Source organism: Xenopus laevis, chromosome 2L (genome assembly GCF_017654675.1).
Source record: "Xenopus laevis strain J_2021 chromosome 2L, Xenopus_laevis_v10.1, whole genome shotgun sequence".
Taxonomy (NCBI): domain Eukaryota; kingdom Metazoa; phylum Chordata; class Amphibia; order Anura; family Pipidae; genus Xenopus; species Xenopus laevis.
The window spans coordinates 94,781,353-94,853,441 of NC_054373.1; the positions used below are offsets into that span (position 1 = coordinate 94,781,353).

Consider the following 72,089-nt stretch of genomic DNA (forward strand, 5'->3'; position numbering starts at 1 on the left):
TACTGTCACATCCCTTATTGGTGTGGGGAAGGCAGCTTTGTTCTTTTAGTGGTGACAGGGCAGCTGCGTGGGTCTCAAAAGAACAGCTATATAAATTGTAATTTTGGTGGGGTGGGTAAGATTTCAATGGAAACTGACTATGCAGTAAAGCAAAAAGCAAGCTCCTGTTTTGAAGGTTTTTGTGACTTTCCCCTTTAATTGTGAGGCCTAAGGGCATGTAAACTTTTGGGGGTATAAGTAATAGCCCTTGTAATTAGACCGGTGAAATTGTTTGTTCAGTGCCATATCCATATGATCACTTTTGAATCTTTCTTTAATATTTAGGCTCGAAATACCCCCATAATATTTTACCTTTATGCTTGACCAGAATAATTCTGGCACAGGAGAACTCAAAGGTGGCTGCAATGGTAGGGGCCCAAGGGTTCTGCCAATGCACAAGATGCAATAAATCTTTATCTTCTCGCTGATAGATTTGCAGGCAGGTCGGAACTAGGGATAAGCAGGCAGAAGAGCTATGTTCCTATCCCCATCCCATGCTGTGCCCTAGACATGTGTCTCTGTGTAATGACTCACCCTGGTGGTCTAGCGGGAGGGGGTCGACAGGGCGGGGACGCCTGCCACCAGGCTCTTCTCCCTCCATGCCTGCCGATTCTTAGGGCGTGCGCGGAGCGCCTCTGCTTCTTTTGTAGGCACATTTGCATGGACGTCAGCGTGCAATAGCGCAAGATTGTATAAAAGAAGCAGTTTGTCTGCAGATCTTTGCCCGTTATAGGTTTGCCTCTAGCAAGTTCCTGGTGCTTCTGATTTGTATCCTGTCTGTTATCTGAATACCTGTTGTGACCCTTGCCTGTTCGACTATCCTGACTTCTGGAATCCTGACCCTGCCTGGTAATCGACTCTCCTGTATCCATAACCCTTCTGATTGATCTCCTGGTTTGCCCCTTGCCTGCCTGACTCCACTCGTATTCTGCCTGTCCCGACCCGGGCCTGTTTGACTTTGCTTTCTGTCTACGCCTTGTACTGTGACCTTCTGCCCAAAAGACTTCTGCTTTACCGTCATGCCCCTTTGCTTGTTCAGAACCCTTCACTTGGCACCTCTCTAATTAAGACCTGGCGGCATCCGATTAGCCGAGGGCTCCTCCCGAGGTGAAAGGCGGCTGTTAAAGGTTAAGCAAGAGCCGAGAACAGGGTGCTTAGCATTGGTAATGAATTTAGGGTGCCACCCGTGACACTCTGCTTTCTACCCCTATTTCCAGCCCTAGCTTTGAGCACATTTGTGGGTGTCAATACAAAGCATTGCTCACTGATACCTTTCCTGTTGGTTAATTCCCAATGCTAATAGCGTGTGAAGAATAATGTTTCTGACACCTTCACTTCTGTGCTTGATCAAATGAAATTAAATTGTTACATTTTTAAATTAACAGTTAATGGTAGCTGTTAAATCAGGCCTAGGTTTCTGCACATTCTTCGTTAGCCTCCTCTTTTGTCTCTTACTGTTTCCTCCCATATTATTAGACCTATAATCTGCAAATCTCAAATATCTTGTGTTTCCTCACCATGTTATGAAGCATATTTGTCCTACTGGAAACCTTTAGGCCCAAACCAGGCATACATTGGAGTTTTATGACCCCTAACCTGTTTAAGACTCCCATACACTTTTTTTTTTGTAATAGATAATTTTATTATAAACCAACCAAACCAAACATACTGGATACTCGTCCCACTTTGTGGAAATAGTTATAAAGCGCTGTTGTAGTGCTAAGCATTTATATAACTGTGATTTTCAGTCTATAATGTTACTTTTAATTTAATATTTGATAAATAAATCATTTTTTTCTAAATCCCTGTTGTAAGTGCAAGTCTTCCTCTCCTGTCCTGTTTCTGCCTTGTTCAGTGACAACCACAGGACTTGACAACCATATTTCGATGTTTTTTTAGTATGACATTGTTGTTATTGTCATAATACAGGACAGAAGTGGCAGAGAGCTTGGTAGGAGCACAGCAGGCCTTTGGGACACTCTCTGGCTTCATCAGATGAACCTGGAAAGAAAAACACAAGTTTCTTCTTACTGGGCATAAGACGGCATATTTTATTTTTACGAGTTTAAACATAAACACACCAAGGCAAAGTTTACAAAAATGAAAGTCTTAGAGTACGATTCAGTAGAAAGATTATTTTCACTGCATGTGAAGATACTTATTTGAATATTTTCTTTGGCAAAAGGAGTTCCAGTTTACATTGGATTCATTATTATTACTTATTTGGAGGATGGTCTTGACGAAAGCAGGCTTCCTAATATATATATATCTGTGAGCTGGTAATAGGAATAAATACCTGACCGGCTTTATAATAATACTGTATATGCAACTGTGTATGTATAGATAAATAATATCTGGCCAGGGATTCATCATTAACCGGGTAGTAGCTGGCATACCAGGACACAAATCTAGGCTCTTGTAGCAAATTCTTGGCTCATTTCAAGGCCTTGAATAAAAAATTATAATAGGGAGTGCTGTCCGACTGTAATTATCTCTAAGATCAGAAAATCCCAGCTAATCTTTAGGTCAATGTTACGCATAGCTGAGCTGGAACACCAGGGGAAGGGGGGGGGGGTCAATGCAATGGAAAGGTGGACCCATCCATCATGAGTATCTTTAGGGGTGAATGATTATTTATAGTTGTGAATACATCACTAGAGTTTTAGGAGGGTCACTGTAATTGGCATGTTTAGGGCTAACATTGACCAACAAAGAGGACAAAATTCTGACGATCTCTGCTACACAATCTGTGATACATTCTTTATATATCAATTTATACTTTATATCTATCATCTATCTGTCTATCATCTACACTATCTATGATAGATCAATTGATGATAGATAGATTGATGATAAATAAATGATAGATAGATGATAGATTAGATAGACAGACAGACAGATAGATAGATAGATAGTTGATAGATTAGCTAGATAGATGATAGATAGATAGATAGATAGATAGATAGATAATAGATAATAGATAGATCAATTGATGATAGATAGATAGATTGATGATAAATACATGATATATAGATGATAGATAGACAGACAGACAGATAGATGATAGCTGATAGATCAATTAATGATAGATTGGTGAAAATAAATGATAGATAGATAGATGATAGATAGATAGATAGATAGATAGATAGATAGATAGATAGATAGATGAAAAAAACTGTGGAAATGTTACAAATTAGAGGAGAATTTATTTTGGTTAGTAGGTCCTTCGCTAAGGTTTCCTTGTTGTTTCCCCCGCACAGTTTAGACTGGTTTCTCTACTACAGTAAATAATAGTGAATACACTGACCATGCACATACTTGCCAAGTGTCCTCACTTTGTCAGAACAGAACCTGCACGCAGACCCCAAAAGAGCAGGGTTTATACTAGAGTGCAGGTTTTTAAACCTATCTGGCCCATATTTTTCCCCCTATTGGCATTTGAGGATGCTTTATTTATTTTTGTCCTAGCATTTGCAAGGATAGCTCCCATTCTCAAAAATCAATGCAAAAAATATAGATTCAACATGTCCATTCTGTTCTAGTGACATTCACAGAAAAGAATGAGCACTACTTATAAATATGGATTCTGCTTTTCAATTCTTACCAATGACTGCAGTATGGCATGATTGGTGGCATTCATGCAGGAGTCAAGGGGAAATGAACATTCTCCTTCACAGTAAAACGCTGAGTAACCTTGCGGAGCTATCACCCAATCCTACAGATTAGAAAAAAAAACATTAACTTTTCTCTATATAACATTCCATTTCATAGACTGAATAATAGATGGATATAAATAATAGTCCAGTAGTTGGATGATAGCTATTAATACATCCATACTAGACCGAAGGAGATACATATACAGCTAACTATAGACAGACATCTTTTAGTTGAAATTATATTTACCAGCCATCCCAGGTCCCGAAAGCTGACATACAATTCATGCCTTTTACACACTTGCCGGTTGTCAGTAACATGTACATGATCTGAAATAAAAGATATTTACAGTGACCACAAAGAGGTGGCTCTATGAATATTTTGCTGTGAAAGCAAAGGCAAAATATTACTAGGCACAGAAAAGAAAAGAAATCTACCAACCAAACACACCTTTAAAAGGAAAAATGCATCATTTTATTTTGTTTTACACACTCATTTGTTACCCACTAAAATGATTATCTCTACAGGGCAGGGACCTCCTTCTTCCTGTTATTTAATAATTTGGAACTTATGTTTTATATGCCATGATACAAGCTTAACACAACTGTATATAGCTAGTTGCACACAAGAAGGGTTGTCAACTAAGGGGCCCCACCCCAGTCATACAACTAGCCAGCAGTTTACACCTAATCCTCCCCCCCCTGCACCTACAGAATTTTGTGGCTGCAATTGGGATTGGGGTAGGAGTGCCTGGCTCTGAGCAGGGATCAGGACAGGGTCAGACAGCAGAGCCCTCCAGGTTTTATCTATCTATCTATCTATCTATCTATCTATCTATCTATCTATATATAGGGGGTTTTAGTGGAAACTTTAAAAGACATTTCTGGCATGTTGTGGGTGTTTAAAGAGGGAAAGGACCATTTCTGTCTTATTAGTTCTGGGACATCCAAAAGAATAAGGGACCTAAAATTGAGCAGAAACATGCTCATTTTTAGGAAACAACGAAAACCAGTTTACATGCCCACCTCAACTCCTTATTTTTTCTTTTTCTCTTTCCCCTCTCTTTTCCCTACCTTCCTTTACCAAACTTGTTTCTATAATTACCCATTTCCTTGTTGTTAACTTCCCTCGCACCCTGTACCCTAGTTCCTGCCCCCACCTCCTCCTAAAACCCACTGACCAATACTCTGTGTTTCTGACATTACCTATTTTTAAAATGTTTGACTTATCTTTCCCTCAACCTCAACCTTTTTTTTTTTTTGTATTACTGACTCATGTCCCCGACAGCTAATCCCCAGACTATCCATACAGGGCAATCATTTTATATATCAAGGTCAATTATCAGTGTGATATCCATTCGATCCTCCCTATTTGTCATTAGAAATGTATCCACAACAATCATTACCTTTTATGTGGACAGAAGAACCCTGTTATCATTGATAGGTAATATATGTAAATCAAAGGATCCCATATTTTGAGTTAGGAGGAATGGGTGGCCATAAGGAAGCCTGTTTATTTTTAATTCATCATAATCAAATGAAGTCAATTACATACTTTTAATACCCAGAGTGCCCGCTCTCGTGAATTCCTGTAACATTCTCCATGAGACTCTTGATGAAAGACTTAAAATATCTGTCCACAGTTATGAAAACACATAGAGCTAAAGAACATAATCGGTTTTTCAGCCTATTGAAACCACAAAGCTATTGATTTATAGATTGTTTGAGTCAAAGTACTTTGTTTTTATGCCACACCTTTTTTGCTTTTTTTTAGAACCTCTACTTTATTCTGTTAATGCATCACAAATTTCCCAAATAAGCCATTATTAAACTTCTGACAGGAAGGAAATAAATACAACTGCAGCCATGCAAGATGCCAGGCATGTCAAAAATGTTATATGTTATTGATAGTACTTGCCAAGAATGCCAGGAAGTTTATTGGGGTGCGGTAAGTCATGTTTCTTCTGTTGCCTTTTCCTGAGTTGTTTAACTGCCCGTACTGATCTGATTTGATTGCGACTAACCCGGAAAAATGTGACCATGAATGGCTGTTTCGAACGTGGTGCTCGTCTTCCTAAGATACCCGCTATACCCGGATCAATACTTTGCCCTGTTGAATCAATAAAGAATAAAATCAATCATTGTATTAATATAGCTGGATGTATAATTGGTCTGGTTTGTTTGGAATGCTTTTTTATATATAACATCTAAAGGAATGAACTGTACTATATGTGTATCTACCCTACAGTATACACATTTATCGTATAGCCTGTTTTTTCATATTTTATTAACTCCATGTTTGTATCAGTCCTTATGAGTTTTGGGTTTGGGGAACCCAAGGTAAGAAGTTCCCAAATGTGCCCATGCAGTCTGTTGTTTTCATTAATGTTTGAATTCAAAAATGTCCATTAATCGAAATGGCAGCCTGTAGTTTGGGCGCTTCTCTATCTATTGACACATACAGTCAAATAATTATATAATTATTACTCTGGCTTGGGAGATAACACAAGTCTCCTTGTTAAGAGTATGATAAAGATTTCCAAATTAATTGGTGAGAACACTATGGGGCATATTTATTAAAGAGTGAAGTTAGAGTCCCCTAGAGTGAAATTCCACCACTCTCCATTAGTTTCTATGGGATTTTTAAAAGAGTATTTATCAATGGCCGAAAGTGAAAGTTCATCATTTGATAAATATGCCTTTAAAATGCTACAGAAATAAATGGAGAGTGGCGGAATTTAACTCTAGTGGACTGTGGTGATAAATATAACCCAATGACTTATGTGCACGTGCAGAAAGAGTTTGCAATATTGTCACACTGGCCATTCGCACACCCAGTTTCCAAAGTAGCACAAGACCCTGGAACATGGTTTGAGAGTTAATTCATAAAAAACATTTAGACATCCAGGCAGTTTTAGATAAGATGAATTAGTTACAGGCTTGTTTTATTAACATCAAAAAATTAAAGTGTTTTTTAAAGTAAAAAAATATATAGTGTTGCCCTGCACTGATAAAACTGCTGTATTTGCATCAGAAACACTACTATTGTTTATATAAATAAGCTGCTGTGTATCAATGGGGACAGCCATTCAAAGGAGAAAAGGCTCAGGTTACACAGCAGATAAGCTCTGTAGAACATAATGGTGTTATCCGTTATCCACTATTTAACCTGTGCCATATAGCCTCTTTTCAATTTCCTCCATTGCTACTCAGCAGCTTGTTTATATGAACTATAGTAGTGTTTCTGAAGCAAACACATCAGTTTTACCAGTGCATGGTTACTGTTCATTTAAGGCCACTAGAGAAGGACCATGTTGTGGAAATTGCCCTTAAAGGGATGGTTCACCAATAGTATGTTATAGAATGGCTAATTCTAAGCAACTTTTCAATTGGCCTTCGTTTTTCTTTTTTATAGTTTTTGAATGATTTGCCTCCTTCTGACTCTTTCCACCTTTCAAAGGGGGGTCACTGACCCATCTAAAAAACAAATGCTCTGTAAGGCTACAAATCTATTGTTGTTGTTGTCACTTTGTATTATTCATCTTTCTATTCAGTCCCTCTCCTGTTCATATTCCAGTCTCTTATTCAAATCAATGCATGGTTGCTAGGGTAATTTTGACGTTAGCAACCAGATTGCTGAAATTGCAAACTGGAGAGCTGATGAATAAAAAGCTAAATAACTCAAAAATCACAAATAATAAAAAATGAAAACCAACTGCAAATTGTCTCAGAATATCACTCTCTACATCATACCAGTTCATTTAAAGGTGAACAACCCCTATAAGTCTCAAAATATGAAGAAAACTCAAAACACAGGTTTTTTTTAGGCAAATCCGAATTTAATCAATAGCTGAATTGTCCACACATTTGAAAAGGACTGAGAATCGTGCCTTTTTGCCAATTTCCCCCAATGCGTTTGTTCGCCATACCTTGATCAGTCTCCACATAGAGACGGATTCCTAAGTTATTTTTGGATTTCAGTAACCAGTGATTACTGGCAGCTGTGACATCAAACACCAACCACCCTTCATCCCCAGCCAGTGTGCTTTGATGGTCCAATAGGGTTAACTCAGGCTCCCTAAAAAAAAAAAGAATTGTCTGAAGTTACAATAAGGTATTCAGCAGCATTATACCAAGGGCAGTAAAGGAATATATGTACCTATAGCCTCTTTCCTTCTTTATTTCATAGAGACTGATGTGAAGTGTGCGATTCAAATTACGTAAAAAGCTGCGCATCTTGAAAAGCCGGAACTCGGCTACCGTTACAGACTCTCCTGTGGGTATTTGGGTCATGTCAAACTTGAATTCTTTCCAGTAGGGCTTCTGTTGGAAGATATCTCTGTCGTGTTCAACTGGAAAAGAAATGGCAGGGTTAAATTGCACTGCAAATCTCCCGCTCACAGTCTGTTGCTTGTGGCTACAAACCCCATCTAGGTCATTTTCAGATCATCTTAATCCCTCAAATTATCCAAGAACTGGTATGGGACCTGTTATCCAGAATGCTTGGGACCTGGGTTTTTACGGATAAAGGATCTTTCAGATCTTATAACCTCAAAGGTGGCTATAGATGCACAAATAATATTGTGTAAAATTAATTTTTGTACAATATTCAGTGCGTGAATGGTGTGTGTATAGACGACCCATATCAGCAGAAGACTTGGACCGATAACGGCTCGTCGATTGGCCGGCAAATTTTGATTGGGTGCCTTTTGAATATCAGCCATTGTTAGTGCTGAATTGTCAGATACAGGTAGAATTCTATTGTCACTACAGCTCTACACGTGTGTATTGAAACAAACGATCTTTCCTGGAAATAGAATTGATTAAATAAGGATTAATTATATCTTAGATGTAATCAAATACAAGGTTCTGTTTTATTATTACAGAGACAAAGGAATTCATTTTTAAAAATGTGAATTATTTGATTAAAATGGAGTTTATGGGAGATGTCCTTCCTGTAATTCGGGCTTTCTGTATATTAGGTTTCCAGATAACGGATTCTATACCTGTATAGTTTTTTAAATTTTGTTATTCACTCAATAGGACAATAGGTAATATTATCCCGGGCCCACCAAGGCAGCTGTCTCAGGGCCCCCCTGAGCCCTGACCCTGACGCAAATTCCCGGCCGCAGCCACCGTCAGTATGTCCACCCACTCCCCCCGCGCACGCATTTGCATAACTGGTTTAGAAGCGACCGGGGCTGGAAACACAACAAGGGCAGGGATGGGTCTGGGCCAAGTCCGACCCTGTTAGAACAGCTTTTCTACCTGCTTTTCTGAACACTACTTTGATAAATTGACCCTCTAGTCCAGGGGCCCCCAACCTTTTTTACTTGTGAGCCACATTTAAATGGAAAACAGAGTTGGGGAGCAACACAAGCATGAAAAAGTACGTGATATTTTCATTACATCCATGGGGATGTCAAATAAGGGCTGTTATTGGCTATTTGGTAGCCCCTAGGGGTTGGAGTGCAACATGTTGCTCACGAGCTACTAGTTGGGGACCACTGCTCTTGTCCTTGAACAACAACAGGCTACAAAAATAACTGACTGTTGTAATTGTACTTTCAAAATTAAATCTGGACTGGACATTGTGTATCTTGTAATCTCCAGAAAACAGGGCATTCTTCGGATGTGGAAACCACATGTGGCTGTGGCCTGGCTTTGTCATCTAAACAACTGCACAGTAAAAGGGTAAATGTGATTATATTTTGCATTTCTGAGTTGTTTTTTTTCTTTTTACTCATGTGGTAGAACACTATTTATTTTCACAGTTCCTTCAAAATGTGTTTTTGAAAATGTCATCATGAATTATTTATTTTTATTGTTTTCTTCCTGGGCTCATAAATATTGTATTTCTCCTTAAGGTGCAAGAGCTGTGTCCTAATACACTCTTATGAAATAACAATAGGTCCTATACACAAAATATGCTAATTTGTGGAATCGTAACTGGAATACCCAATATTCCAAAGCGCAGAAACCATTTCCTCCCCAGAGAATAAAGTAATGAGTTTACATTTGGAAATACTTTTATGTGGTTTGCATAAAGAGAAATCTTTGCCAAATGTTGACATGTATTGAAAATGACTGTAAATACACATAGGATGTTCACTTTAGCTAGAAGATAGAACTTATTATAAAGTAACAAACACTGTAAGACAGTTGAATATTAACTCCACCAGTATTTCATATGTTCTTTGTGACAAACATTAGGGAAAGCCCCTTTTCTTCAAAAATACAAATACAGTATGGGGATTTACAAAGGGATTGCTATGGATAATCACAGCCAGGCCAAGTAGTACTGGTGCTCAAGGCAACAGCACAGCATCTCTGCCCAGCTTGGTTCAAATGTCAATCACCCCATCCACTGCTTGGTTCATATGGCCACTGTTCCCATTGTCCCCATTGACATTCTCCACTTGCACCCCCCAGTTTGCACCTGACACTCTTCTACTACTCATCTGTGCCACTTTTCTTCTTCCTACCCCTAGTTTCTTCATACAGCTTAGTAAAATATTACTGACACTTTGCATATAACAGTGTAGTTTTTGTCCTGGAAGTTAACTGTCTGGATCCTTTCTCTCTGCATGCAATTTGCTTCGGTAAACAAGGATTTGAATGGGTGATGGGTGTTGAGCAACCCCAAGCACCCCATAGAGCATAATGGCATTCTACTTAGGGATGCATCGAATCCAGGATTCGGTTCGGGATTCAGACAGGATTCGGCCTTTTTCAGCAGGATTCAGATTCGGCCGAATCCTTCTGCCAGGCCGAACCCAATCCGAACACTAATTTGCATATGCAAATTAGGGGCAGGGAGGGAAATCACGTGACTTTTTGTCAGAAAATAAGGAGGTAAAAAATGTTTTCCCCTTCCCACCCCTAATTTGCTTATGCGCATTAAGGCTCAAATTCAGTTCAGTATTCGGCCAAATCTTTCACGAAGGATTCAGAGGTTCGGCTGAATCCAAAATAATGGATTCAGTGCATCCCTACAAAGAACTATGAAGAATTGGCACAGATACAGCTTTAATTAATTTGTCAATTCAATAAGGGTCCTGCCAGTAATTTTTCTTGAGAATCGCAAAAATGTTTTACAGATTTGCTAGGTTACCTCCCTTTCAAAAATGTAATTTTTTTTTTTCTCATCAAAAACACTTATTTTTGCCAAGCAAAAGAAGCCAAATCTCTTTTGTTTTCTATGGGCTGTCAACTTGCAAGGCAGTGCATAATTCTATCTCCTTATTCATAAATTCAAACATTTAATGGTGCTACAAAAGCATTATTTAAAAGCAGTAATGAAAAATGGACACAAATTTTGCCCCCTAAACTGCAAACCACAAAACAATTATAACGTTTTTCTGGGAATAAAGTCTGAACCTCCTGGTTGCTGGATGCTCTCCTTAACCACTGGGCCAGGAGAATAGCCAGCATATTCTATTTTCTCATGTTTTCACCTTGGTTTCCAATACATGCCAGGAGCCATATTGGTCAGCCAATCAGAGCCAACTGTGCCCAATATAAACCCATCTCCCACGTCACTCCCCTGCCTCTGTGCTTGAGCACTGTGTCCAGTGCCAACTTTTGCCTTAGTCCTGCTCCACTTTTGTCCTTGTGTTTTCTGGTCCTGTTCCTATACTGAGCCTGTCCTATTTGTCCTTTCTTTACCTCTGCTCTGTCCTTCTCCTGCCTGTCCTTGATTTTTCGATAATCCATAAAAATTAGAGGTTGAAGTCTATTTCAATTGCAGAATGCTGCGAAGCAGAGTTTAATAAACTCAACATTGAGGTCTTCCATATAATAAAAAAGTAAATGAACAGTTTTCCAGAAGTTTCCAAAAATCTTTATTGATCTTTAAGGAAGTTATCCATTCATAGTTTAATGCTTAGGGGTTTATTTATACTGGCATTTTCCATTTAGTCATCAGTGCCGGTAGGATGTGTTCTACAATTCTGAACCTGCTTTTGAACACTCAGTTTGATCTCCATACATGCTCTAAATAAAGATAAGAATTTACATTTCTCACTTCTTTGTGTCTCCTGACACACTTCTTTAGAACAAAACAATTTAAGAAGCGTTGATAAGTGGAAAATGTGACCCAAAAACAGACAGATTTAAGTATAGCTAGGTCTAAAAAAAAAAAAAAGAGATTCATGAAAAATAAACAGGCTGAGGAAACTGCAGCTACACAAATAATTACACTACACATAATTCAGAATATATTACAGGCTCATTTACTTATGCACTAGCTAAAGAAGAGAGCGTTGTTCAATATTATTATTCTAAAGGCTAAATCTGGTTTTCAGATTGCGTAATATTCCATGTGGCTGATGAAAGGAGTAACCTGAGGAACACAGTACTAATCACCTTGTTAGATCCCTATTAACTAGCCAGTAGTTTGATATTACTAGAAAATGGGTCTGGTGATTTTACCCTCACTTCCCTGGGGCTATAAACATGGTCCAGCCCTTCATCTGTTCAATAAACAAAACCTGACATAGGTATGTGTTTAGTAGAATTGCTCAGGGGTCTGTTCATTGTTTTTCAATTAGTTCATAAGCTTCCTACAGGTAGGCATTGTAAGTACTGTCTTTTTGATTTTTGCTTATGATACTAAATTGTACAGAACTATAGGTTCCATGCAGAATGCTGCCACTGCAGAGTGATTTGTCTAACATGGAAAACTGGGCAGCAAGCTGGCAAATGAGGTTCAATATTGATAAATGCAGATTTTTGAGGTTTTTACAAAAGTTGAAACTGCAGGCAGTGTCAAAACATTTTAGGTAATGCATTAAATTGAGGGCTAAAAACATATTAAGAGACACATAAAACAAAGCTGTTGTTTTCCTTTTCTGAAACCCTTCCTCATGGCATGGCATTACTCTGAACTAGGCACAAATGAGCATTGTCAAAATGAATGTTACTTTAATCATACATTCTGGCAAAAGGAATATATCATCCCTGCCACAACTTATTTGCATTCATTTATTAATCACCTAAAGCATGAGCCTTGTCAGCCATTTAACCCTAAAGAGACAATAAAAATAGAATAAGGATCCAACAACCCCCTTGGACATCCTTATTCTATTTTTATTGGTTGGTTAACATTATACTTATATAACCCTTCTAGATGTTTCTATAATTACTCTACTCTAATGCAGCAGTGAGCAACAAAGTGTAATTAGTGGGGATATAATTTCATTAGAAAGACACAATCGCTGATTATTTACAAGAGTTTGTATTTACAACAACGGAATCAGAATTGTAAGTCTGTGCTACAAGTGATGCCACAGCCTAAGATGTTTTGCCAAACAACGCTCGTTGAATAAATGAATAAAAGACATATTCATAAGTACACAGTGGCCATACACATAAATCTGAAACCGTTTATTGTAATATCACCACAAGAAAAAAACATCTCCTTGCACATATGCAATCATTTAAAAATTACAAGTCTTGTTATTGGAAGAGCCAAGCCATCTTCAAAACAGAATAATACTGAAATAGTCTCTAATTTTTTTACCCGGGGCAAATAAGGAACCATATTCTTGTCATGCGAGCACTACTTATAATACTTTAGCAAGTAGGGAATCTAGTTCTTTAAAAGTCATGTATATTTGGTGGTTATGTATATATGATGTAGGACACATCATAGCCTTACATGGTTTGTGCTCCAGGCATTTAACTATAGGTCTATAACTATAAGCTTACAATTAAGTACCCAGTGCAACAAACACGTACATCTGTTATGTGTCCTACATTTGCTTGAAATAAAGTTTTCTATTCTTTAACTATACCTCTTCATGGGATCTGAGAGCTTACAGTCTGAATATGAGGTGTAGACAATGCAGGGGCCAAATAATCTCAGTAGTGATACCTTTAAAGCTTACACAAGGCAAGCAGTCGCAGCAGGCAGACTATCATGTGGGGGGCCACACAAGGGGGCAAATTTTGCTAGGGTGACGTCATTTCATTACTTTGCTGATTTACTAACAGTCGCTGGTGTAAATTCACTTGCGAAGTGGACCTACTCTAGCGCTACTTCACCCCCTTACGCCAGACGAAGTTGCACTATGGCGAAGGGACGTAACTACGCTAATTCACTAACTTGTGCATTTTACTGAACGTTACCTCTTGCGCCAGACTTGCCTTCACCACCTCAGACCAGGCAAAGTGTTATAGAGTAGATAGGGATTGCTTCAAAAAAAGTTGAAATTTAAAATTTTTCCAAGTCCCAAAAAACGCTGGTGTCTTTAACTTTTTTAAGGGTGATAATCTGAAAAAGATCGTAATTTTTTTGGGGGGAACCCTCCTACATATCCTAACATATGGCACCTAAACTATACAGTGGGCACATGTATAGGGCAATATAACAACTCTATTTTATTTTTACTTTATTTTACTTTTATTTTATGAAGCTTTCCCAGGCTTGTGTAGTGTAATGTATTTGCTGCTACATATACGTCCATTGTATGCAAATTAGGCATCGCTAGCGTAACTTCGCTTTGCTTGACGAATTAACGCTAGCCAACTTCGCTACCACTCGCCTCCCTGAGTGCAACTTTAGTGAATTAGCGGTACCCTGGCGAAACTTCGCCTGGCAAAGTGCAGCGAAGCCAACGCTGGCACAACTTCGAAGGTAAGTAAATTTGCCCCAAGGTGGGGTCTGTGATCAACCCGTGGGCCCACCAATTGGACAGCACTGTTCTATGCTATGACGCATTCATTTTTAGAGTTTAACTCTTTAACTCTTAACTCCATTTTGCTGGAGCCTCAAACCTACTAGAACAAATTGTCTCAATTTTCAGAGAGTCCCAAATGCCAATCATCCTCTTGACCTCTTTCAGTCAGCTTTCTTCAAAGGTCACTCCACTGAAAATACCTCAAAGTGGACCTGTAACCCAGACATAAAAAACCGTATAGTAAAAATCATTTTCAAATCAAACATGAAATTCAAATTCTTTTTTTATTAAAGATCCAGACCTGTTGTAAACTCATTAAAAAATCCCTGCTGTCAATCATACAATATATTGCCTGCTCCTCCTCTCTACCCCAATCCCCCAACCTCCATTTAATATCCAGCTTCTCAAGCTGTCACTTTAGTCACCCCCACCCTTCTCAGCTCTCATTAGATTTCTATGCAAGATAAGCTCTTTCTCAGAAACAAAAAATTACTTTCTATTCTGATAAAACATTTATGCAGGCCCATATCTTCTCCAGGATAGAATACTGCAACCTATTATTAGCTGGCCTCTCAAATCTCATCTCCACACACTTAAGGCCATCCTTACTGCCATTCTTCTCATCATCTCACCTGCTTCTTTTCTTACCTTCACTACTAAAGCCTCTCCCTCTCTCCGGGCTCCCAGTAAAGTCATGAGTAAAGTACAAAATCATATCCAGTCTTTCAAAACCCTGCATTCCTCTGCTCCACTCTAGATATCTGGCCTTATGTCTCCACTCCAGCACAGTCGTTATGCTTGGCTCAGGATAATATGTTGTCCTGTCTGCACACAACAAGATGAATCATGTATTAAACCATCCTCCCTGACTGCCCCAAGGCCCCGCACTAATACCATCTCAGACCTTCTTAAAGGGGTTGTTCACCTTCAAACAACTAGTTGTTTTCAGATAGATCACCAGAAATAACAACTTTTTCCAATTACTTTCTATTTTCTATGTTTTACCGTTTTTCTAATATTGAAGTCTAAAGATTCTTTTTTCACCTTAAAATGATGGGTAGGGGGGGTCGCCGACCCTGTAAACTGTTTTAAATGGATACATTTAGTTGATACATTTCTTATCTTTGTCTCTACTGATCAGAATCCCTGGGTTTCGTTAAATGCAGCTGTTGGAATTGATACAATATTTGCTAATACTCCACAGATGCTGCTGGGAAATGTATCAACTAAATATTGCAAAATTGTAACAGTTTAGAGTCTGCACCTGAATTACTGAGCTTTCAGACTCAAATATCAGCGACAGGAACATTACATTTTAAAATGTAATGTTTAGGAAAAACAGTAAAAAATAAATAATGGAAAGTAATTAAAAATTCTTTATTTCTGGGGAACAATCTGAAAACGACAGAACTGAATAAAGTGTTTGGAAGGTGAACAACCCCTTTAAAGGAACAGGAACACCAAAAAATCAAAGTGTTTTAAAGTAATGAAAATATAATGCAGTGTTGTCCAGCACTGGTAAAACTGGTGTGTTTGCTTTTAGAAACACTACTATTGTTTATATAAACAAGCTGCTGTGTAGCCATGGGGGCAGCCATTCAAGCTGCAAAAAGGAGAAAAGGCACAGGATACACAGCAGATAACAGATAATCTCTGTAGTAGACAATGGGATTCTTTCGAACTTATCTGTTATCTGTTATCCTGTGCTTGGATGGTTGCCCCCATGGCTACACAGCAGCTTGTTTATATAGCAAACACACCAGTTTTACCAGTGCATCGCAACATTATATTATATTATCATTCATTTAAAACACTTTAATTTTTTGGTGTTGCTGTCCCTTTAAGAATCTAGAGAAGAAGCATTTGAATAGTCATTGTCAACAACAACACACTCCTGACTCATGACCTTGTCTATCTTCTCCTCATAGATTGTAAGCTCTTCATATCAGAAACCTCATTTGAACTAAGCAATAAACACTTTTCGCCAGCGTTGCCACCTGCAGGGATATCGCCAATTCACCAACAGGTGCCAATGCGAATGGGACCGTCACTATCGTACATTCGCACTCTATCGCAAGGCAACTTTTCGCTCTGGTGAACGATCGTTACTCCGCAAATTCACTAAAGTGTGGATTTCACTGAACGTTACCTCTTTCGTGTAGTGTAGTGTAGACCAGGCAAAGTGCTAAAAAGAAGCTCGATCTTCCTCAATCTTCTGTCACTTACATCGTATCCTGTGCGCCGAAAATGCATTATAGTTCTAAAAACGCTGGCGACTTCTCCTTTTTTTAAGCGGGATTGGCTGCTAAAATTTCTTACTTAGACTTTTTTTTGGGTAAAAACATTAATTTTATAGTGGCCTCATGTGTAGGGCATTATATTAACTCTCTTGTCTTTATTTGTAATAAAAAGTGGTAACTTCAAGCATTTGCACAAACATTTATAATAAAGACGTCCATACAACTTTAAATTTCCCGCCCTATGCAAATTTACCTAAGTGCAAGATCACTAACGAATTTTTGTTAGGCATAAATGAACTCTAGCGCATCTTCGCTGTGAAGTGCTTGCACAGAAACTTCGCATTTTAGCGAATTAGATTATTCGTAGTGCATTTGCACCTGGCAAAGTGGTTCGAAGGGTGTGAAGCTGACGCTGGCGAAAATTCGCCCCTTAGTGAATCTGCCCCCTAGAATTTACATATGTCTTCTCACTGTTTACTTTATCATTGAACCCCTGTTTGTGTAGCATTGCGTACATTTGTAGTGTTACATACATAAAGCACAATACAAAACATTCAGGCCTTCCCAGAACTGCAAGCCTCGCAGCCTTGCTGAAATCTACTGTAAGGTCTTAGGAGCCAGGGCTCTAAAGGTACAGAATATTTTTTATCACTTAACCCAATTACATGGGTTTCAAATGTGTGCAAGTTACTAAATACTCTTTCACACAGAAGCAATGTGCACTATGCATAGTTTTCCTTGAACATATCATTACAGTGATGTGAAATGTCATTAATTGTAGGCCATAAAGACAGTGAAAGATCTTGAAGTTCCAAACCAGTACTGAGTGACAATCACCTGTACATTTGGCTGTACAGAATTTGGTCATTGACAGTAAATTAACTGCTTGCTTGCCATAAACCTTTCCATAGCCCCTCAACCTTTCCAGATTACTGGGACCAAAATGGAGTTAAAGGTAGCTAGCCTCACCCCATCAGCTTTTTTCTTGCTTAAGGATTGTGATTGATAATAATTTACATAGGAGCCTTTTAGTTACTGTAATAAGAGTGTTACCCTCTATATAGACACATGATATGGTGGAAAGAAACGTTGACATTTATAGATTAATTCAAGCCCAAATGAATGCACCAAGTTTAAACATTTGATTGCCAATTCCCTAGCCACATTCCTAACCATGGAGCTGTCAGTGGAGCAGATGTTAGATGTGACAGCTACATTTTAGAAAAGCACACACAATGATAATTTCATTCCATTGTTGTACAGTCTGTCTTATTATAAAAGCAAATAGTCATATTTAACTGGCACTTTAACTGTATGTTTTACATTATTTCTACTATTTGCTTTATTGTCAACTTCTGTGGTCAAAAATTGCAGTGACACATTCCAGTACAAGTGATAAACAGCATAATCCGCTCATTGTGTTTAAGGTATACAGTATGTCGAATGCTTGTAATGGCAGTTGGCATTGAACGGTGATGAATAAGTCATGACACGGCAGCTGTAAACTTATGTCAGTAAAATAAACCATATAATGGGGGTAAAATGTATTGGAACACAGTGCAGTTGCCTCTTAGAATAAACTGTATGTCTAATCATTCCTTTATGTGTGATAATGCCTCTTTATATGATTTATTTAATGCCTCTTTCATAATGATCTGGAAGCAATTTTTTTTGTCATGTCAAATGCATTGGTGTTAATGTTACTTGTGAGACATTTCAATTTTTTCTACTAAATATGCTTTTTTAAGGAGTAGTTCTGTGCCGATATGAACTTTATACAGTATATGTTTGTGTGTGCATATCAGTTTTTATTTACATATTTTCATTTAAATAATGTTAATTTCTTAATTGTACTTGCTAATAAAACCATTATCTGTCTTTCCTTAGCTATTCTCTGCAATGCTGGGCCTGACCACCTATAGCATTGAAAAAAATGTAGCAGCAGTCATTATAGGAAATAAACGTCTTGACTAGGAGAGTGGATTATTGCTACATTGTTGTACAGGTGGAACACATAGCAGGAGAGGGGGACTCCAGCAGAATTCATCACTTTGAATTGCAAAGGTTCCCCTCCACAATCTGTACCATAACACTGGTGAAAGTGATTGCTTGATATGCGCTCAGAAGTGTGATCTATGTTGAGTGCAATAAGTTTTAAAACCTTTTTAAAAATAAAGGCAAATGACACTATGGGCGCTGTCCCTGCTTTTTAATGTCTTTACAGAAAAAGAAATACCCTGGAGTTGACACTGACATGCTGTTTTGAAATCAGGAACCTTGTAAATTGCCAATCCCACCAGAGAGTGGAGAAGCCACAGGCTGAGTTTTATTGTTTGAAGAAAACACTGTTGCACCTTGCTTTAATTGACTCTATCTTTTGAAGAACACACTATAAGCACCTTGTTATATTTAATTATAATTTTATTTTGGAGACAGCACGTTGTAGAAATCATTATTGCACTTTAGAACACTTAAGAAAAAATTGTACCTAGACTTTCTATGGTTCAAGACACACACAGATTTGTGTTGCAACACCCTGGTGACTGCACCATATATTAACAATATTGCGCTAGGTTCTGTTTTTTGTTTTTTTTCCATTGCCTGTGACACTGATCTCTAACTTTATCTTGATTTCTTTACTATGCGTAACTGCAATAGTATAATTTGGTACCTGTGTTAATCTAACAACCCTTATACATGGAAACTGCAAAAGAAAGACTTCTATTCATGAATTTATCGCATCATTAGTGAGGGTGCAAATTAGGGCAGAGGTAAAAGGGAACCTCACTGAGAATTTCCTCTGCGTCATTGTCATGCTCAAAGGCGTTAAAACCTTATTACAGAAATTGACATTTTAGTAATTCACTAATCCACTTACTGTGTTAACATAAATTATGGGGAACTTGTTGGAGTCATGCAGTCAACTGACACAATCAATAAGTGGGGGGGGATTTATGTGACATGACACTGGAAGCACTGCCTTCTGAAAGGGCACAAACTTATAAAGTCATATGAAAAAGTTTGGGAACCTCTCTCAGCCTGCATAATAATTTATTCCACTGTAAAACAAAAAAGATAACAGTGGTATGTCTTTCATTTCCCAGGAACATCTGAATACTGGGGTTTTTTCTGAACAAGGATTTTCACTGAACTAGTATTCAGTTTTATGAAATGAAATGAAATGTGAAAAACTGCCTGTGCAAAAATGTGGGTACCCTTGTAATTTTGCTAATTTGAATGCATGTAACTGCTCAATACTGATTACTGGCAACACAAAATTGGTTGGATGAGCTTTATAGGCAGGTGTGTCCAATCATGAGAAAAGGTATTTAAAGGGATACTGTCATGGGAAAAAAAGATTTTTTCAAAATGAATCAGTTAATAGTGCTGCTTCAGCAGAATTCTGCACTGAAATCCATTTCTCAAAAGAGCAAACAGCTTTTTTTATATTCAATTTTGAAATCTGACATGGGGCTAGACATTTTGTCAATTTCCCAGCTGCCCCTGGTCATGTGACTTGTGCCTGCACTTTAGGAGAGAAATGCTTTTTGGCAGGCTGCTGTTTTTCATTCTCAATGTATCTGAATGTGTCTCAGTGGGACATCGGTTTTTTCTATTGAGTGTTGTTCTTAGATCTACCAGGCAGCTGTTATCTTGTGTTAGAGACCTGTTATCTGGTTACCTTCCCATTGTGCTCTTGTTAGGCTGCTGGGGGGAAAAAGGGAGGGGTGATATCACTCCAACTTGCAGTACAGCAGTAAAGAGTGATTGAAGTTTATCAGAGCACAAGTCACAAGTCACATGACCAGGGGCAGCTGGGAAATTGACAAAATGTCTAGCCCCATGTCAGATTTCAAAATTGAATATAAAAAAATCTGTTTGCTCTTTTGAGAAATGGATTTCAGTGCAGAATTCTGCTGGAGCAGCACTATTAACTGATTCATTTTGAAAAAAATGTTTTTTCCCATGACAGTATCCCTTTAAGGTGGCCAATGGAAAGTTGTGCTTCTGTTTGACTCTCCTCTGAAGAGTGACAACATGGGATCCTCAAAGCAACTCCCAAAAGATCAGAAAACAAAGATTGTTCAGTATCATGGTTTAGGGGAAGGCTACATAAAGCTATCTCAGAGGTTTAAACTGTCAGTTTCAACTGTAAGGAATGGAATCAGGAAATGGAAGGCCACAGGCACAGTTGCTGTAGAACCCAGGTCTGGAAGGGCCAAGAAAAATACAGTAGCAGCATATGTGGAGGATTGTGAGAATGGTTACAGACAACCCAAAAAATCACCTCCAAAGACCTGCAAGAACATCTTGCTGCAAGACATCTTGTTGTATCTGTACATCGTTCTACAATTCAGCGCAAATAACATCTCTATAGCAGGGCGATGAGAAAGAAGCCCTTTCTGCACTCACGCCACAAACAGAGTCGGTTGTTTCTGCACCAATGCCACAAATAGAGTCGCTTGTTGTATGCAAATGCTCATTTAGACAAGCCACAGTCCTTTTGGAACAAAGTGCTTTGGACTGATAAGGTTCCATCATGCTGTGGGCTGTGTGGCTAGTTTGGGGACTGGGGCCCTTGTTAAAGTCGAGGGTCGGATGAATTCAACCCAATATCAACAAATTCTTCAGGATAATGTTCAAGCATCAGTCACAAAGTTGAAGTTATGCAGGGGTTGGCTATTCCAACAAGAGAATGACCTTAAACACACTTTGAAATCTACAAAGGCATTTATGCAGAGGGAGAAGTACAATATTCTGGAATGGCCGTGACAGTCCCCCGACTTGAATAACATCGAAAATCTATGGGATGATTTGAAGGAGGCTGTCCATGCTCAGCAGCCATCACATTTAACTGAACTGGAGAGATTTTGTATGGAGGAATGGTCAAAAATCCTGCCATCCAGTCTAGAGGATGTTACATTTGCAGAAGGAGGCTCAACTAAGTATTGATGATATATCTCTGTTGGGGTGCCCAATTTATGCACTTGTCTAATTTTGTTATGATGCATATTGCATATTTTTTTATGTCACTGCTGAAATACTACTGTTTCCATAAGGCATGTGATATATTCGAAGGAATTTGCTACTTTGAAAGCTCAGCCAATGATAAAAAAAATTCCAAAGAATTAAGAGGGGTTCCCAAACATTTTCATATGACTGTATATCAGGGTGCTCTAACTGAAAACAGTGTTGCAAAAAAATAATGCAACGAGGATTAATATTTGGAATGCAGGTATTATGGAAGGACAGTGTGGGGCATATAACTGCTAGGTTACCCATAAGTAGAGCAGAAGGTTGGTAGGGAAATGCACCACCATCTGTGAGTGACATATACATAGTAAGTTAGGTTGAAAAAAGACACACGTCCATCAAGTTCAACCTTTTTATTATTTTTTTAAATCTGCCTAACTGCCAGTTGATCCAGAGGAAGACAAAAAAAAAACCCATCTGAAGCCTCACCAATTTGCCTCAGAGGGGGCAAAAAATCTTTCCTGACTCCAAAATGGCAATCGGACTAGTCCCTGGATCAACTTGTACTATGAGCTATCTCCCATAACCCTTTATTCCCTCACTTGCTAAAAAGCCATCCAACCCCTTCTTAAAGCTATCTAATGTATCAGCCAGTACAACTGATTTAAGGAGAGAATTCCACATCTTCACAGCTCTCACTGTAAAAAAACCCTTCCGAATATTTAGGCGGAACCTCTTTTCTTCTAATCGGAATGGGTGACCTTGTGTCAGCTGGAAAGACCTACTGGTAAATAAAGCATTAAAGAGATTAGTAGAAAATGTAACATTAACAACCACCCTCTGTACCCAATCCTGTAGCCAGTTTCTTATCCATGTGCAAATGACTTCATTAAGCCCAGCAGACCTTAGTTTAGAAAGCAGTCGTTTGTGGGGCACAGTATCAAATGCTTTGGCAAAATCCAAATAGATCACATCTACTGCCCTCCCCCCCCCACTGTCCAGCATCTTACTTACCTCATCATAAAAAGCAATCAAATTTGTCTGACATGACCTTTCCTTCATAAAGCCATGCTGAATGCTGTCCATAATGCCATTCACTAGGACAAAATTTTGAATGTGATCCCTTAACAAGCCTTCAAATAATTTGCCCACCACAGATGTCAAGCATACTGGCCTATAATTGCCAGGCTGAGATCGTAATCCCTTTTTAAATATTGGAATAACATCAGCTTTTCTCCAATCCTTAGGCACCATACCAGATGAAAGTGAATCTGAGAAAATCAGAAATAGGGGCAGGTCTAAAACTGAACTAAACTCTCTTAGAACCCAGCGGTGTATGCCATCAGGCCCTGGAGCCTTGTTTACATTAATTTTTATTAAAGCTTTATGAATCATATCCTGAGTCAGCCACTGACTAGATTGAGCTGAGCCATTAGTGCAGCTATAAAGTGAGCCTGTGAACTCAGACTCCTCTATTGTATACACTGAAGAAAAGAACTGATTTAATACATTTGCCTTTTCTGTATCTGTTACAACCATACTGGCACCATTATTTAATGGAGCAACACTCTCAACCTGCATCTTTTTACTATTAATATATTTAAAAAAACGTTTTAGGGTTAGTTTTCACCTCCATCACAATTAACTCTTCATTTCCTTTCTTTGCCTTCCGGATTGCTGATTTACAACATTTATTACAGTGTTTATATTCATTAAATGCAGATTTGTAGTTTTTAAATGCCTTTCTCTTCTTTCCTATTAACTTCTTTACTTCTGTATTAAGCCACATAGGATGATTCTTAGAGCTTCTACATTTACTCCTTAAGGGAATAAATTGAGAACAGTAATGATTATTGCTTATTGCTCCAATCAATACTCTGTAGGGCAGCCCTCAAGGCACTAAAATTAGCTTTTCCAAAATTCATAGTTTTTGTTGCCCCAGTATATATTTGTTTTTTGCACCAGACATTAAATGATATAACATTATGGTCACTATTACCCAGGGGTTCAAGTCACTCGTATTCCATTCTGTTTTCAATTTATGAGACTTGTGTCCAGAATAGAGATATCACTGGTAAATAAAAGCCACAGTGACCATTCACAAACAGACCATTGATCACAATCAACGTCACACCTTGCTGTTAGTTTGTTGTCTATTAGGGCACACATACAATCGTCATGGTCACATTTAATAATGGCTTAAATAATGTTCTCTGATGAAAACAGTAAAAAAAAAAAGATGGCGTTTGCATTGTTTTGAAATGTACTAAACAACCACAGCTTCTTAAGCCTAATGTTAATTAGAGGGTAGGAATGTTTTATTTCTGTTGTCCATTCTAATTTGTTATCTACTATTAGCTTTGAATGCATTTAAGTACCCCTCAATGCTGGGGTGTAACTATAGAGGAAAAAGTCTCTGTTAATGCAGGGGGGAATAGAGTTCCCAATGTGAGGCTTGCTGATGATTAACTTCAAAACATGTTTATGAAAAATATATTTTTCAGGGGCTCCTTCTAGTTTCACCACTGCCTAGATGCAAAGTGCCTGCTTGCATTTTCACTGAAACGCTGGCCACTTCATAGTGTAAGCTGACTGTGTACGCTTCCTTCTCTATAAATGACGCATCAACTATAATTACCAGTTTAAGCTGCCTTTGTGCGGAGAATTTAGACACTAAATTAAAAGGAGCTCTGGAGTGATGAACCACATCACAAATAAAGAGTCCAAAAATACATGGAAAAAATGCATCGTACATTGTGCCAGAAAACACAGACCATAAATATCACTGATTTATTTAGATTAACAAGTGGTGTTTGTGCTGATCCAAAGACAAGCTGCAAGTGCACCAAGCAAAGAATTGTTTTGTTTTTTTTATTAGTGGATTTCTTGTTGCTGAAATTTAAAGTAATGTTTATTTTTTTTCCAGCAGCACATAAAGGTAATTTCCAAAGTGGGAGAAAGAAATTGTTATAACGTTATATTACCATCTTAACAGGACAAATCTTTAAACTTGATTAGTCCTACACTAATACAATTTATAGCAAACTGCACATGCATTTCACACCAAGAGGAGGAGTCATCTATTTTTACCCTTTAATAAATATGCCCTGTAGGCTGTTGGCCATAGGAAGAGACACTAAACATATGACTGCAAGGTACCAAGTATACCTCCCATCTGTCCCGTTTTTCGCGGAAAGTCCCAATTTTGACAGCTCAGCCCGCAGTCTCGGTTTCTTACTGAAATATCCTGAGTTTCTCTTTGACCTCCTGAACTGAACAGCCAGCAAAAAATACAATGTTTCTGAAACTTAACTAAATAAGAGGCAGAAAGCCCAGAATACTCAGCGCCTGCAATTAAATACAACTGTAACAATTTAAGATAAGCAAATAAACAATTGTAACTATTTGAGATAAGCAGGTCTCTTGGGAGAACTGAGATTTGCAGCACAATTCACCTTTATTAGCAAAATGTCATAAAGAAACCCCCAGAAATGTGTTAAGACTTTCCATAACCTGCCAAATTTTGTAAAATGTACATGGTATCTATGGGGTGTGGCCACAAAATGGGCATGATCAAACAATTTCACCTTGCGATACGCGGCAGAACTTTTTGTCCCTCTTTCCGGTTTTCAAATGTTGGGAGCAAAAACTAGCAGTATTTATACTCATTCATCACTTGCTTTCTTGCAGTTAAAATTTTAATAAATATTTATCTTTTGCAACAATATATATATATATATATATATATATATATATATATATATATATATATATATATATATATATATATATAGTTATATATCTTCAGTATCCGCACTCCAATCAAGCAATCTCAGGGGTGCACGGCCAATTCTCAATCATATAATCAAAATCTGGAATAAAGCATTCCTGGGCCAGCACTTCCCTTTGTAAAACAAGTGTCTTTTTATTATTTCATTTCACACATCACAGTGCTCCAACGTTTTGGTCCCTCTTGGGAAAGGTCCCAAGAGGGACCAAAACGTTGGAGCACTGTGATGTGTGAAATGAAATAATAAAAAGACACTTGTTTTACAAAGGGAAGTGCTGGCCCAGGAATGCTTTATTCCAGATTTTGATTATATATATATATATATAATATATATATATATATATATATATATATATATATATATATATATATATATATATATATATATATATATATATATATATATATATATATATATATATATATATATACAATATACAGTGCATTGCAAAAATATTTAGCCCTGTGACAAATTCTCTCATTTTACCTTAAAGGAGAACTAAACCCCCTGCGATGTTAAGTCTCCACTGGCCCCCCTCCCTGCCTCCCCCCCTGCACAGTCTTAAACCAGAATTCTGTCCCCTCTTGAAATAGTGACTGCACATGCAGAGCAAGCGCAGCGGAGCTCATGGGCGACATCTTCTTCTCTTCGGTAATCTTTGTGTCTTCTGCGCATGTGCCATTACGCCGCTCACTTCACGAAGATTACCGAAGAGAACAAGATGGCACCCGTGAGCTCTGCTGCACTCACTCTGCATGTGCAGTCACTATTTCAAGACGGGTCAGAATTCTGGGATAAGACTGTGCAGAGTGGAGACAGGGAGGGGGGCCAGTGGGGACTTAACATTGTGGGGGGGTTTAGTTCTCAAAAATTAGTTTAATACAGATCCTGCACTGAAATTGTATTCTCTGCAACCATTGCTGAGCCAAGCCAGATGGTCACCCTAGGCAACCCGGCTACCCCAGTGAGCACAATGACAATCTGAATTGACTAGTGGGCAGTGGGGGGCTTGTAGACAGATTAGGTACTCAAACAGAAGAGGTATGTGTCTAGCGCCCCTTCCCACTGTAGCGCCATAGGCATGTGCCTCTTTTGTTTATCCCTAGGTGCGGCCCTGTTTGTGACAGGAAAGGCATTTGTCTAGGGAGGAGGGCATAACCTGGAAGAGCAAACTACTAACTAGTGATGGAAGCATGTGAGTGACCAAGGAGTGGGGATGGGTTGAATATGTTACAATAGTCAGGAGAAACATGGTGCCCCAGTATAATTGGTAGATGACTCACCAAATAGTTAATGTGGTCCGGGTGCTCCAGCCCCAGAGCCCCAGCCTTAGGGAGCAGTACAAGGAAGGAAGCAGGACCAGAGAAAATTAGTTAAAAAATATTTTTATTTATACAAAGTTAAAATATGTATATCATCTCCATCCGCCCTACGCGTTATACACCCACTCAGGGCACTTAGTCATGGGTTTGAGTGCAGGTTGGCCCTGCTTCTACTTATCCTTCATGGGTTGAATATGACCAAGTGACATGGTGCAGCAGCTTGAACAAGTGCCGTGTCCTGGGCACCAATATAATTTTATTCACCACTGCTCTGTGATATGACCTGGATGAATGAAAATCTTCATATTTATACTGCTCTGTGATATATTTATTTCAAAGCAGTTTAAATCAGTTTTTGTTTTTTAATGTGCAGAATAGAGAAGCCAACTGGATACTGGAGTTCTGTATGGGCAATTCCATACCTTCAATGTCAACTCATCTACTACGTAATTCTATAACCAACAAAATATGAGGTGCATAGCCCCATTTCTGGGGTCAGCCATTCACTGCAGTTCCAGGAAACTGGTTCCAGACAACACACGTGTAAGCAAGAAAATAGGGATCTTGTATATTTATTCTCCTGTCATAGGCTCCCTTTGGTGACACTCTGGCTATGGTTCTGCCAGTGATCAAAACAAGTGTAATCCCTTGAGACTGCTTCCTATTGTAAACCATGGCTAAACACCCTGCCTATGGCATAGAAAACACCATTTGTATCAATGCCATATTCCAAGGATTAAACAAATTACCTCCAGAAAATAGAATAAATAATAAATTATGGGCTGAATAAAAAATATGAATGAAGAGAGCAACTGTAAATAGATAAATGACAGTGAAACTTTAAGCCTAATGTCACAATAAAAGGTTTGACTTTGCCCTGGAACTGTCATTTTCTTTTGTACTTCAGTTTATACTCTTACATGATTTCTATTTGCTGTACCAAACAGTAATTCATTTATATACATTTATACAAGTTTTATATTAGTTTATATATTTAATAATAGTGATCCGCAAATGATTAAATACATTAATGAGAGCTGTTTTTAGATGTTTTGTCGAATTATGACTTGCTTTGAGTAATGCGCTTGTCCAGGAAGAATGTGGGTGGGTTATATCCTTTAGAATGTGGTACCCTGTTCTTTGGAGTAACCATGATTACCACAAAGAAATCATAGATTATGGCTGCCAATGTATATTTGTCCATGCTTCTATTTGCATAATAATCTCAAGGGTAAATATAAAAAAGGGACAATTTCTTTAACCCTATGAAAGCATGGCATATAGTGACATATTTGCACACTCTGAAAACAAGGACATTTTTTACATGCTTTACAGTTCTGCGTCCTCTGAGTACTCCTATTTAAAATCTGCATAGGTATAAAGAGGATCCAAAACTGCAGTAATATAGCATTATGTTTTGAATACCAAATAAATGACTGTACCCTCTAAGAAAAAGTGTGGAAAACAATGGTTAAAACAATGGTTTTAAGAAACATATCACTATTGCTGATACCGTAATATAAAATTATATACTGCATTTTAATTATATTCTAGATTATAAAATGATTTGATATATATATCAAACAAGGGAAAGTTGAGATCACCACTAATTTTTAAAACCATTAGGCGGGCGTGCAATGAGGCTGTGACCACAAAATACATATAGTCAACTACAAGAGTCCTCTGCACTCAACCCATTATCAATATATTTAAGACAGGGACATTTTGTGCATACTGCTACTGAAAAATGCCTTACCCTTTAAACAAAACAGGGATTGTTTGTCCATATATTGCAATATATTTAAGATGGCCAACTACGTCAAAGTCATCCCATATCTGGCCAGTCCTACGCTCAATTTTCATCTGATTCATTAAGAATTCTATTGCTTCATTATACATTTTACAAAGGGACTAAGTTTTACCTGCAACTTACTAGCTGCAGTTGGCCAGCTTAAATATATTGCAATATATGGACAAACAATCCCTGCTTTGTTTAAAGGGTAAGGCATTTTTCAGTAGTAGTATGCACAAATTGTCTCTGTCTTAAATATATTGATAATCTGTTGAGTGCAGAGAACTCTTGTATTTGTCTATATGTATTTTGTGGTCACAGCCTTATTGCACCCCTGCCTAATGGTTTTAAAAATTAGTGGCACCTAAACTATACAATGGGCACATGTATAGGGCAAAATAACAACTCTATTTTATTTTATGAAGCTTTCCCAGGCTTGTGTAGTGTAATGTATTTGCTGCTACATATACGTCCATTGTACTTTAACTTGGCGCCATAAGCAAATTAGGCTTCGCTAGCGTAACTTCGAACCGATTGTAACATCGCTAGCGCAACTTTGCAAACGATCAGTAACTTGTGTGCAACTTTGGATCTTCCTGAATTTGCGCAGCCCTGGTGAATCTACGCCTGGTGAAGTGCGGCAAAGCCAACGCTGGCTCAACTTCGGAAGTAAGTAAATTTGCCCCATGGAAGGCACGTCTGCTGTCAGTTTAATTAAACTCTGAACTGCAATGAAAGCTTGCCACTTTATCTTTAATATGCAGTCAGTAGACAATGATAATGTGCCAGTTAGCATTGCAATATATATTTAGGGCATGGATTCCCAACCTTTAGAACCCCTGAGCAACATTCAGAAGTAAAATGAGTTGGGTAGCAAGGGCTGTGATTGGCCATTTAGTAGCCCCTATGTGGATTGTCAACCTACATTGAGGCTCTGTTTGGCGGTGCACCTGGTTTTTATGCAACCAAAACTAAATTAAATAAACTCAATAGGCTGGTTTTGCTTCTAGTAAGGATGAATTATATCTTAGTTTGGATCAAGTACAAGGTAATGTTTAATTATAACAGAATAAAAGGAAAGATTTTTTACAAATCTGGATCATTTGGATAAACTGGAGTCTATGTCTCTGATGAACTTTCCATAACTCTGTTAGTTTTCTGGATAACGGGTTTCCGGATAATGGATCCAATACTTGTACTTTGTGTCCTAATAACTAGCAAAACTGACCAATATCTAATATCAATATCAGTCCTATCTTCTTCATACTGTACCTACAGCTGACACTCACTCCTAGCAATAGTGAACATGTACTGTTGAGACCCTCTGTGGAATACAGTTTGCACCTTATCATTTAATTTAACTGGATAGTAAATATCACATCATTATTTCACAAAATCAGAGAATCATTATTTGTACAGTAGATTTTATTTAAGTTAGCAAATTAGCACATTATTTGCTTTATAACTCTGTAAGCCTCCATTAATTTTAACTTTCAACTTTCAGAAATGGCAACTGGTTCCCCTTTTAAGAGTGTACATTTTTGTTTTATGTTTTAACCACTACATTTAATATTTGACAATGTTCATATGCTAATATATGTCAAACATTTGTAAATAATTACTTCCAGTCTCATTGGGGTAATATCAGACTTAGTTTTATGATATATTAATAGTTCCACAAAATGGATAATTCAGTTATGTGTGTTCATATTACAGAGCTTTCCTCTCAACCCCTCTATCATGAGTATATAGTAGGATTGGGTTTAGTTAGCCTGTATTGCAAAGTCAGGAAAGCACATAGTGCAATTGGCAAAGTGCAAACGGGGGCACAATTGGCAATGTTCTATACCCACAATGCAAAGTTTTCTCGTAGAATTCCAAAGTAACTGCAAATGTATACTAAATCCCTAATTACTTATTATTAGTGGCAGCTGTGCCCTTGTCAGCTCTAAGTGCCATGTAACAGAAATGTACTGGTTGCATAGTTGTACTTTGGAAAATGGAAAAATTCAATTTGCACCAGACTTTACGCATCAAGGCTGCCCATTATCCCTGTGTTCTTTTATTGCATCAGTTACCTAGTGGTCACTCCTGGGAAAGGTGGAAGAGATCAGAGGAGCTGTGTAAACTGTATACAAAGGTATTGATATAGGATTAATCATAGTAAAACATGAGTATATGTGGTGGCTGGAGGGTAGGCTGGAAGGCTCCTACAGGTGTGAACCAAATATAGCAAGTATTGGAATTCAATAGTAAGAAACAAAGGGATATGTGCAGTAATATAATTGTTTAGTACAATACACAACCTACAAGAAATCATAGACAACTCAGTTGTACAAAAAAAAATCCTCTTTAATGCTAGTGTGTGTATGTGACCACTCAAGTTATGGCACTAATCCTCAAAAAAAAAAAGGTTGGCATCTATATGTGCCCATGGAAGTTGAGCAAGTCTACTTAGGCAAGTGCAGACTATTTCTTCATTACCTGCTTTATTACATTGAGATTCACCTGATCAAGGGGATATTGTTATGACCCCTCTGAAAAAGTGTATTGAGTATTCTTCTGCAAGTCACTAGATGTTTTGGAGTTTGTGCAGACCAATAACCCTAAAAAGTGTTGTGTATCCAATTCTTCTTCACTGTTTTTGCCTCTTGCCTTTTTAAGTAGAGGTATTGACTATCCAGCAATTAAAGGTCTGTATATCCTGCCCCATGCAACTCCTAGTTGCTTGATCATTTACTCCCTTGCTTGATTGAGCCAGCTACTTTGGATCCCTGTCTGTGTTTTTGAGCTTCTGAATCTCTGCCTGATTCAACTAGCTATCTGCAACTAGCTGCCATAGTGTCCTTGCCTTGTTTTTATTACCCTGCTGTGTTTTCTGGGTTCTGACCTGTGGCCTGTATACTTGTGGCTATATCGGGCAGCAAAGCTGAGGGGGTGAGCAGGTACCCGGTTTTCCTGCAGACAGTACACGTGCAATGCAGTAGGACCATCTGCTCATGTGTTGATCGCTGAGGGAAAAGGATGGGCTGAGGATTGGTACCTAGGGCAGCATCAGACATGAATACAGTCCTGGTTACCCAGCATATAGACCCCGCTCTACTGATACTTGTCCTGACAGTAGTTCTGTCACAGATTTCATGGAAAAGTGAAATGTTTGTTCTGGGCCAAACGTTACATTAAAGATGCCATGATAGCAACCAAAGAGCAATTAGCTTTGATCAGACAACTGCAGAGGGATCAGGCCCGGACTGGCAATCTGTGGGTTCTGGCAAATGCCAGAGGGGCTGCTATAAGGTCCCATAGAAAGTCAGCATTTAGTGGGCTGGTGGGGGCTGTTTGGGCCTCTGAGTGGGCTGATTGGGCCTTTGTGTAGCTGAAATGCCAGGGCCTATTTTAGTTCTCAGTCCGGACCTGAGAGGGATTATGAAAGCATGGTTGGCTTGGGTTACTGCAGTGGTGCAAACTTTCCCAGATTTAGTAACTCAGTCCCACTCTGTCAAGCTTTCACTTAAACTCTGCCTTAAACACACACATCACCTATCACATACCAACTGTCTTGCACACCAAGAGAAACTGAAGGACACACACACATATACATCTGCAGTGACACAAACAGGCTCATACAAGCAATCATACATGCACATGTATACTCCAGCAAGCTCATACATACTTGAACATGCACATGATCACACTGTTAAAAATGGTCAATAATAACTTAATAGTTAATTTTTATTGTTGCTTATATTTAGTTGACTGGATTATATGATTAATCCTTTTTATAATTCAAACATTAATCTTTTTTTATGATTGATTTATTGTGCTATCATTGAGTGACAACAAAATTGTGATATTGGCTATATGCACTGATGGTGCCTATTCCTAATGTTGTTTCTTATTGCAGGTTTTGCAGCAGTTGCAAAATATTTCAGTATATCCCTGAAATACTTTATCTAAACCCCATATGCTTAGCCATCACTGTACCACCCTTTTTCTTATGAGACACATGCTACCTTGACAAGTGAATTGTATATAGGGTGCAAAGTAAGGGAAGCAACAGGAGTGGGGTTCCATTTGCAAGCTCACACTGTACGTATTCCCTGAGCTGTTTTTACAATATGTAACAATTACAAAGGGCACAATACAAGCAAACATCCTTAGAGCAGGTGGCTGTTGCCAAGTCCAGAACAGAAGTACTTCACTGGTTTGTGTGTGAGTAAGTTGCATATTATTCCTCTTTCTTAGAGTCTTTTATTATTAAAAAAAAACATACATTTTGTTTGTCAAAAGCTGCATCTGACAGGGTTTTCTTTGAATTATTTCATATAGTTTAGTACTCTGACACCCAGAACAGTTACAACATCATCATATAATTACACAAAATAGTATGCAGTATTAAATAACCAATATTACTATCATTTGAGTGTCCTGCAGTAAATTGACTCTTTAATTATATCTGCAGTACATTATTCCCTGATTATGCTTTTGAAACTATAGCTTTTTATATTTATTTATAGTAGTGGAATTAAATTGTACAAGTTGTGTATCCAGTTGACGTTACTATATGATTAATGCTTTAAAGCATTCATACTACTTGAATTGATTTTTTTCAATTCAGCCCAACGATCTTATTTTTAACTTTAAGCATTATTCTTTCCACCATGACTATAGCATTAAAGTAATTGCAGATGCTTTATTAAAAATATGGCTAGTATGAAGAAGTAGTATCAGGCAATTTCTGACATTTCATAGAAACAGAAGAAATGACAGTATATGACTGAGGTAAGTTTGTAGTGCCGTCAGCTCAATAATCTCTGCCATTTGCCACTGGCCATTTGTTTTGTTTTTTTGCCCAAGGTCAATACGTGTCTTCAGGGATTTCATATGAATTAATAATCACTGGGTTTGAGAAATGTTATGAAATGATCTAGTCTATAACATGGGTAATGTGTCTCCACTTTTAAAACAGCGTTATTATACCACCAAGTTAACCTTAGCATAACATGGTAAGCCTGGGTATTTTTGTACTCACCCATATTTACAAAGCTCATGACTGTATCAGCTTCACTGATCACTGTTCCTAGTGGTGGACTTTGAGTGCTTAATGTTGTAAAATGTGCCCTGGAAACACCTGGCATTCCATCCTCATCTTCCTCACTACACATAGCATGATAAAGATCCAGCATGAAGAGAGGGGCAGAGGAAGGAACTTGACCGCCACTCGCAGGTCTGGGTCTCCCTGGCAATCCCATTATGGACAGAATCTCTCTTTGCATCTCTCGCTTCTCTCTGCCGCTTAGTTTCCTCTGAATGAAACTTGAATGAAGATGATTTTTCACAAAGCTCCCACTTGTAAGATCCCATAAAATGACCAGGATAGACACAGCAGCCAAAGTTGCATTTGACATTTCTCTGTTAAAAAACATTGTGCTGGCTTGTATTTTTCCCAGTGAACCAGATAATTTTTAATGTAGAAAAAAAAAATTAAGAAAAAAGTTCAGTGAAGCAGAATTGCAAACGGTGAGAATACTTGACAGTTCTTTTTTCTTCTTTTATTCCAGTAGACTTTTAAAAACTTGAAAGAAAATAACTGTTTAGATGCATTGTCATGGTTGATTCCCAAAAGCAACTTGTAATGTTCTTCTGCTTGTCTTGCTCAGGCTCTTAATTACAAAGCAATGTGCTGTTTTTAATTACCTGTAAAAACAAAGTAAAAATATGGCACAGATGGAACCACTTTATTTCTCAGCCAGTGAATGCTCAGCCCATACATCTAAGAGAAAAAAAGGCAAAAAAAAGCCCTAAAATTCTGGCAGGGTTCTCTGCTCACTGTGCACTGAAGATGCTCTTTCTTAGCAATAGCAAAAAAAACACACTTTTGCTAAGCAGTCTCTGTCATTTCCAATGTATTGATAAATCTTGTCCACCCTACAAGAAAATAAATTCCATGGAGAAGAGGAGATATCCTTTACAGCTCTATAAACTGAGTGCAATTCCCCGAAGTGACTGCCAGTTTTGAAGTTCTTATGTAGTCTGAAAAGTACTTCCTCCCGTCTCTGTTCTCTGGAGCTTTTTCCTACCCACACTTCTTGGCAAATTAGATTATAGGTGCTAACTTGTGATCTAACCACTGTGCAGTAAAGGATTGGTTCCGTTTTTCTAGGGAAATTCATGGATACTTTTTTTTTCAGAGATAATTCGAGCAACTGGCCTGATTGCTGCAATGTGTTATGGTAAAAAAAAAAATGTAAATAAAGATAGAATGAAAAGTGAACTTCCCTCCAACAAAAAAGCATTCATTCATACTCCTGTACTTATAAGAGGTATAAGGCTGATTTCTTATTGCACAGAGTATACAGACTGTTTGTTTCCTCCCAGATTTTAAAAGTTATAGCATTTTTAAAAAAAAAAAAAAAAGATAACTATTTTCAAGAATATTATCTGTAAAACACAACATGCTGTTCCTCCTAAACATCTCCAGATTTCATTAAATGTGTGTCTTGTTCTTATGGTTAGAAGTGCATTCTGACTAAGGGCGGCATCTGAATGCACACTTTGAGAAAGACAAAGGAATGTTACCTGCAGGGTTTCCCAGTGTTTTTTCTCTGGAGATACTCAGTTCTCTTGCTGCAACCTTAGGGACACCTTGCATGATGCTTTTAGGGATGTTTTCAAAAGGCAATAAGTCTCAAGGTTGTCCCTAATGTATATGTTTTGATTTCAACAATGATGGAAGGTAAGTCTCTTCTGAATGCAAAATGGGCAATGCTCACTGCCTTTGCCCCTTGAAGAATTGTTGCAGGGCTCTGCTCTTCATTTTACAGCAAAAGGACATCCAGCTGTCCTGAATAATATTGCACTAACTGCATTAGTCAGGGCAGGGGAGCACAGTCACCCCTTTTTCCTTCCCCTAGCTGCTAATGCTGTTAGATAAGCACAAGGGGGTATTTTTTCCTGCTGCCCATATTGTTCTAGCACTTGCTCAATGCTAAAAAATAAATTACCTCAAATGTCAATACAGTCACAACAGTCCAGAAAATGATGAGGCAGAAATCAGTCAAAAGAATGTAGGGAAGGGATCAAGCATTTTTTAGTAGCAGCACAAACTGTCTTAATGTCCTTAATATAGTGAATAAAGTACCCCCTATTGTAAAATATAAGGATATTATAAGTAGGGATGTAGCGAACGTCGGAAAAAAAGTTCGCGAACATATTCGCGAACTTGCGCAAAAACGCGAGCGGTTCGCGAACGGTTCGCGAACCCCATAGACTTCAATGGGAAGGCGAACTTTAACATCTAGAAAAGACATTTCTGGCCAGAAAAATGATTTTAAAGTTGTTTAAAGGGTGCAACGACCTGGACAGTGGCATGCCAGAGGGGGATCAAGGGCAAAAATGTATCTGAAAAATCTGCCTGTGTGTGCTTGGAAGAGATAGTGTAGGGGGAGAGCTGTTAGTGATTTCAGGGACAGATGATAGTAAGTTTGCTGGCTAGTAATCTGCTTGATACTGCTCTGTATTGGAGGGACAGAAGTCTGCAGGGATTTGAGGGACATTTTAGCTTAGGTAGCTTTGCTGGCTAGTAATCTACTGTTCTCTTTAAACAACTGCCATACGTTGACCTTGTAGGCATTGTTTGCCCAGTTTTTTTGGACGCAGCCACTGAAGCACAGTTGCCATAAAAAATATGCCATATAAATGCTGAAAATAGTCATTTTTCGCCATACGTTGACCTTGTAGACATTGTTTGCCCAGTTTTTTTGGTTGCAGCCACTGAAGCACAGTTGCCAGAAAAAATATGCCATATAAATGCTGAAAATAGTCATTTTTTGCCATACGTTGACCTTGTAGGCATTGTTTGCCCAGTTTTTTTGGTCGCAGCCACTGAAGCACAGTTGCCAGAAAAAATATGCCATATAAATGCTGAAAATAGTCATTTTTTGCCATATACGTTGAGTCAACGTATGGCAAAAAATTACTATTTTCAGCATTTATATGGCATATTTTTTCTGGCCTCTGTGCTTCAGTGGCTGCGGCCAAAAAAACTGGGCAAACAATGCCTACAAGGTCAACGTCGTTGACCTTGTAGGCATTGTTTGCCCAGTTTTTTTGGCCGCAGCCACTGAAGCACAGAGGCCAGAAAAAATATGCCATATAAATGCTGAAAATAGTCATTTTTTTGGTCGCAGCCACTGAAGCACAGTTGCCAGAAAAATTATGCCATATAAATGCTGAAAATATGCATTTTTTTGGTTGCAGCCACTGAAGCACAGAGGCCAGAAAAATTATGCCATATAAATGCTGAAAATATAAATTTTTTTGGTTGCAGCCACTGAAGCACAGAGGCCAGAAAAATTATGCCATATAAATGCAGAAAATATGCATTTTTTTGGTCGCAGCCACTGAAGCACAGTTGCCAGAAAAATTATGCCATATAAATGCTGAAAATATAAATTTTTTTGGTTGCAGCCACTGAAGCACAGAGGCCAGAAAAATTATGCCATATAAATGCTGAAAATATGCATTTTTTTGGTCGCAGCCACTGAAGCACAGTTGCCAGAAAAATTATGCCATATAAATGCTGAAAATATAAATTTTTTTGGTTGCAGCCACTGAAGCACAGAGGCCAGAAAAATTATGCCATATAAATGCTGAAAATATGCATTTTTTTGGTTGCAGCCACTGAAGCACAGAGGCCAGAAAAATTATGCCATATAAATGCAGAAAATATGCATTTTTTTGGACGCAGCCACTGAAGCACAGTTGCCAGAAAAAATATGCCATATAAATGCTGAAAATAGTCATTTTTTGCCATACGTTGACCTTGTAGACATTGTTTGCCCAGTTTTTTTGGTTGCAGCCACTGAAGCACAGAGGCCAGAAAAAATTAAACCAGTAGGGTTTGCACCCTAGTTTGTAACGGTGGCGGAGGGAGGAGGAGGACGCTAAAGGACAGCTGTGTGTGGAGTCATGAGGCTTGAAGAGAAGGACAGCTGCATAGAAGTCAGAACAAGTCTTCCGGCGTGCAGTAACCCTCCGAGATCCACCCCTCATTCATTTTAATAAAGGTCAGGTAATCGACACTTTTGTGACCTAGGCGAGTTCTCTTCTCAGTTACAATCCCTCCTGCTGCACTGAAGGTCCTTTCTGAGAGCACACTTGAGGCTGGGCAAGACAAGAGGTTCATGGCAAATTGTGACAGCTCTGGCCACAGATCAAGCCTGCGCACCCAGTAGTCCAGGGGTTCATCGCTCCTCAGAGTTTTGATATCTGCAGTTAATGCCAGGTAGTCCGCTACCTGCCGGTCGAGGCGTTCTTTGAGGGTGGATCCAGAAGGGTTGTGGCGCTGCCTTGGACAGAAAAACATTTGCATGTCTGACGTTACAGACTGGCCAAAGGGCTTTGTCCTTGCAGGTGTGCTCGTGGCAGGATTACTGGCACCTCTGCCCCTGGAATGTTGATGAGTTCCTGAAGTGACATCACCCTTAAAAGCATTGTACAACATGTTTTGCAGGCTGGTTTGTAAATGCCGCATCTTTTCGAACTTGTGGTATGTTGGTAACATTTCTGACACTTTATGCTTGTACCGAGGGTCTAGTAGCGTTGCGACCCAGTACAAGTCCTTCTCCTTAAGCCTCTTGATACGGGGGTCCTTCAACAGGCATGATAGCATGAAAGACCCCATTCTCACAAGGTTGGATGCAGAGCTATCCATCTCCGCTTCCTCATTATCAAGGACTGCATCATCCACGGTCTCCTCCCCCAGCCACGTACAAGACCAGGGGTCCCCAAAAGGTCACCACTAGCCCCCTGGGAAGCCTGCTCCTGTTGGTCCTCCTCCTCCTCCTCCACAAAGCCACCTTCCTCCTCTGACTCCACTTCTGCAGCAGGTGCCTGGGTTCGTTCTGGTGATTCCGACCAGAAATCGTGCGCTTCCAGCTCCTCGTCACGCTGGTCTACAGCCTCATCTGTCACTCGTCGCACGGCACGCTCCAGGAAGAAAGCGAAGGGTATTAGGTCGCTGATGGTGCCTTCGGTGCGACTGACCATATTTGTCACCTCTTCAAAAGGTCGCATGAGCCTGCAGGCATCGCGCATAAGCACCCAGTAACGGGGGAAAAAAATCCCCAGCTGTGCAGATCCAGTCCTACCACCCAGTTCAAAAAGGTACTCGTTGACGGCCCTTTGTTGTTGCAGCAGACGTTCCAACATAAGGAGCGTTGAATTCCAGCGAGTCTGGCTGTCAGAAATCAAACGCCTGACTGGCATGTTGTAGCGCTGCTGAATGTCAGCAAGGCGTGCCATGGCTGTGTAGGAACGTCTGAAATGGGCCGACACCTTTCTGGACTGGGTGAGAACGTCCTGGAATCCTGGGTACTTGGAGACAAAACGTTGGACTATTAAATTTAACACATGTGCCATGCAGGGCACATGTGTTAAATTGCCTAGTCTCAACGCTGCCAACAGATTGCTTCCATTGTCACACACCACTTTTCCGATCTGCAGTTGGTGTGGGGTCAGCCACCGATCGGCCTGTGACTGCAGAGATGACAGGAGTACAGATCCGGTATGGTTTTTGCTTTCCAGGCACGTCATCCCCAAGACAGCGTGACAACGGCGTACCTGGCACGTCGAATAGCCTAGGGGGAGCTGGGGGTGCACAGGTGTGGAGGAGGAGAAGGAGGACCCAGCAGCAGAGTAAGAAGAAGAAGAAGACGAGGTAGAGAGCGATGGAGGAGTAGAGGTGGTGGCAGAACCGCGTGCAATCCGTGGCGGTGACACCAACTCCACTGTTGTTGTTGAGCTACCCATTCCCTGCTTCCCAGCCATTACCAAGTTCACCCAGTGGGCAGTGTAGGTGACATACCTGCCCTGACCATGCTTGGAGGACCATGCGTCAGTAGTCATATGGACCTTTGGCCCAACACTAAGTGACAGAGATGCGGTAACTTGGCTCTGCACATGTTGGTACAGGTGTGGTATTCCCTTTTTAGAAAAAAAATTGCGGCTGGGTACCTTCCACTGCGGTGTCCCAATTGCTACAAATTTGCGGAAGGCCTCAGAGTCCACCAGCTGGTATGGTAAAAGCTGGCGGGCTAAGAGTGCAGACAAGCCAGCTGTCAGACGCCGGGCAAGGGGGTGACAGTCAGACATTGGCTTCTTACGCTCAAACATGGCCTTCACAGAAACTTGGCTGGTGGCAGATGACTGGGAATGGGAACAGGTGGTCAAGGTGGAAGGCGGAGTGGAGGGTGGTTCAGACGGGTCAAGGAGAGCAGAGGTAGAGCAGTAAGATGCTGGACCAGAAGGAGTGTGGCTTTTAGTTTGCCTGTTGCCTTTGAGGTGTTGCTCCCAAAGTGCTTTGTGCTTGCCGCTCATGTGCCTTCGCATAGAAGTTGTACCTATGTGGCTGTTGGGCTTACCAAGGCTCAGTTTCTGACTGCACTCATTGCAAATTACAATGCTTTTGTCAGAGGCACACACATTAAAAAAATCCCACACTGCTGACTTTTTGGAAGTGTGCGATCTGGCGGTAACAGTAGAAGTTGGCGGCATTGGCGGCAATGGCGGGTGCGTTGGCCGGCTGAACACAGGTGCCGATACATGTTGTTGCCCTACTGATCCCTGCGGGCTGTCCTCCCTGCTTCTTCTAAGTCTTATTCTCCTACTGCCTCTCTGACTCTCCGTCTCTCCATCTGAACTACCCTCCTCTTGCTCTCTTCTACTAGGCACCCACAAAACATCAATCTCCTCATCATCATTCTCCTCAGATGCATCAATTTCTTCTGACACATCACAGAAGGAAGCAGCAGCGGGGACCTCCTCCTCATCACTCATTATGTCCATCTCTATCGTGTTCTCTGCCAGAATTAAATCTGGTGTAAGGTCCTCATCTCCTTCATCTTCTTCTGGCAATAATGGTTGCGCATTACTCAGTTCAAGAAACTCATGGGAAAATAACTCCTCTGACCCCAGTGAAGAAGGGGCACCGGTGGTGGAGGAAGTGTTACGTGGGGTGGCCATAGCAGTGGAGGATGAGGAGGATGTTGTGGTAAAGTTAGAAACGGTAGAGGATGGGGTGTGCTGTGTAAGCCAGTCAACTACCTCTTCAGCATTTTGGGAGTTCAGGGTCATTGGCTTTTTAAAACTGGGCAATTTGCTAGGGCCACAGGATTGCATAGCAGCACGGCCCCTAGCACGGCCTCTGCGTGGCGGCCTGCATTGCCTGGCATTATTTTTAAAAAAACAACAACAACAACAAAAACTCAGTTGGTTTTTCTGGAAACGATAATACACACAGCTAGATGGCGGGTTGAAGAAAACAGTGTGCAAATAATGCCTACAAGGTCAACGTATACACTACTACAGCGGTGGATACGGATTACGTAAAATATATGAATGCTGCTTGAAAAAAAGTAACTCAAGTGGTTTTTCTAGAGACGATAATATTATCAATATTTAGACAAAATGTGAACAAGGTCACACAGCTAGATGGCGGGTTGAAGAAAACAGTGTGCAAATAATGCCTACAAGGTCAACGTATACACTACTACAGCGGTGGATACAGATTACGTAAAATATATGAATGCTGCTTGAAAAAAAGTAACTCAAGTGGTTTTTCTAGAGACGATAATATTATCAATATTTAGACAAAATGTGAACAAGGTCACACAGCTAGATGGCGGGTTGAAGAAAACAGTGTGCAAATAATGCCTACAAGGTCAACGTATACACTACTACAGCGGTGGATACGGATTACGTAAAATATATGAATGCTGCTTGAAAAAAAGTAACTCAAGTGGTTTTTCTAGAGACGATAATATTATCAATATTTAGACAAAATGTGAACAAGCTCACACAGCTAGATGGCGGGTTGAAGAAAACAGTGTGCAAATAATGCCTACAAGGTCAACGTATACACTACTACAGCGGTGGATACGGATTACGTAAAATATATGAATGCTGCTTGAAAAAAAGTAACTCAAGTGGTTTTTCTAGAGACGATAATATTATCAATATTTAGACAAAATGTGAACAAGCTCACACAGCTAGATGGCGGGTTGAAGAAAACAGTATGCAAATAATGCCTACAAGGTCAACGTATACACTACTACAGCGGTGGATACGGATTACGTAAAATATATTATGGCTGCTTGAAAAAAGTCACTCCGGTGTTTTTTCTGGAGACGGTAATATTATGGATATTTAGACAGAATGTGAACAAGGTCACACAGCTAGATGGCGGGTTGAAGAAAACAGTGTGCAAATAATGCCTACAAGGTCAACGTATACACTACTACAGCGGTGGATACGGATTACGTAAAATATATTATGGCTGCTTGAAAAAAGTCACTCCGGTGTTTTTTCTGGAGACGGTAATATTATGGATATTTAGACAGAATGTGAACAAGGTCACACAGCTAGATGGCGGGTTGAAGAAAACAGTGTGCAAATAATGCCTACAAGGTCAACGTATACACTACTACAGCGGTGGATACGGATTACGTAAAATATATTATGGCTGCTTGAAAAAAGTCACTCCGGTGTTTTTTCTGGAGACGGTAATATTATGGATATTTAGACAGAATGTGAACAAGGTCACACAGCTAGATGGCGGGTTGAAGAAAACACTGTGCAAATAATGCCTACAAGGTCAATGTATACACTACTACAGCGGTGGATACGGATTACGTAAAATATATTATGGCTGCTTGAAAAAAGTCACTCCGGTGTTTTTTCTGGAGACGGTAATATTATGGATATTTAGACAGAATGTGAACAAGGTCACACAGCTAGATGGCGGGTTGAAGAAAACAGTGTGCAAATAATGCCTACAAGGTCAACGTATACACTACTACAGCGGTGGATACGGATTACGTAAAATATATGAATGCTGCTTGAAAAAAAGTAACTCAAGTGGTTTTTCTAGAGACGATCATATTATCAATATTTAGACAAAATGTGAACAAGCTCACACAGCTAGATGGCGGGTTGAAGAAAACACTGTGCAAATAATGCCTACAAGGTCAACGTATACACTACTACAGCGGTGGATACGGATTACGTAAAATATATTATGGCTGCTTGAAAAAAGTCACTCCGGTGTTTTTTCTGGAGACGGTAATATTATGGATATATAGACAGAATGTGAACAAGGTCACACAGCTAGATGGCGGGTTGAAGAAAACAGTGTGCAAATAATGCCTACAAGGTCAACGTATACACTACTACAGCGGTGGATACGGATTACGTAAAATATATGAATGCTGCTTGAAAAAAAGTAACTCAAGTGGTTTTTCTAGAGACGATAATATTATCAATATTTAGACAAAATGTGAACAAGCTCACACAGCTAGATGGCGGGTTGAAGAAAACACTGTGCAAATAATGCCTACAAGGTCAACGTATACACTACTACAGCGGTGGATACGGATTACGTAAAATATATTATGGCTGCTTGAAAAAAGTCACTCCGGTGTTTTTTCTGGAGACGGTAATATTATGGATATTTAGACAGAATGTGAACAAGGTCACACAGCTAGATGGCGGGTTGAAGAAAACAGTGTGCAAATAATGCCTACAGGGCAAATAATGCCTAAAAGGTCAACTTATACACTACTACAGCGGTAGTAAAATAAAAAAAAGTAAAATAAAAAAAAAATGAATATTAAAAAAAAAAAATTAAAGTTGGTGCTGCTGAACTACTAGGAGCAGCAGATTAGCACACCAGTCCCACTCCCCAACACTGCTAGACTAATAGCACTGGGCTCTTATAGTAGTAGTAGTAGTAGTAGTAAAACAACAAAAAAATAAATAAAAGCAGTCCTTACAAGGACTACTGTTATTGCAGCAGTCAGCAGATGAGATCAGAAGCAGGACAGCTGCCCACTGCAGCTACATACAGAGCACTGCAGTAGAAGGTAGATTACTAGCCAGCAAAGCTACCTAAGCTTAAATGTCCCTCAAACCCCTGCAGACTTCTGTCCCTCCAATAACAGAGCAGTATCAAAACGATTACTAGCCAGCAAACTTTCAACTGTCCCTGAAATCACTAACAGGCACTATCTCTTCAGCACACTATCTCTTCAGCACACACAGGCAGAGTGAAAAAACGCTGCAGGGCTTCGGTTTTTATAGGGAAGGGGAGTGGTCCAGGGGAGAGCTTCCTGATTGGCTGCCATGTACCTGCTGGTCTGGGGTGAGAGGGCAAAAAAAAGCGCCAACAATGGCGAACCCAAAATGGCGAACGTCGCGCGACGTTCGCGAACTTCCGGCGAGCGCGAACACCCGATGTTCGCGCGAACAAGTTCGCCGGCGAACAGTTCGCGACATCTCTAATTATAAGTTACAGAGTTCCATGACCATAAAGCATGAGGCCAAAGCCAAGAGATTTTTATACAGGAACTCCAAGGTGACTTCTCATATCTTCATATTTTGCCAAAGGGGTACTTTACTTATTATAATACACACGTTTCAGTGAGTCATGTGACAAAAATGACATCACTAAGCCCCAATTATTACCAATGACATCATTAAGCACCGTTTATAAGGATATAATACACAAGAGCCATGAAAATCCTGTAAATTATATCCTTATAAACGGTGCTTAGTGATGTTATCAGATATAATCGGAGGGGGTTGTTTACTCACTATATAATTTACAGAATATTCATGGGTATTGTGTAATATATAATGAATAAAGTACCCCCTCTTGTAAAATATATATTGATAATGGGTTGAGTGCAGAGGGCCTCTTGTATTTGTCTCTCTCTCAAGAGACAAATACAAGATTTTGTTTGCACGTTGCTCGCCCAATGGAACAGATCCAGTGGCTGCTTGGGACTTTGGGACTTGGGGCCAAAACGCCGCTCCTGGTAACTTTAAAAGCTACATTTTTAAACCGGAAATTTGGCTCTACTAGCACAGAGAGAGCAAATATGCTTTCTGCGCTAGCGTCCTAGCACCCCTGGACCCAGGATCGCTCCCAGAAATTGGCAACTACCTAACTCAACTTATAGTAATGCCGATGATTTCACACAAAAATGTTACTGTTGAATTACCTATAGGTTACAACCACCTCAAGAGCAGAAAGGACATTGCTCACCTTCCTTCTGTTCCACGCAAAAAAAGCCAATGCCATTAAATGGGGAGGGAGTGGCTAATACAAGGTATGCAGACGGGGGGGGGAGACACAGCCATGTGGTGTATTATGCTATGAAACTGTTTATTGATATATTTGTTTATACTTTGTGGTAAATTTGCACAATTAAATGCTTTGATGTGAGATTCTGTTCATTCATATTTTTTTCTTTGACCATTAAATGGAAGGATGAGTCCTCTCCTATCCTCAACTTCTGGATAAGCCTGATAGAGCAAAAACTACCAGCATTGGAACAAATCTACGCTGCAAGGGGATGTCCCGCAAAATTCAACAAAATTTGGACGCTTTGGATCCTACTAAATGAGTCATACACAAACAAGCCACTGGACTGGCTTGAAACCCCTGTCCATGACTTGAATACTTACGAGTAGTATCACAAAGGCTGTTCTACGCACTAGTAACCAATCTAAAACAGAAAGTGTATTGAGGTCAAAATTTCATTATACCATGCTTTTTCCTTTGATTTGTTAATAGAGATGATGACAATGGGTTGATACCTTGTGTGTTCACATTTTAGACTTGACATCCTCCCCCCCCTTATACTTCACCTTCTTTCTCTATCTATCTTTTCTCTTCCTCATTCCTCTTTTTCAAACACCACTTTCAGGTTGGGGATCCCATGGTTAAAAATAAGAACATTTTTCCAGGGGATACCAAATAAAACATATGTCTACAAAGTTGACCTTGTATATGCAAACTGTCTGGTAACCTTTTGGAAATAAATAAATAACTTTTAAAAAAGGAAGAAGTAGTCAATGGGGGGTTCAGTCTGTTGTGTGAAACAAGAATCCATGATGTCACAGGGAGTCTCACAGCTTTTGACTGCATTGCATAGTATCAAAATGCAGTTAGTACTGGGCATAGGTCAGCACTAGGCAAAAAGAGTTTCCCAATGCCGCTGGTGATATTCACACCTCTTTCATGGTGGTCGGTTGCTCATGTGGCACCAAAATTGCCCAGAATTCACCTAATTCACATAATCTATCTTGTTTCTCATAAAGAAATGCTACACTAACAGCATTCAACACAGGTTTCAGATGGGCCAGAGCAGTGGTTTCTAAATTTTTGACCCCCTAAGTGGATCAGCTAGCTTAAAGACCAGTAAGCCTGACATGTGGAGAAAATAAAATTGGGCAATCTAAAGGCCAATTGCAGACGCAAGCCCTTTTGCCCCTTCAAAATGACAGAATAACAGAATCACGAGACAAAGACAAATTCTAATATATTAAGTGGTTCCAAATCAGTATCGGACTGGGACACCAAGGGCCCACCCAAAAACCTTATACCAAGGGCCCACCCAAAAACCTTATACCAAGGGCCCACCCAATAACCTTAGACCAGGGGCCCACCAAAAAACGTAGACCAGGGGCCCATTCTCAGTAATATTATTCTTCTTCTCCTCACTCAACCTCTATTCTCCTCATCTCTTTTCTTTACATACTATAATTTATTATGTCATCTATTTAGCCTCTTTACTCTCATAGAAATAGGGAATGGCCAAGAAATAGGCCACATGTTTAACCGCATGAGGGCCCACTGACACCTGGGCCCACTGGGAGTTTTACTGGTATCCCGGTGGGCCAGTCTGACACTGTTCCAATTTAATATAAAAAAAAACTCTTAGAAAAAGTTTATAGGCAAAATGAAAGTGATTTTTTTAGGTTCCTAACAAGAAGGTAAACAGTAAAAAGCTCAAGGAGGAAATCACATTCATCTTTGGTTCAATGGTCAGTAAGTCATTGCCCAGATCCTCAGCTAAATTACAGCATTATTGCTATCTGAGTAGTACAGCTCAGTGAAGTAGCAATGAATGCTTGCTCATGATGGTAAATGACACAGGCAAAAATACAAAGAACTTTTCAAAGCACCATCTGGTGTCAAGAATCAGCACTGCAGAAAAAAGGACAACAACAATGCAAGATGTAGCATTTGTAAGAAAATGAAATGAAATAAATGATGGGGTAGTGTGCACTTCAACAGCATTCTGCTTTAACTATGTCCTACACTGAACATCATCTACCATATAATTCCAGACTTCCTGTATATGTTCCTACATATGCCGTCTTTCTTCCTGATTAGTAACATTGCCATCAAGTTTCATTTTTACTGGCCAAGCTGGTAAAATATCGGTCAGGTGGCAACTCTTTGCACACCAACCTTATCTTCCATATCATCAACAATATTAACAATATTATTTGTGAAAATTCTGAAAAAAAAGGCTTGGGCCAAGCTGTGATCCCTGTGCTATGTCAGTTACATCTCCAGCCCACTTGTATGTTACTCTCTGCGCTCTGTCCCTCCTCACTGATTATGAAACACCTGAATTTAACCTTGCTACCTATCATTGACTTGAATGGTAATCACATTGCTTTTTAACACAATGTTTGGCATCACTTGCACTTTCTGCATTTTTTCTGACAATGCCTACTGTGCTACTAGCCTAACCCTTTGCCACAGCCTGCAGAATTTTATTGTATAGACCAGTTTGTTACAATATTAGTTCAGCTAAATATATAACATTACCATCCATATTTGGATCTGGTCTGCTATTTCCATCTCTTAGAAGCAAACCGGATTTCTTAATGCAAGTGATTTCCTTATTGTTCTAAATAAAATGGAATGACTTCATGGTTTAGGGATTATCAGTCTATAATTTGATTTGTTGTAACCTTGTTCTATTTTTTAAATAATTCTACCAGATTAGATTATTGCCAACCTTGTGTAAATCCTGGCAATTACAAGGATAGAAAAAGTGGTTTGACAACAAACTTTATTCCCCCAGAACCTTTGGATGGATTAAATCTGACCCTTGCACTGCATTCGATGTGAGCTATTGCATAGTTCGTTTTGAAATGTCCCATTCAAGTCAGTGGCAGGCTATTTAGTATAGCAAGCAAGCTTATCTGTACTTTAAAACTTTTAAACTTTTTTATGTGAAGGCTTTTAGATCACTTTCATTTCTTCATGTTACATAGTTAAATCAAGTTGAAAAAAGACAAAGTCCATCAAGTCCAATCCCTCCAAATGAAAACCCAGCATCCATACACACACCCTCCCTACTTTCACATAAATGATATATACCCATATCTATACTTACTATAGAGTTTAGTATCACAATAGCCTTTGATATTATGCCTGTCCAAAAAATCATCCAAGCCATTCTTAAAGGCATTAACTGAATCAGCCATCACAGCATCACCCGGCAGTGCATTCCATAACCCCACTGTGAAGACCCCCCTACGTTGCTTCAAATTAAAGTTATTTTCTTCTAGTCTGAAGGGGTGGCCTCATGTTGCTGTCCCTTTGAGCAGTGGAAATATACAGGGGTTAATGTAATATGGGCAAATGTTTCTGAGTACACTAACCTATCACAACCAATCAAATATTTGCTTTCTTTATTCTTCCAGCCGGTAGCTGAATATAGCTAATCTACTTATCTTCAGTTCAAGGATAAGCTACCAGTTCAAGTAGCTTTAGTTTCCCTGTTTGCTCTCAAAAAATAAAAAGTATAGACTTTTCTAAATTAAAACAATAGGCAAAAAGTATTTTCACCAAAAATTCTATTCATTGAACACATGCTGAACAAGGGGGTATACTGTTCTTTTAAACACTATCAAGACTTCTTCTAGCTGAATTTGCTAGAAGCATCCCTGATGCTTTATATAATTTTAGCTGTAACCCTATAGCAGTCCACACCCAAACTACCAAAAGCCACCATAGGTTAAAATAAAACTTTCCAACATTACAACATATTGTGTATATTATTGTGTAATGCCATCTTCTGGTACAACAAAAGTATTACATGCTGTAGCTATACACAGTTCTACTGTTACATCTATATGTAGCAAAGACTTGTTACAACTACACTGACAAGGAGAGACCATACTTCCTTACAAATAGAAAACTCAGATCCCCAGGACTAAAAGCTAAAATTTAAACAAAAGAAAGGAAGAGAGGAAAAGAACCTTGTTTTCAGTTTGTAGGATTTCCTAGATTTAAAGTGGACCTGTCATCCAGACACAAAAATCTGTATAATAAAAGTCCTTTTCAAATTAAACATGAAATCCAATTTCTATTTTTTATTAAAGCATTCATAGCTGTTGTAAGCTCATTTAAAAATCTGAGCTGTCAATCAAATATTGTCTGCCCCTCCTCTATGCCAGTGGCATAGAGGCGGGGCAGACAATTACTTTCACTTTCCATTCAGAACTTCCTAGATGTCACTGCTGTCCACACATTCCCCAGTTCTCTTTACCGTTTAATTGTGTAGCCAGGGCATGGGGATGGACATTGGGTCCCCCATTCTGGTGCACAAACAGGATTCTGAGATGATACAAGGCTTGTCTTAATAAAACTGTCCACAAAATGGCCGCTTCCTGCTTGCTATAATTATGAATTCCCATACTGATGGAAACAAGATTCAAATAATTTATATAGTGTAATTAAAGTTCATTTTGCTTGACTAATGTGATAAAATAGGATTTGGAATGTTTTTTTTGGGGTGACGGGTCCCCTTTAAGACTCAATTATTAAAATTAATTGTTACACCATCACATCTGTGCCAAACAATCAATCAAAAACTATAATTAATTAATGTGATTATTTTTTTTTTTTATTTAAAGATTTTTATTTTCTGATAAACTTTAAAAAGCATATCATTAGCATATGTGCGGTCATGTAAATTGTAAAACTGGTTACATTATCACAGATTGGCATGACATAGTAGTAAGCATTTCTATACATGTAACTCTATACAATAAAGAAACCTTCATATATATTAACTGAACATGTTGTTGTCATTATTATTCAACCTGTGTTACATGGTCAGGGTTGCCTAATCCGTTAACGGTGCTTTTCTGTAGTTCACATAGAGGGGAAAAAGATATTCTAAAAAAAAAAGAAAGGGAAAGGAGGGAAAAAGTGAATGGGAGGGGATCAGAGGGTGAGTGCAGAGGAGCCAGGTCCGTGAGTCAAGTCTACTCTGTCTGAGTTGTCTCATATTCCGCACAGGGGTGCCATAATAGACCATTTTTCTTTGCCCTGTAAATATGCTCTAATAGTTTCCATGTTTCTTATCCAATTCACTTTAGCGATAAGAGCCGTTTGATTTGGTAGAGAGGTGCTCTTCCATTTGGCCGCCCTCAATGTTTTTGCTGCCGTAAGTATATGTGTCGCTAGTTTATTGGATTCAGAGGTTTTCAATGTTTTAAGAGGCAGGCCTAGAAGAAATGATAAGGGCTCGGGCTCAATGCATTGTTTGAAAATAGCTGATAGGATTTGGGCTACCATCTTCCAAAATGCTTTAAAGGAGAAGGAAAGGTTAAAACTAAGTAAGCCTTATCAGAAAGGTCCATCTAAATATACCAGTAAACCCCCAAAGTAGTGCTGCTCTGAGTCCCCTGTCAAAAGAAACACTGCATTTCTTTCCTTCTATTGTGTACACATGGGCTTCTGTATCAGACTTCCTGCCTTCAGCTTAAACCTCATTGCCCTGGGCAAGAGCATGCTCAGTTTGCTCCTCTCCCCCCCCTCCCTTTTCTACTGTAATCTGAGCCCAGAGACAGGGAGAGACTCTGGCAGGAAGTGATGTCACACCATGTTAATACTGCAGCTCCTATCCTAAACAAACAGAGAGCTTCTAGAGCTGTTTACTCAGGTATGGTAAAGCATTCTACAGAATAAATATAGCATTCTAGCTTGCACTATTGCAGCTAATCTATTGGCAATAAAATGCCTTCGTAGCTTTCCTTCTCCTTTAACTATCTCGCAGGTCCACCACATGTGATAAAATGTACCACGCTCTCCACATCCCCCAAAACATTGCGGAGAGTGAGTGTTTTTCGATAGATGGGCTAGCTTCGATGGGGTCATGTACCATCTAAATATCATTTTATAGGCCTTCTCCAGTATTATTGTGCACACCGATGTCTTACTGGCCTTTTCCCAGATTGTCTACCACTTTTCATTTTCAATTGTGTCCTGTACATCTTCTTCCCATCTGGTCATATATAGTTGTGCTAGGGTGGTATTGTCCTCAGCGAGCATATTGTACAGGCTAGAAATCAGGTGAGCAGATTGATCCGAGGAGTTGCACATGAGTTCAAATTGTGTGGGGGTTGGTGGTGATGCATTGCCCTGCAGAAAGGTATGAGATATAAAATGGCGTATCTGTAGATAACGGAAGAACTGATCATTTGGTATCTGGAGGTTATCTTTGAGGTCTTGAAAGGTACGTATCTCTCGCCCTTTGACTAAAGTTTTACATAGATAGGCTTTATTGTTAATCCACGGGAGGAAATCCCGTATTTCTACCCCTGGTGGAAATTTTTTGTTTCCCAGGAATGTGCAAAACATTGTGTTGCATGGGGAGAGGTGTAGTTTTTCTCTATATTTGTCCCAAAGTTGTAGAGAGTGCATTTAGGTGGGGGGGAGATGATCGGGGATATCTCTGTCTTTTTCCGGGATCCAGATGATCTGATCCATCGCAAGTGGAGTCAGATTCACATTTTCGACATCCAGCCATGGCATGATCGGATTCCTATGCATAGCCACCATCTCTGATAACCTCGCTGCTATGTAATATCTAAATATGTGTGAAAATTTCTGCTATCTTAAGTGTATCTCTCGTGATGAGCCCCTTTGAGTCTCGCATGGCGTGTATGGCCTGTGCAGCGCTGTAGCTTCTCAACTTACGCGCTAGCATGGTATGAGGTTTGTTGGCATATTCAATATATTTCTGTTTAGTTCTGGTTAATGCGAAGGCTGCCTTATCTGCCAGAAGTCGCGTCAGATCTGTTCTCAGTAAGTTAATACGTTGCAATGTTACCAGGGCGGGGTGTTGTTTATGCTGTATCGACAACCTATGAAGTTCTTCTGTTATTGTGGACACTTTTTTGAGTTGTTCTTTTTTCGCCCTGGTTGCAATGCTGATCAATACCCCCCTAACCACCACCTTATGAGCGTCCCATCTATTAGCTGAGGAAGTGTCCTTGGGATCATTTTCTCTAAAATAGTCTAGCAGGGTCTTCCTCACAGTTGTGCCGGTTGCCTGATCTATGAGAAGTGAGTCATTAAGCTTCCAGTTGCTTCTGCCCCTTAATGCATCTCATCGAACGAAGATAACCTCCACCATCCCATGATCTGACCATGTTATGTCATGTATTTTGGCTGTTCCTACTACATCAAACTGAGTTGAATTAGTAAACAGGAAGTCAATACGTGAATATGAACCGTGTACTGGAGAGAAGTATGTGTAATCCCTGTCTAGGGGGTGCTTTTCCCTCCAAATATCCACCAGTGCCAAGTTCCTCAGGTGTTTTGTTAGGCGTTTAGTATCAAATGTAAGTTCCAGGGAGTGTTTTGCTGCGAGAGTATCTCTAGTTCTGTCTAAATTGTTCTGCAAGATCGTGTTAAAATCTCCCCCTACTATCAGCCTGCCTTCCTTTACCTCCGCCAGTTTCTCAAAGAATGTCAGGAAAAACTTTGTCTTCTTTGTATTTGGTGCATAAACTGAGGCCAAAGTGACCATTTGATTTTGTAGTAGGCCAGTGACTATTACATAACGGCCCTCCTGGTCTATATGCTTCCGTTGCAGCTGAAATTTCACATGTCTGTGTATTAGTATGGCCACTCCTTTCGATTTTGTATCTCCATTAGATAGATAGCAGATGGGATATGCTTTACTCATGTACTTTGGGAAAGAACTGCGTAAGAAATGGGTTTCTTGTAATAGGATCACATCTGTCTTCATTTTAGCATAATCAGTGAGTGCCATTTTTCTTTTATTTGGTGAGTTAAGTGTGTTATCACTTTCAGGTGAAATGGGTGACTCTGTTCATGATCACTGGTGTGACTCACGGCCGGCTCCTCTGCCATTGTGTGTGCGAGTAAGGGTATAACTGGGTATTGTGGGGCCCGCTAACAGGGTACAAAATAGGTTGTATCCACTGGGGTTACCCAAATAGGAGTGAGGCTATTAGACTAACAGTTGGGTATGCCCTCTCCCCAGCCCCAACTGTATGCAAATATAAACATTATATAATCATACAACCATGCAACAAGTAAATCACGCAAAGATATAAAAAATCAAATAATTAACTTTTGCAACCGATAGAAATGAAAAACCTGACGATCTGCCATCTGAGTGTAGGAAATCTTGTCTTCCTTCTGTATCTCACCTCCAAGAAACAGGTGCTAGTCCAAATCTTTTATATGTCGCAATATCCAAAGATGGGATGAAGTCTGCATTGGAAAATTTGCAATCATCTCTGTAGGCTGGTTTGTCCTTTTCTTGATCCATGGAGACTACTTAGGTTGAGGGTCAGGTTTAAGTCGTGTTCATCTGAGCTGTTGATGTAGCGCCAGTGACTTTGTAGATGCAGGTAAGTCTATTGTTCACCGTCCACTGGCGGCTCCTGATGTCCTTCTAAATATTTATGGGCATCCTCGATGTCAGTTGGATCTCTTAGAGTATATGTGACACTGTCACAAGTGTAGATAAGTTTAAAGGGGAAGCCCCACTTGTAAGGAATGCCCTTGAGGCTCAGCACATCTGTAAGTGGTTTCATCTCTCTTCTCTTCTGTAGAGTGGATGGGGCAAGATCCGTGTAGAATTGCAGTTTAATTCCATCAAGTTCCATTGGATTTTCTCTGACTGCGTTAAGTATTGCTTCTTTTGTGCAGAAATAGTGGAAGCGCACTATAATATCCCTCGGGGGTGCATTATTCTTTGGTCGTGCTCTGAGAGCTCTGTGAGCTCTGTCCATAAGTAAGTCACTCCCCTGCATGTTTGGTAGCAATTGTTTAAAGTATCGTTTCAGGAAAGATTCTAATTGAACCGTTTCAGGGATATCACTGATGCGTAAATTATTTCGCCTTGATCGGTTCTCTAAGTCTTCTTGTGAGTCTTGGAGCTCCCTTAGTTGTAATTGCAAGTCTTGAATCTGAGCTTCTGAATTGGTTAACCTCTCCTGTATATCACCCTGATCCTGAGTAACTGTCTGTAGTTTGTGATCCAGGGTAGAAAGTTCGGAGGTGATCTCTGCTAACGAATTTCTGAGTTCTGATTGGATATCCTCCTTAAATCCGCATTAAAAACTGTTTTAATTCCTTATCGGTGCTGCTGATGGAGCGTCTGGCAAATTAAATAGAGTTGGCAGTGGCAGTCAGAGGCAGTGTTTCTTTTAAAGATACGTCTCCGTTAGTCACTCCCTGAGGATGTGGTAAATATTGAGGCTTGCGTGGAGTAGCGCTCAGGAAGGCCTACAAGGTCGTGACAGTGCCACCCGGTAATACATGCATGCCTCCTATTTAAGGTGCTGTTCATAACCTGCACGCACCGTTACAGTGAGGAGGTGTCCACAGTGCGGGTAAGGCTGGTGCACTACGGGCCTGTGCAGTAGGAAAGAAAGCCTTGTCGGGAACCATGGGGCCCACGTGGCCGCTTACCGGGTTGCGCTCCCACAGTGCCGATCGGTGATGCGTCTGGTGTTACACACCGGTTCCTGTCCGGCAGCTCGATTCACTCTGTGAACTGCAGCGCCGCTTCGGAACTAGAGCAAAGGGGCTGCGGTTCGATTCCTGCTCAAGCACTGCCGCTACGGCTGTGAGGGCCACCCGCCAGAACTAGGCCTCCGACTGGGTGTGCAGAAAAACTCGCTCCTCTTCTCAGTTCAGGTATGCGTTAGTACCGCTCATCTGTTACGAGGTTGGCTCCAATCTCAATTGATCGTTTGCAGCTAAATGTTGCATAATTGATGGCTTTTGGGGCTGAGGGAGAGCGGAGCTCCCAAGTTATGCTGCCATTTTGATCAGCGTGCAAGCCACACCCCCTAATTAATGTGATTATTAATAAAGTACAAGTGCTTTCTGTGTGATTCAGTTATAAATTAATTAATTAATTTAAAATTAAATCAATTATTTCACTCCCAACTTGGTCCAATCTATTATGAATTTCTTATTTCCAAAATTAATTCAGTGCCACAACAATCAAAACGCCATTGCTTCAGTGTTCAATAATCAATTCTTAATAATAATTAATTAAATCCTAATTGGATTTCTAAAGTGCCAGTGCTTCCAAATTATTGTTATCAATCCGAATCCATTTTATCCAATGAAATTCATAAATTAATAAAGTGACCTGTGCCAATAAGTTAGTATAAATAAATTAAAACCGGTCTGTTGAGTTCATATATTTAGCCACGAAATTAGAAATAAATAGTAGGTGGAGTTGCTCTCATAGAATCTAACTTGGTTTTTTTCTAATCCGTGGGAGCACCACAAAGCGGGAGAAAGGCAGAGGCTGGATTTTTAATCTTTTCTATCTTGGATGGAAGAGGCTCCCTCAAATATATGTCCCAATATCAACATATATACTAATCTAGTAATCCAAGATATCTTAAAATTAACTCCAAAGATTTACGAAGATAACTTAACCCAAGAAGAGAAAGAGGTGATAAAAGAGATCAGAATGTGGGATGACATTCAAATTAAACAGTCAGACAAAGGGGGAAATATAGTTCTTTGGCCAAACGATATGTATCTAGAAGAGGCAGATAGACACTTGGGGGCAAATTCACTAAGATGCAAAGTTGCGCCAGGCGCAACTTCGCCGCACTTCGCTGCACTTCGCCGCACTTCGCCAGGCGTAGTTTCGCCAGGGCTCCTCAAATTCACTAAAATCCGAAGTTGCGCACAGGGGTAGCGTAAGGTTGCGAAGTTGCGCTAGCGTTGATTCGTTATATAAAGCGAAGTTACGCTAACGAAGGCTAATTTGCATACGGCGCGAAATTCTAATTTCAATGGAGGAACACGTATCTGCACTACAAATGCCTAGAAAACCTTCAAATCAGCAAAAAAAATTTTTTATTTTGCCCTACACATGTGCCCACTGTCTAGGTAAGTTGCCATGAGTCAGGAAATGTAGGGGGGAGGAAGGGGAGCCCCAAAATTTTTTCGATCTTTTTCAGCCTATCAGCCATCATGTAAAAAACACGCCAGCGTTTTTTGGGACTTAGAAAAAAAATTTACCTTTTTTTTTAAACAATCCCTATCTACTCTATTGCGCTTCGCCAGGTCTGAGGTGGCGAAGGAAGTCTAGCGTAAAAGGTAGCGTTCAGTACACTGCGCAAGTTAGTGAATTTGCGTAGTTTGGTCGCTAGCGAAAATCGCCTGGCGTAAGGTTGCGAAGTAACACTAGCGAAACTACGCCAGCGTTTGTTAGTGAATTTGCGCAGTAGCGAAAATGCCAAACGCTAGCGAATTAACGCTAGCGTTCAGCGCTTCGCGGCTTAGTGAATTTGCCCCATAAAGTCAGAGTGTTATAAAGAACTATTGGGAGACCCAACAGAAAATTTCAAAGAAATTTACAATAGAATTTTACTAGAAGCTCAGAAGGATTTATTAATAAGCAAAAAAGAATATCAATTCCTTAAAACAGACCATCCGAGAATTGCAACCTTTTATTTACTACCAAAAATTCACAAACATATAGAAAAAACCCCGGGTAGACCAATAATTTCGGGAAATGGAAACTTATCTGAAAAAGCAAGCCAATATCTGGATGTAATATTGAAACCTATGGTAGAATCTCTAATGTCCTATGCCAGAGATACTATGGACGTTTTATCACAAATAGAGAACATCAAGTTGGACAGTAATAGTCTTCTAATTACACTTGGGAGCACATTTACTTAGGGTCGAATATCGAGGGTTAACTGTCGGAGTTAAATCCTTCGACTTCGAATTGTCGAAGGATTCAACGCAAATCAAAGGAAAAATCATTCAATCGAACAATTAAATCCTTCGAATCGAACGATTCGAAGGATTTTAATCCATCGATCGAACGATTTTCCTTCGACCAAAAATTTGTTAGAAAGCCTATGGGGACCTTCCCCATAGGCTAACATTGAGGCTCAGTAGGTTTTACTTGCTGAAGTAGGGGGTAGAAGTTTTTCTTAAAGAGACAGTTCTTCGACTATCAAATGGTCGAATAGTTGAACGATTTTTAGTTTGAATCATTCGATTCGAAGTCGTAGTCGAAAGTCGAAGTAGCCAATTCGATGGTCGAAGTAGCCAAAAAAATACTTTGAAATTCAAAGTTTTTTTTATTCTATTCCTTCACTCGAACTAAGTAAATGTGCCCCTTGATGTTGAGTCATTATATACGTCAAGTAAACATCAACTGGGCATTGAGGCTGTACGAAACTTTTTATTAAAATCCGAAGAAATAGAAATAGAATTTTTATGCAAAATATTACAGTTTATATTACTTTATAACTATTTCACCTTTAATGGCCAATTTATATTACTTACCAGTCTATTCAGGCCCTACCTATTCTACAAGGAAATTCAAAAGCATGCTTGATAAAGGGGATAACCCTGAAACGTTGCATGCTGCGATAAATTTAAAGCAAGGGTCTCACCCTGCCAGCATTACCTTGTGTGCCAGTGAATTTCCTTGTAGTACATTGCAGATAGGTTGCCGTTACTTATATTACTGAGCACGAGGGATTTGCGTTTTTCTGGAGGGCCAGGGTGTTCTTTTGCATCCGGATATTTTCCTTCCTATTCATCTCTCATGTCTGGTTGCTAGGGTAAATTGGACCCTAGCAACCTGATAGCTACTGAAATTCTAACTGCTACACAAAATGCTAAATAATTTTAAATAACAATAAAACTGAAGACCATTTACAAATTGACTCCCGATGAATATACACTGCCTGCATTTGGTATTCATGAGGGGAAGTGTGTATGCATCCCTCTTGCCATTCCTTACTTGACCCATAGTATTATAATTTACTAATTGCTTTCTTTCTTCATCGCTTTACTGTATGGATAAAGATCTGCTGGGGTAACAAAACCGTCTGAAATAGAGGCACCAGCAGCCACGTACTATTGTCTTGTAATTCAGAAGAAACTGGGCCAGAAGGACAACCACTGACAGAAGCACATGCAGTCCTAGATATGGAAATAGACGAATATTCATCTCTGTTGACTGCTGATGTATTAGAACTGGGAGCAACAGAAGATATGTCACTACTGTCTTGCAAAGCATCAGACCCACCTTGGGCACCACTGCAAGATATAACACTTCTGATATAGCACTACTGTTAAATGGCTGATGCAGCAAGGTTTTCATATATCTTTAACCTTTTGTTGAGCCACGGGAGCCCTGACCTGATGTTTAACCTTGCAGGGGCTTGAACTAAAGAAAAAAGTATAAAAATCACTGATCTAAACATCAGGTCAGGGCTCTCCTGGCTCATTAAAAGGTTAAAGATATATGAAAACCTTGCTACATCAGCCATTTAACAGTAGTGCTAAGATTACAAATGAGTGATCTCCCTCATTCTCCTTCAAGCTACTGATTTAGTTACCCTTATGGGGCCAGTCTCTGAATTTAGGTACTGTTTCACTGCAGGAAGGAAATATATTGTTTACAGTCTGTGAAAATAGCAGAACCTGAGAGAGATTAGAATTTGCACACTATGAGGAACTGAATGTTAAACCTATTTCACAATCATCCTGCAATGAACAGCCAGGGGAACCAGACCAGGACTGGATACTGCCAACTACACAAAAATAGAACAAACAGTAAGTAAGAAAGATTATAGTTCCTATAATGCTGAAATATATGGGGGGGGTACAGTATTTTAAGGCCCGCTGTATACTTTTAATTCTTCTTTATTCAATTTTAATTTTGTATCTTTGTTTCTCAGGTGCAATTCCAACTGCTTTTATTGCATTCAGAAATGACTCAGTCCTTAATTAGGGTTGAATATTTGCTGATACATTGAGGCTAATGAAATGTATTCTCACCTTTCAGGTGTTTCTGGCAGAGCATGACTCAACAAAGCAGAGGTACACACTAAAAGCCATAATACAGGTGAATATTCATCACTGAGGATTCTAAAGAAAGGATGAACACAGAAACATCCCCACCAGGGGCGTAACTACAGAGGAAGCAGACACTGCGGATGCAGGGGGGGGGCAGGAGGTATAGGGGCCCCTTAAGGTCCTAATTCATGTACAATTTCAATACATATTGGGAAAACAGGTCAACCTCTAGACATTTTGGGGTCCTAAAAAATAATTTGCTGTGGAGTCCATTAATATCTATTTACGCCACTTATCCCCACACTGATTTTATTCATAGCAAACTCTTTTGTGTCGAATTGAAGCAAAATTTCCATTTTTACAATTGAAATTCAGCTCTTCTAGTGCAGAGAACACAATTTCACTCTAGGCACTAGTGAAGCGGCTCTAGACCCATTCCAACAAAAAGGAGGGGGGCAACAAGTTTATGGGATGTGGTTATAACCCTCAAATGGTCCCTTCAGAATGCATGCTTTCTAAAGCACTATATGCACTATAAAAATAAATTGGTTCAGTTGAATAATACAATTCCTTAGGATGCTATTAAACAACTTACAGCATTCTCCATCTGGCGAAAGAGGGCTCAAAAGATTGTGATATATAATAAACATAACTCTGTCGATGAGACCTTAAATCATTAAAAAAATGGTCACAAATAGAAAATAGAAAGTAACTGAAAAGTATTTTCTTCTGGTTAACTATCTGAAAACAACTAAACTGAAAAAAACTAAAGGTAAAAAAAAGCCTGCCACCAGGCTAGGACTGGGGATTCAAAACAGGCCCTGCATTTCAGTGACACAGAGGCCCAAACAGCCCCCCATCAGTCCAATAAGTAGTGACTGTCTGCAATGTTCCCTCTAATTCTATCTTGTCTATGTGCGTAAAAGAAAACTTTTGTGCATACATTTGTGCATACATTTTAAACTTGTGGGCCCAGTTTTTAAAAAAAGGTGTGCTCAGGTCAGAATTTATACACAATTTTGCATTTTCACACAAAATACTTTGTGTGCACAACAATATGTTGTGTACTTGTGCATGAGCACACACCTTACAGCAGTGATCCCCCAACCAGTGGCTCATGAGCAACACTCAATGAAGCTGCTTATTCTTGAATCCTTGACTTGTAGGCAAGCTTGCATAAAAACCAGATGTACTGCCAAACAGAGCCTCCTATAGGCTGCCAAATAGCAAATGACAGCCCATATTTGGTTCCCCCAGGAACTTTTTGCATGCTTATGTTACTCCCAAACTTTTTTTTAGATTTGAATGTGGCTCACGAGTAAAAAAAGTTTGGGGACCCCTGCCTGAGAGGGACCATTGAATCCAATCATATGTAATTGTATGGCATGCTATGGGAGGGAGTGAATGCTACAACTGATATTAAAACACATAATAACTGTATCTATATGGCCGCTATTGGCACTGTCTGCTTCTGGGTTTTCCCAGTTGATACACCACTGCATTTACACTAGCAAAGTACTACTCGGGGTTGATTTACAAAGTTCTAAACAGCATAAGTGCATTACTTTTGAAAGGTCTGAAAGCAAAGACCTGAAAGTTTGTTGTTGGTAACTGTACTAGTACAAGTTAGCACCTTTATAAAATATAATAAATATATATTAAAATAAAAAAATATTAAATTAAATAAAACTTCTCATCTTTACTGGTACAAAAGATACTTTTATACAGGTACCAGTTTCCATATTCACTGCCAGAATTGCTACCACTATAATCAGGGCAACTTTGATTGAGATGTGTATAGTAGAATCATTTAATGAGATATCTATCAACAGGCGCATACAGGGTCCTTTCCTATATAAGATCTTGTACCGTTGAAGAAGCCGAGGGTAACAGTGAGGTAGGTACAGGTATGGGTGGCACAGGGACCAGGGATGCCAAGGTATGCCCCTGGCTGCAAAGCAGTGATGCTCAAATGTTCCCTCAAAGGAATTAAGCGCTAAGTCAGTGTGCAAAAATAGATGTACTTTCACTTTCCAAAGTGCATGCTTTCCAAAATTAAGGGTAATTAAGGGTTTTGGTACTGTACTTGTTTTATTTGAATCACAATCAATACCACCACAAGATGAGCCTATGCTCTGCATCTAGATTTGTGTAAATATAATTAAGAAGAAAGCATCAGAACTAAAGGGGAAGCCAGAAAAAATTGAAGAAATCATATTGTGAGAATGAAGAACAAATGAACATCTGTAACCAAATAAAAAGGGAACGGATTAAGGACTGAGGTAAATATATAGTAACTGACTTTCCAGATAACTGCTGACATCACGTGGTGAGATGATGAAAGTATTCTGGCCTATGATCATTTTTTTTTTGCACTTTGCACACTGCTTCTGGGTGTGTGTGCTTCCTGTGTTTTAGATTGCAGAGCCCTTCATCTCCCTTCACTAATACACCATACCATTGACTATGTAAAAGGACCAGTAACCAGGGGTGATCCGTGGACTGCTGCCTGAGGCAGCAACCCCGATACTGCCCCCCGATCCGTGCTTAAAAGTTTACCATCAGAGCGGGTCAAAAGGGGCTGCAACACTAGCGAAAAGAGTGCTACAGCGCATTCTGCACTAGCAGTGCCGAATCTCCAGTTTAAAAAATGGAAATTTGGCTCTTAAAATTACAGGAGGCGGCTTTTTGCCGCCCCTTGTAACTGGCCGCTCACCGACGTCTGAGGCAAGGTTCTCACCTTGCCTCATGGCAGGAGTGGCCCTGCCAGTAACATGAAAAAATAAAATAGTTTTAAAGTAATAAAAATATAATGCAGTGTTGCCCTGCACTGGTAAAACTGCTGTGTTTGCTTCAGAAACACTACTATTGTTTATATAAATAAGCTGCTGTGTAGTCATGGGGGCAGCCATTCAAAGGAGGAAAGGCTCAAGTTACTCAGCAGATAGCAGATAAGCTCTGTAGAATATAATGTTACCTGTTGTTCACAATTTATCCTGTACCATACTCAGCAGCTTGTTTATATGAACTATAGTAGTATTTCTGAAGCAAACAGATCAGTTTTACCAGTGCAGGGCAACACTACATATTTTCATTACTTTAAAACACTTTCATTTTTGGTGTTACTGTTCCTTTAAGCTGCGCACTGATAATGAAGTACAGGGGTGAGGGGGAAGCCCTCTAGGCTTTAGTGATGCTTGAATATGGCCACCCTGGGTATCAGGCCAGTCCGCACACCTCTATTTGGCTCTCTCTAATGACTGTAGTGATCCCTGTGCTAAGGAGATCTATATTCATGTTGGATGGCAGCACTATGGGCGTCCCCTTGGATGGATCTTAGCTTGGGTGCATGCTAGCGATCAGGGCCCTGTACTTTCCACTTGTCTATGGCAAGTTTTAGGTACAAGGCTGCCCACAATGCTGCACTAACATCCCAGGATGCAAATATTCTCAAAGAGTGCTGAGGGTGGAATTTTGAGTGTATTATAATTCAGTGAAAGGTTTATTTGCATGCTAAATTAAACTGACAGACTGAGCTGATCTATATTAAATCTGTGTTTCCAATGCTTTACCACTAATCAGCCTAAGCACTAATCAGGTGGAAAGAGGCATGGCTTCCTAAACCAATAACACTAATCATTCTTAACCTTTTTTTTAACTTTAACCCCATCAAACCAAAATACTGCCAATAACTATAGCTGAAACCTTCAAAACAATGGTGTTACTAGAAGTAAATGGGACCCACAACAAAATAATTATTTTGCCCCCTAAAAAATTAAATACACGAAAACTGCTTATTAGTCAGTGGATCACTAAGCCTCCCCCAATATCTCCTGACCCCCCCCCCCAGCAGCCCCCAGCAGCCCCCAGCAGCTGTAGTGCTTGCCTCTACTGCAGGGCTGTATTTTGGTTCAGAACAACCCTAGGCACTGATTCTCAGTGCACGTCATTGGTGCATGTGCAGTACATGTGCAGTACATAATACATGACAAAATGTGTACGCGCAGAAGTGATGTAATGCACATGCGCATTGAGGGTCCATGCCTAGGGCAGTAGTGGAGTGGCCCTTGGGTGCCTATATGATGAATAAAAATTTTCACAAAATTCCTTGCCTATGGATACTTCCTGGACACCTGCCTGGCCCATACCAACCAGGTAACCCCTACTCCTTACTTCTGCAACCAGATTTATTTTACTGTTAGTAGGCCAAAAGCCACACCCCCTAAACTGCCATCCATTCTAGGCACTAGCCACAAGTGCTTATATGGTTAATATGGCTTGAACATCCATAGTAAGGGCTCTTACACATGAGCGTTTTGACCTGCGCTCCCCTGCGTTCCGTTTTTTGGCGTTCAGCCGCAGGAATAGACGCAAGTCATTATTTGAAATGGGGCTGTACTCACTCAGGCGCGTGTAGGCGCCGAACGCAGGTTCAGACCCAACATGCTGCATTTTTCCTGCGTTCGGCGCCTACACGCGCCTGAGTGAGTACAGCCCCATTTCAAATAATGACTTGCATCTATTCCTGCGCTCCCCTGCGGCTGAACGCCAAAAAACGGAACGCAGGTCAAAACGCTCATGTGTAAGAGCCCTAAAGCCCTTACTTCAGACCGTGAGCTACACTTGTAAATGGCTACTGTAGCTTTTATTCCTAATCAAGGTAAAATCTATCTAAAAATAAATAGAAAAGATTTTTAACACCTACTATATTGGGAATGCAAATTACATCTTTACACCTCAAGCTAATTTTTTATCAGCTGGAGGAAGCAAATTTACCAGTTCCGGAACTACCAGCAGCAAACAATTTTATCTTCTGTTCCTTTTATATAAGGATATTTTTATATACATGTATAAAACAAAATCCTCAAAATAGTTACAATGTTCATAGTCTTTCAGCAGATTAAATTCCAGAATTATTTATCTAAAGGACTGAAAATTATTGTTGCCAGAAATCACATTTTTCCACACAGGAAAAAAGGAACAAAAAAATGGCTATAGACTCAGTAGCGTAACTAGAGTGGGGGTGGTGCGTGACGCGCAGCCGGGCCGGGCCCCCCCTCCGTACCGCCCTCATTTTCAGTGGCGCGCGGGCCCTGGCCCGCTCGCACCCCCTTCTCCCCCGGTAGTTCCACCACTGTATAGACTCCAGTGCATTTGGTGGAAGAGAAACAGCCCACCGACTTCAGTGCATTTGGAGCAAGAAAAAATGGTCATTGACTCCAGTCACAACAGTGAGAATTCTTGCATAGCAATTGGGACACTGGCCCTCAAGGCCTATTGTGCAATATTGTGTTAAGTATACAACCATAATGTTCCTTGAGTACAGCAACTCATAGGCTTAATCCAATAATTGCTTGGCTGTTGCCAATGATAGGACAGACACTTGTAAATGAAGATCCAGCAAAGTAGTGGAAGAAGACATTTCCCACAATTTAGCTGGGATGACTCATGTAAGCTGTTTCACAGGTGGCAGTCTACATTCTGTACTGCGTCGTGTCCATTTTCCTGGAAGCAGTGGAAAATATGGCAATTTGGCGCTGTGCAGGAAAGTACCCTGGGCTAGTTTGTATCTTAAGGGTAAGGGAGTGTTGGCTCCACTGCTGTCAGCCTGCATTTTCTTTGCAGGCTCCGTGCCCCAGCTCCGTTCATCTGCATTGAAAAGTGCAGCTGAGCTTGCATGCAGATACATGCAGCAGAGCAGAGGCTGGCCCAAAAATCTTTTATGTTTTCAGCTGCTCCACTGTGTGTGCCTGCATGTAAGTGGAAGCTGTGCAGATCAACGGAACTGGGGCATGGAGTGGATCTGCTTCACTCATGTGCCTTCAGCCAAAGTAATTAAAATACAATGTACTGTTGCTCTGCACTGGTAAAACTTGTGTGTTTGCTTCAGAAAGACTAATATAGCTTATATAAGCCAACTGCTGTGTAGCCATGGGGCAGCCATTCAAGCTGAAAAAAAGTAGAAAAGGCTCAGGTTACATAGCAGATAACAGACAAAACACCATTGTATTCTACAGGGGTTATCTGTTATCTGCTATGTAACCTGTGCATTTTCTCCTTCTTCCAGCTTGAATGGCTGCCCCATAGCTACACAGCAGCTTATTTATATAATCTATAGTAGTCTTTCTGAAGCAAATACACAGCTTTTACCAGTGCATGCTAAAAGTATATTATATGTTAATTACTTTAAAACGCTTTCCTTTTTTGGTGTTACTGTTTCTTTAATGATGCCCTTTTAAGGGGTTGTTTGAGTTAACTTTTAGTATGGTGTAGAGAGCAATATTCTGAGACCATTTTCAAATGGTTTTAATTTTTTATTTGTGGTGTTTGAGTTATTTTGCTTTTTATTCAGCAGCTCTCCAGTTTGCAGTTTCAGCAAAATGGTTGCTAAAGTCCCAATTAACCTAGCAACTATGCATTGATTTGAATAAGAGACTGGAATATGAATAGGGGAGGGTCTGATTAGGAATATGAGTAATAAAAGTAGCAATAACAATACAGGTGTAGCCATACAGAGGATTTCTTTTTTAGGTGGGGTCAGTGACCATCTGAAAGCTAGAAAGAGCCAGAAAGCCAAGGCACATAATTAAACTCTATTTAAAAAATGAAGGCCAATTGAAAGGTTGCTTAGAATTGGCCATTCATAAAATAATACCATTTTACACTTGGGTGTGCCAAAAGTTATGCACCCCCAAATGATTACTTTTACTTACCTTCTAGCGAGCATTCCAGAACGATCCTCTTCCAGCTTCTTCAGGTCATCTCACAGCTGTGCATGCGCAATAGAGCGAAGAGCTGAACTCTAATGAAAAAGTCCGCTATTTTGCTTTACTGCACATGCGTCTCCCCTGGGAAATTTGAAAGCCGAAGAAGCAAGAAGAGGATCGCTCCGTGGTGCTCGCTAGAAAAATCCCGGGCTGGTACGGTTTTCTGCTAATAGGAGCACTGGCTGGGGTGTCAGGTAAGTAAAAGTAAAACTTGGGGGTCCCTAACTTTTTTCATCCCAAGTGTAAAATGGTATCCCTTCTCCTTTAAAGGCGAACCACCACTTGAAAGATGTCAAGCTCTTGCTAAAAACAGAATAATATTTAATTAGAAATAAAGATATGACAAATATTTTTATTAAACAGTTACAGAAAAATCAACCATTAAAGTTCACATTACTTTCAATCCATAATTTAAGACCCTCGTCCTGCTTAAGATGATCACATTTAGTGCAAACATTCTAAAATGGTCTAAACTTTCTTTCAGAAACAGTACAATGTATTTAGTAATACCTCTGTGCATTACAGTTTACAAATTAAAATCCCTGGTGTCTTCCTTTAGGATAGCACTACCATATGATTTTTAAATAGGCTTGATAATTATATCAGCAAAAGAATAGAAAAGGTGAGCCCGGTGGACTAATAATTTCTCATTTGAAGTAGTTTAAGTAGTAAATATGGCATTAAATGTAGAACATGTTTTGTCAAAAGCTTACGTGTTTACAATAGGAGGAATGAAGCCCGTTTAGGGCTGACATGGGGTTAGGCGGGCCCCCCTTCCCCCTAGGTGTAGCCTAGCCTCTCACTCCCCAGCCTCCAGGTAAGAACAATGGAGGGGACTAACAGTGGAGGGAAAAAGAGGGGCGGGCTAGGAGAGGAGGCAAGGGGAGGAGTGCTGGTTTGGAAGGGTTTTTAAGGGGATGTACAGTAAAAGAATTCAGACTTACTTGTGTTTTTTGTTTCCCACCCTCCCTCCCTAGGTAAAATGGATCCATTTGAAACAACAGTGCTCCAGGGTGTTTTATGACTGGATGGGGTCAGGAAGGAATTTTTCTTGTAGCGCTAAAAGGCTGAAAAGAGTTTTTGCCTTCCTCTGGAGTACCATTATCTGTGGTGGTCAACAGCACTTGCCTGGGTCAGCTGCGGCTCAAGGAAGGTCAAGGTGGTATTGAGCCAGTGTGCGTCAGTGCAGCTCTAGGAGTACAAGTTGGTCACGGTGCAGACCTACCTTTATTGAGTCGCAAGTGTGCATCAGATTTGGACTGCAAGGTCTTGTCTGAGGCATGCAAGAGACTGGGTTAGCGTCATTTATGCGCAATGAGGGAGCAGGGGATGGGCTAAAAAGCCGTCACAGAGGGCATTCGGCCCCATGATCCCTGCTTCATGTTTGACCAATTTTTGGGCAGTGAGCCCACGTTTTTTGAGAATATAATTTTTTGGGCAGTGAGCTCACATTTGGAGAATAAGAGCTGCAGCTGGGGTCAGGGTGTACCTAGTCCTTGATACTTAAACTGTTAAATAAAGCCTGTGACCTCCACAGATTTTTGCCAACATATGTTCCTTGGCCTATGGACTCTGTAACAGCATGCAATTTCTTGTCTCCCTGTTTGTTCCTGGCTATCATCTTCAAACTTACAGTTACACATGGGACAAATTTAAGGCATTCTGCTCACCTCATTTTTTCCCCTGCCTTAAACCTTCCTGTTTCACGTCCCAGTGTTTCACGTCCACATTAAAACATCCAAACTGGAGATTTTAATGTGATTCTCCCCTGAGAACTGCCCCATGCCAGCCTAGGACAGCAGGCCTATGATGGAGAATAGCTATGCCTCCAAGTTTACATCTATGTCCCCATCTAAATCTAATAATTGTTTGTATTCTTCCTGGTACAATCCATTGCTGCAAGTCTTACTGGGCATGCTACTGCACTGTTTAGCACACTCTGCATATGACTGGAAATGTCACTACTGGGAGGGACTGGTGACTTATAATTCCTAACCTAATCATATTTGAGCCTTTAATTACCCTTTAAAGTAGAGACAACTAGTCTCCTTCGTGTTTATTACTTCGTAGAACATATCATAGTTACCTTATTTGCATATTTACCTTATTTGCATTTCAACATGAATTATCTTGCAGTGATAAAAATACCAATAACAATGAAAGTATATATCTTGCATTGTCGAGTAGAACAACAGAAAACTGCCATAAAACTGCTCTAACCAGACTTTTTAGTATGATTTTGCATCATATCATATCAATAAAGCATGACTCTAGATTATTTCACTATAAAGACAATAATGTGTATGGCTTTCTAGTTGTATTGGTGCTAGTCAATTAATCTTTTCAATGTTAACTAAACTTGAAACACAGTGTTTGGTCCAAAATGAATACAAGGAATTGATTGTATTGAACCATGCTTAAAGTCAAGTCCAAAAGCAAAAGCTTTTCTTCTTCACAGGATGTAGAATTTACAAAATCAGATATTTTGAATTGTCTGGGCTGAAATTTGATTGCTTGACTGGCACTTGCAGAACATAAAACTGTTACCCAGGTTTTTGAATTGAGAGTGTACATATTAGGATTACCGATGGAATTCAATATCATCATCAATATCATCATCGTAGCACTGAGGTTTTGGGAACACAAACACATTTTTTCTCAAGTCCTCTGGGCAACTTGCACTGGTGACATCCCAAATGACTCCTCCAAAAAGAGGCGTATAAGAGATGAGCACTAATATCCAAATGAAGATGCAGGTTCTAGCTACCTGCATTGCTGCTGCTTTGTGGGTACCATTAAGCTGTCCATGAGCCTACATGCACATCTTCTGCTTTCTTATTTTTGATTCCAATGTATGTAATCAGAGGAAGGGCAAATGCCATGCCACAATTAGGAACAGAAATGAATAATAAATAGTCAATACAAAAAGGTCTATAAAGAGTAGACACGTTGTTATCCTCTTTCAAACAATCTCATCCCAAAAGTGGCAGTGAACCAAAAAGTATAGCTACTACCCAGATGATGACTGCTGCACATGAGATCTCCTTTCTGGAGTTGTGTCTTCTAAACGCAGACACTGTCAAATAGCGTTCTATTCCAATGCCTACTAAATTATAGATTGTAGACAAAACAGAGATAGTATAAGCAACATATGCAAAAAGGACCTTCCGAGAGCCAAATATGGTTATATCTGGATCAGTAATGAACTGCAAAGAGACCCAAAACCCAGATAAACTCACCAGAAGATCTGATATAGCCAAGTTGCAAAAAAAGAATGAAGACGAGATGAGTAAGATGTTTAGAAAAAACTATAGTGACAAAAACAGCGCAGTTGAAGATCACTGAGACCACATTAATAATCATTTGGGGACGTCCCAGTGCAAGGATAACATGGGGAATCCAAATATACGAGTGATTTGTTTCATCGAAGGAGCAGTTTAACAAACGGCTCATGATCTCTCCATGTCAGGTATATCAGATGCAATATTGTCGCTTTTAGTCTTTCATTTCCCCAATGCTTGGTTTAAAAAGATCACTCTTCCTACCCACTTTGCCGTATTTTAGATATCTTCCTACAAATTAAATATTAACCAGACATATTTAAAATGTTTTAAAAAATGTACAAAATGGAACTGTAATTTACAGTTGCTAAGGAAAGCGCCATTAAGCAATGGTTATATGTAGGTTTTATCATTCTCCCCTGCAATCCTTATCTGAAATGTGAGTGGCTTGTTGCACAAGAGCAGGAAATTACTTTTTGCTAAGCTGTTATCACTCAAATGGAATAAAAGGGAATAAGCAAACTCAGTTAATAATGTACGTCATTACTTAGCAAGTGTTCACAAGTTTCATTTATCATTTAGGTGGCATGGAATTGTCCTAAATGTCATTCTACAATGGACCCAAAGATTTTTTGCGGTTAAACCCACGGCTCCCCCGGGTTTCAGTCTGGCCCTGCACATCATTCATTTCCAGGGCTTTCCAAGGGCTTTACTCAACTCCAGCCACTGATTATACAGGCATGGGACCTGACATCCAGAATGCTCAGTTTTCCAGATTTTCCATAATTTGGATCTCCATACTTAAGTGTACTAAAAAAATATTTTTTTTAAATCATTAATTAAATCCAGTTGGATTGTTCTGCCTCCAATAAAGATAAATTTTATTTTAATTTGGATCAATACAAGGTACTGTCGTATAATTAGACTGAAAGGCGTAATCATTTTTAAAGATATGAATTAATTGCTTAAAATGGAGTATAGGGAAGTAGAAATTCCTGTAATTCTGAGCTTTCTGGATAATGGTTTTCCGGATAACGGAGCCTACACTTGTAATTGTAGGACATGTCATTATAGACATAATGGACCATTTTGCCATATGCTATATCAAAGTATTTAATTCTGTTTCAGCACATATAATTTGGTCCTGGCAAGATCACCCACTGGGTTTGTTGGTTTTATTACATCGGGTGCATAATTAAAGCGTGAATGCCTAATTTAAGCAACTTTTTATTTGGCCTTAATTTTTGCCATTTCGTTTTTGAATTGTTTGCCTTCTTCGTCACTGACCCCATCTAAAAAAACAAATGCTCTGTAAGGCTACATATCTATTGTTTTAGCTACTTTTTATTACTAATCTTTCTATTTAGGCACTCTCCTATTGCTGAAATGAGCAAACTGGAGAGCTGCTCATTGAAATGTGACATAGCTTAAAAACCACGAAAAAAATTTAAATTGGTTGCTAAAAGTTCGTTTGACAACCCCTTTAATGATGGTTGTTTATTGGTAGAATTTGTGACAAAACATTACTTTACCCATAAGCAATACTAGGACCAATTACTATCTGTACAATCCAAACAACATGGAGTTTTTATCAAATAAAAAGTGAGGTGTTCGTTTGGGACAGGCGCCATGGAAGATCGTTTTTGGCAGCACTGTTGAATGCAACTGTTTGCCCTCCTGGCTACCCAGCTGCCTGCATCATAATTCGGAAACAAGGTGAAAAAGTTACTGCTCCCCTCCGGTTCAGACACTTATGTTTTGGGCAAATCACAACAAAGCAGAAAGTTTGTCCATAAAATAGAAAAGTAAACAGGTGCTTGATAAAATGGAGGTCTCAGGTTTTGTAAGCGGTTTAGCAGTTTTATGCAAATAAACACATTGCTAAAAATGCTGGTTTTAAAATGTATACATTTTCAGAATATGTATTGGATGACAATATTAGTGGTCATAGAAAGTGCTTTACAATTTGCCATAATGTATTTGAACAGTTTTGGTCAAATCACTTTCATAGTACTTCCATTAATCCTAAATTAGCCTTTTGTCTGCTACCATAATACCTGTATATCTCATCAGTTATTCTACAAGAACGTAGGCCAAACTTCCAGGTGGCAGCAGCATCTACAAATCAGTAATGTTAAAGCAAGTAATGTGTCACAGAATGAACTTGTTTTTATTCAAACCACTTTGCATCTTTCCTTTATTTTCCTGTACAAGTTGTTACTAGGCTAAACATTATATCTGCAAAATTTGTGTACATTTATATAACACTAACAGTGAAGCCCCACAAATGACATTTACAACTTTTAAGAAATGTTTTGCATTTAAGGTGTTAAAAAGGACCTGTCATCTCTTTTAAGATGTTCTAATAAATTCATAATACATGGTTAATAACCTATAAACTTAATATTTTTGCCAAAAATAAATATCCAGACTGGCAGGTTTTATAAGCTTGTACTTTCCACCTAGCGTGTGTCATCATAAATGCCACTAGCAGAACATATAAAGCTGACAGGTTTTTTTTTTTGTATCAACTGCCAGATTGTATTGGAAACCTCTAGTTAAACTGGAACTATCACTCTTCTTTTTGAAATATCATAATATTGTCTATGCATGCTATTTATAATTTTGCCATTAAAGGATTTGCCTGATGCTTTTACATCACCTTTCTTACCGACATGTTTCTCTATGAGGGCTGCCATTTTTGTGCAGCAGAAGTCCATTAGCATTAGAAACTCTGACAGGTTGAGAAGGGACAGTCAGATTGGCAAAACAGTAAGGTTTAGGAACTTCAAGTAACAATTACTTATAAAAGCAGTACTATCAGTTAAAAACATGACCTAGATAACTTTTAATGCAGGATCATATTTTAAAAAGAAAATGTTAGTGTCAGTATCACTTTAAAGTAAAATAAATTATATATCTGAGGTTAGCACAAAGCCCCAAGCTCAATTCACTGGTCGCACTCTGGGGTTAATTTCCAACAATGGGGGAAGTGACTAACGTTAACGAAAATTCTCCAGTGTGACGTCATTTCGGGACTTCGGCTATTTACTAACAGGCAGCAGGCGTAAATTCGCTAGCGAAGGAGATAGAATGTAGCGCTACTTCGCACTCTAACGTCAGGCGAATTTTTGCTCTGGCGAATGGACGTAACTACGCAAATTCACTAAGATGTGGATTTAATGCTTGATAAAGGGCTGGAACAGCCCGAAACGTCACTTTTCTAATGGCACGCATAAACAATTGAATCACATATCGGAGTGCTGCTGGATTTATTGTATACCTGCGGATTTTAATTAACGTTACCTCTTGCGCCAGACTTGCCTTCGCCACCTCAGACCAGGCGAAGTGCAATAGAGTAGATAGAAGTTCCTCAAAAAAAAATCTTTTACATTTTTCTAAGTCACAAAAAACGCTGGCGACTTTTCCTTTTTCAGGGTGATAGGCTGCAAAAGATCGTAAATTTTTTTAGGGTACCCGGCTTCCCCCCTACATTTCCTTACGTATGGCACATAAACTATACACTGGGCACATGTGTAGGCCATTATAA

The 72,089-nt window shown here is 39.6% G+C and overlaps 1 protein-coding gene and 1 long non-coding RNA gene across 2 annotated transcripts; one reads left to right on the plus strand and one right to left on the minus strand.

Annotated features, from left to right (window-relative positions):
• Positions 1-1,656: 1,656 nt before the first annotated feature.
• On the minus strand, positions 1,657-34,511 carry LOC108707514 (bone morphogenetic protein 8B). Its single transcript, XM_041582212.1, has 7 exons — positions 33,526-34,511; positions 7,852-8,044; positions 7,622-7,770; positions 5,611-5,802; positions 3,943-4,022; positions 3,644-3,754; positions 1,657-2,040 (listed from the first exon to the last, which is right to left on the minus strand). Exons 1-7 carry the CDS (start codon positions 33,917-33,919, stop codon positions 1,891-1,893), a joined length of 1,269 nt encoding a protein of 422 aa, XP_041438146.1. The 5' UTR covers positions 33,920-34,511; the 3' UTR covers positions 1,657-1,890.
• Positions 34,512-53,961: 19,450 nt separating this feature from the next.
• LOC121400000 lies at positions 53,962-59,198 on the plus strand. Its single transcript, XR_005965459.1, has 3 exons — positions 53,962-54,330; positions 58,076-58,248; positions 58,481-59,198. It is a non-coding gene; the product is annotated as an uncharacterized LOC121400000 (long non-coding RNA).
• Positions 59,199-72,089: the final 12,891 nt, after the last annotated feature.

What these genes read in the sequence shown, in the direction of transcription:
- LOC108707514 (XM_041582212.1), bottom strand. Translation starts at nt 33,919, where the DNA reads ATGTTTTTTAACAGAGAAATGTCAAATGCAACTTTGGCTGCTGTGTCT. An exon ending in TAAACTTCCTGGCATTCTTG is followed by an intron (nt 4,023 to 5,610) that starts GCAAGTACTATC and finishes CTTTTATTTCAG; the next exon opens with ATCATGTACATGTTACTGAC. An exon ending in TTCGGGACCTGGGATGGCTG is followed by an intron (nt 3,755 to 3,942) that starts GTAAATATAATT and finishes TCTAATCTGTAG; the next exon opens with GATTGGGTGATAGCTCCGCA.